The 72,089-nt window shown below is 36.0% G+C and overlaps 1 protein-coding gene across 2 annotated transcripts; it reads left to right on the top strand.

Moving 5' to 3' along the window:
* The first annotated feature begins 19,665 nt into the window (after positions 1 to 19,665).
* LOC138699590 (uncharacterized) lies at positions 19,666 to 71,254 on the top strand. Of its 2 annotated transcripts, XM_069825597.1 has the most exons (5): positions 19,693 to 19,821; positions 59,440 to 59,541; positions 62,923 to 63,041; positions 65,457 to 65,579; positions 70,678 to 71,254. In XM_069825597.1, exons 1-5 carry the CDS (start codon positions 19,814 to 19,816, stop codon positions 70,830 to 70,832), a joined length of 507 nt encoding a protein of 168 aa, XP_069681698.1. In that variant the 5' UTR covers positions 19,693 to 19,813; the 3' UTR covers positions 70,833 to 71,254. The 2 variants fall into 2 exon arrangements, with proteins under 2 accessions (XP_069681699.1, XP_069681698.1); XM_069825598.1 differs by lacking the exon at positions 59,440 to 59,541 and having other exon boundaries at positions 19,666 to 19,821.
* Positions 71,255 to 72,089: the final 835 nt, after the last annotated feature.

The following is a 72,089-nucleotide window of genomic DNA, read 5'->3' as shown; positions in this document are numbered from 1 at the left end:
GTCGTAGTAGCAGTAGGTAGCCTACTCGTAGTAGCAGTAGGTAGCCTAGTCGTAGTAGCAGTAGGTAGCCTACTCGTAGTAGCAGTAGGTAGCCTACTCGTAGTAGCAGTAGGTAGCATAGTCGTAGTAGCAGTAGGTAGCTTAGTCGTAGTAGCAGTAGGTAGCTTAGTCGTAGTAGCAGTAGGTAGCTTAGTCGTAGTAGCAGTAGGTAGCTTAGTCGTAGTAGCAGTAGGTAGCCTAGTCGTAGTAGCAGTAGGTAGCTTAGTCGTAGTAGCAGTAGGTAGCCTACTCGTAGTAGCAGTAGGTAGCCTAGTCGTAGTAGCAGTAGGTAGCTTAGTCGTAGTAGCAGTAGGTAGCCTAGACGTAGTAACAGTAGGTAGCCTATTCGTAGTAGCAGTAGGTAGCCTAGTCGTAGTAGCAGTAGGTAGCCTAGTCGTAGTAGCAGTAGGTAGCTTTGTCGTAGTAGCAGTAGGTAGCTTAGTCGTAGTAGCAGTAGGTAGCTTAGTCGTAGTAGCAGCAGGTAGCTTAGTCGTAGTAGCAGTAGGTAGCCTAGTCGTAGTAGCAGTAGGTAGCTTAGTCGTAGTAGCAGTAGGTAGCCTAGTCGTAGTAGCAGTAGGTAGCTTAGTCGTAGTAGCAGTAGGTAGCCTACTCGTAGTAGCAGTAGGTAGCCTAGTCGTAGTAGCAGTAGGTAGCTTAGTCGTAGTAGCAGTAGGTAGCCTAGACGTAGTAACAGTAGGTAGCCTATTCGTAGTAGCAGTAGGTAGCCTAGTCGTAGTAGCAGTAGGTAGCCTAGTCGTAGTAGCAGTAGGTAGCTTAGTCGTAGTAGCAGTAGGTAGCTTAGTCGTAGTAGCAGCAGGTAGCTTAGTCGTAGTAGCAGTAGGTAGCCTAGTCGTAGTAGCAGTAGGTAGCTTAGTCGTAGTAGCAGTAGGTAGCCTAGACGTAGTAGCAGTAGGTAGCTTAGTCGTAGTAGCAGTAGGTAGCTTAGTCGTAGTAGCAGTAGGTAGCCTAGACGTAGTAACAGTAGGTAGCCTATTCGTAGTAGCAGTAGGTACCCTAGTCGTAGTAACAGTAGGTAGCCTAGTCGTAGTAGCAGTAGGTAGCTTAGTCGTAGTAGCAGTAGGTAGCTTAGTCGTAGTAGCAGTAGGTAGCTTAGTCGTAGTAGCAGTAGGTAGCTTAGTCGTAGTAGCAGTAGGTACCCTAGTCGTAGTAGCAGTAGGTAGCCTACTCGTAGTAGCAGTAGGTAGCCTAGTCGTAGTAGCAGTAGGTAGCCTAGTCGTAGTAGCAGTAGGTAGCTTAGTCGTAGTAGCAGTAGGTAGCTTAGTCGTAGTAGCAGTAGGTAGCCTAGACGTAGTAACAGTAGGTAGCCTATTCGTAGTAGCAGTAGGTAGCTTAGTCGTAGTAGCAGTAGGTAGCTTAGTCGTAGTAGCAGTAGGTAGCTTAGTCGTAGTAGCAGTAGGTAGCTTAGTCGTAGTAGCAGTAGGTAGCTTAGTCGTAGTAGCAGAAGGTAGCTTAGTCGTAGTAGCAGTAGGTAGCCTACTCGTAGTAGCAGAAGGTAGCCTACTCGTAGAAGCAGTAGGTAGCTTAGTCGTAGTAGCAGTAGGTAGCCTATTCGTAGTAGCAGTAGGTAGCTTAGTCGTAGTAGCAGTAGGTAGCTTAGTCGTAGTAGCAGTAGGTAGCCTAGTCGTAGTAGCAGTAGGTAGCTTAGTCGTAGTAGCAGTAGGTAGCTTAGTCGTAGTAGCAGTAGGTAGCTTAGTCGTAGTAGCAGTAGGTAGCTTAGTCGTAGTAGCAGTAGGTAGCCTAGTCGTAGTAGCAGTAGGTAGCTTAGTCGTAGTAGCAGTAGGTAGCTTAGTCGTAGTAGCAGTAGGTAGCTTAGTCGTAGTAGCAGTAGGTAGCTTAGTCGTAGTAGCAGTAGGTAGCTTAGTCGTAGTAGCAGTAGGTAGCTTAGTCGTAGTAGCAGTAGGTAGCCTATTCGTAGTAGCAGTAGGTAGCTTAGTCGTAGTAGCAGTAGGTAGCTTAGTCGTAGTAGCAGTAGGTAGCCTAGTCGTAGTAGCAGTAGGTAGCTTAGTCGTAGTAGCAGTAGGTAGCTTAGTCGTAGTAGCAGTAGGTAGCTTAGTTGTAGTAGCAGTAGGTAGCCTAGTCGTAGTAGCAGTAGGTAGCTTAGTCGTAGTAGCAGTAGGTAGCTTAGTCGTAGTAGCAGTAGGTAGCTTAGTCGTAGTAGCAGTAGGTAGCTTAGTCGTAGTAGCAGTAGGTAGCTTAGTCGTAGTAGCAGTAGGTAGCTTAGTCGTAGTAGCAGTAGGTAGCCTAGTCGTAGTAGCAGTAGGTAGCTTAGTCGTAGTAGCAGTAGGTAGCTTAGTCGTAGTAGCAGTAGGTAGCCTACTCGTAGTAGCAGTAGGTAGCTTAGTCGTAGTAGCAGTAGGTAGCTTAGTCGTAGTAGCAGTAGGTAGCCTAGTCGTAGTAGCAGTAGGTAGCTTAGTCGTAGTAGCAGTAGGTAGCTTAGTCGTAGTAGCAGCAGGTAGCCTAGTCGTAGTAGCAGTAGGTAGCCTACTCGTAGTAGCAGAAGGTAGTCTACTCGTAGTAGCAGAAGTTAGCCTACTCGTAGTAGCAGTAGGTAGCCTACTCGTAGTAGCAGAAGGTAGCCTCGGCGTCGTAGCAGAAGGTAGCCTACTCGTAGTAGCAGAAGGTAGCCTACTCGTAGTAGCAGAAGGTAGCCTACTCGTAGTAGCAGAAGGTAGCCTACTCGTAGTAGCAGAAGGTAGCCTCGGCGTAGTAGCAGAAGGTAGCCTACTCGTAGTAGCAGAAGGTAGCCTACTCGTAGTAGCAGAAGGTAGCCTACTCGTAGTAGCAGAAGGTAGCCTACTCGTAGTAGCAGAAGGTAGCCTCGGCGTAGTAGCAGAAGGTAGCCTACTCGTAGTAGCAGAAGGTAGCCTACTCGTAGTAGCAGAAGGTAGCCTACTCGTAGTAGCAGAAGGTAGCCTACTCGTAGTAGCAGTAGGTAGCCTCGTCGTAGTAGCAGAAGGTAGCCTACTCGTAGTAGCAGTAGGTAGCCTCGTCGTAGTAGCAGAAGGTAGCCTCGTCGTAGTAGCAGTAGGTAGCCTCGTCGTAGTAGCAGAAGGTAGGCTCGTCGTAGTAGCAGTAGGTAGCCTCGTCGTAGTAGCAGAAGGTAGCCTAGTCGTAGTAGCAGTAGGTAGCCTCGTCGTAGTAGCAGAAGGTAGCCTCGTCGTAGTAGCAGAAGGTAGCCTACTCGTAGTAGCAGTAGGTAGCCTCGTCGTAGTAGCAGAAGGTAGCCTACTCGTAGCAGCAGTAGGTAGCCTCGTCGTAGTAGCAGTAGGTAGCCTACTCGTAGTAGCAGTAGGTAGCCTCGGCGTAGTAGCAGAAGGTAGCCTACTCGTAGTAGCAGTAGGTAGCCTCGTCGTAGTAGCAGTAGGTAGCCTACTCGTAGTAGCAGTAGGTAGCCTCGGCGTAGTAGCAGAAGGTAGCCTACTCGTAGTAGCAGTAGGTAGCCTCGTCGTAGTAGCAGTAGGTAGCCTACTCGTAGTAGCAGTAGGTAGCCTAGTCGTAGTAGCAGAAGGTAGCCTAGTCGTAGTAGCAGTAGGTAGCCTAGTCGTAGTAGCAGTAGGTAGCCTCGTCGTAGTAGCAGAAGGTAGCCTACTCGTAGTAGCAGTAGGTAGCCTCGTCGTAATAGCAGAAGGTAGCCTCGTCGTAGTAGCAGAAGGTAGCCTACTCGTAGTAGCAGTAGGTAGCCTCGTCGTAGTAGCAGAAGGTAGCCTACTCGTAGAAGCAGTAGGTAGCCTCGTCGTAGTAGCAGAAGGTAGCCTACTCGTAGTAGCAGTAGGTAGCCTCGTCGTAGTAGCAGTAGGTAGCCTAATCGTAGTAGCAGTAGGTAGCCTCGGCGTAGTAGCAGAAGGTAGCCTACTCGTAGTAGCAGTAGGTAGCCTCGTCGTAGTAGCAGAAGGTAGCCTACTCGTAGTAGCAGAAGGTAGCCTACTCGTAGTAGCAGTAGGTAGCCTACTCGTAGTAGCAGTAGGTAGCCTCGTCGTAGTAGCAGTAGGTAGCCTACTCGTAGTAGCAGTAGGTAGCCTCGGCGTAGTAGCAGAAGGTAGCCTACTCGTAGTAGCAGTAGGTAGCCTCGTCGTAGTAGCAGAAGGTAGCCTACTCGTAGTAGCAGAAGGTAGCCTACTCGTAGTAGCAGTAGGTAGCCTACTCGTAGTAGCAGTAGGTAGCCTAGTCGTAGTAGCAGTAGGTAGCCTCGTCGTAGTAGCAGAAGGTAGCCTCGTCGTAGTAGCAGTAGGTAGCCTAGTCCTAGTAGCAGTAGGTAGCCTCGTCGTAGTAGCAGAAGGTAGCCTCGTCGTAGTAGCAGTAGGTAGCCTAGTCGTAGTAGCAGTAGGTAGCCTCGTCGTAGTAGCAGTAGGTAGCCTACTCGTAGTAGCAGTAGGTAGCCTCGTCGTAGTAGCAGAAGGTAGCCTCGTCGTAGTAGCAGAAGGTAGCCTACTCGTAGTAGCAGTAGGTAGCCTAGTCGTAGTAGCAGTAGGTAGCCTCGTCGTAGTAGCAGTAGGTAGCCTACTCGTAGTAGCTGTAGGTAGCCTAGTCGTAGTAGCAGTAGGTAGCCTCGTCGTAGTAGCAGAAGGTAGCCTCGTCGTAGTAGCAGTAGGTAGCCTCGTCGTAGTAGCAGAAGGTAGCCTCGTCGTAGTAGCAGTAGGTAGCCTACTCGTAGTAGCAGTAGGTAGCCTCGTCGTAGTAGCAGTAGGTAGCCTAGTCGTAGTAGCAGTAGGTAGCCTCGTCGTAGTAGCAGTAGGTAGCCTCGTCGTAGTAGCAGAAGGTAGCCTCGTCGTAGTAGCAGAAGGTAGCCTCGTCGTAGTAGCAGAAGGTAGCCTCGTCGTAGTAGCAGAAGGTAGCCTCGTCGTAGTAGCAGAAGGTAGCCTCGTCGTAGTAGCAGTAGGTAGCCTCGTCGTAGTAGCAGAAGGTAGCCTCGTCGTAGTAGCAGAAGGTAGCCTCGTCGTAGTAGCAGAAGGTAGCCTCGTCGTAGTAGCAGTAGGTAGCCTCGTCGTAGTAGCAGTAGGTAGCCTCGTCGTAGTAGCAGTAGGTAGCCTCGTCGTAGTAGCAGTAGGTAGCCTCGTCGTAGTAGCAGTAGGTAGCCTCGTCGTAGTAGCAGAAGGTAGCCTCGTCGTAGTAGCAGAAGGTAGCCTCGTCGTAGTAGCAGTAGGTAGCCTCGTCGTAGTAGCAGAAGGTAGCCTCGTCGTAGTAGCAGAAGGTAGCCTCGTCGTAGTAGCAGTAGGTAGCCTCGTCGTAGTAGCAGAAGGTAGCCTCGTCGTAGTAGCAGAAGGTAGCCTAGTCGTAGTAGCAGTAGGTAGCCTCGTCGTAGTAGCAGAAGGTAGCCTCGTCGTAGTAGCAGAAGGTAGCCTCGTCGTAGTAGCAGTAGGTAGCCTCGTCGTAGTAGCAGAAGGTAGCCTACTCGTAGTAGCAGAAGGTAGCCTACTCGTAGTAGCAGTAGGTAGCCTAGTCGTAGTAGCAGTAGGTAGCCTACTCGTAGTAGCAGTAGGTAGCCTATTCGTAGTAGCAGTAGGTAGCCTCGTCGTAGTAGCAGTAGGTAGCCTACTCGTAGTAGCAGTAGGTAGCCCACTCGTAGTAGCAGTAGGTAGCCTATTCGTAGTAGCAGTAGGTAGCCTCGTCGTAGTAGCAGTAGGTAGCCTACTCGTAGTAGCAGTAGGTAGCCTCGGCGTAGTAGCAGTAGGTAGCCTACTCGTAGTAGCAGTAGGTAGCCTATTCGTAGTAGCAGTAGGTAGCCTACTCGTAGTAGCAGTAGGTAGCCTAGTCGTAGTAGCAGTAGGTAGCCTACTCGTAGTAGCAGTAGGTAGCCTATTCGTAGTAGCAGTAGGTAGCCTCGTCGTAGTAGCAGTAGGTAGCCTACTCGTAGTAGCAGTAGGTAGCCTCGGCGTAGTAGCAGTAGGTAGCCTACTCGTAGTAGCAGTAGGTAGCCTAGTCGTAGTAGCAGTAGGTAGCCTACTCGTAGTAGCAGTAGGTAGCCTAGTCGTAGTAGCAGTAGGTAGCCTAGTCGTAGTAGCAGTAGGTAGCCTACTCGTAGTAGCAGTAGGTAGCCTCGGCGTAGTAGCAGTAGGTAGCCTACTCGTAGTAGCAGTAGGTAGCCTAGTCGTAGTAGCAGTAGGTAGCCTACTCGTAGTAGCAGTAGGTAGCCTAGTCGTAGTAGCAGTAGGTAGCCTACTCGTAGTAGCAGTAGGTAGCCTACTCGTAGTAGCAGTAGGTAGCCTAGTCGTAGTAGCAGTAGGTAGCCTAGTCGTAGTAGCCGAAGGTAGCCTAGTCGTAGTAGCAGTAGGTAGCCTCGTCGTAGTAGCAGTAGATAGGCTAGTCGTAGTAGCAGTAGGTAGGCTACTCGTATTAGCAGTAGGTAGCCTCGTCGTAGTATCAGTAGGTAGCCTAGTCGTAGTAGCAGTAGATAGGCTAGTCGTAGTAGCAGTAGGTAGGCTACTCGTATTAGCAGTAGGTAGCCTCGTCGTAGTATCAGTAGGTAGCCTAGTCGTAGTAGCAGTAGTTATCCTAGTCGTAGTAGCAGTAAATGTTCTAGTCGTAGTAGCAGTAGGTAGCCTCGTCGCAGTAGCACTAGGTAGCCTAGTCGTAGTAGCAATAGTAGCAGTAGGTAGCCTAGTCGTAGTAGCAGTAGGTAGCCTAGTCGTAGTAGCAGTAGGTAGCCTAGTCGTAGTAGCAGTAGGTAGCCTAGTCGTAGTAGTAGGAGTAGTAGTATAAGAAACTGTTGCATTAATCCGCAATTAAGACAAGAGTTACTTTCAATCAGTCATGTTAAAAAATTAACTTTTTATAATATATAATTTTTACAGTTTTTGTAGTTTTAAATTAGGCGAATAATTATTCATGTACGGACTGAAACTACAACTGTTTGAAGAAAATTAAGGATATAATGTGGATGAAGGACAATAACAATGTATATGGTAATAACGTAGTTTGAAAGGTAACAAGTTTCTTCGAAATGAGTTGGACACACTGAATGATTCATTATAGGGCAGAAATTCTCTCTGCGGATTGCATAGGTCTATCCATTTTCGGTTAAGGGAATCTTTACTCAGAGGAAACCTGAAGCATATACAGTAGTATAAGAACAATAGTTTGTCTTCTGTAATATAACACGGAGCAAAAATCGTCATAGAAATTAAAGATTAACTAATCAGTGAAATGTAACATTTCTTCCTACTTTATCTTTACATCCGTGTGCATTGTTGCAAATAAAAGCAGCACAGGAACGAACCATACTTATTCAGCTCAAACAAACAAATGGCCGCCCGTCGGCTGTTCAATTTGAGAGCATAACACTAGCGCCAGTGAGCGGTCTAGCGGTTATTTAGTAAGTCTATGGACCCAAAGCCGCTGTTTATGAGTGATCGTACCACAGTCTAGTATAGACGGTCACGAAGCTTGAGTTGTGAGGTTGCTAGGAACAAAAGACTGTGCCGGTACTATTCCGCATTGTCTGTAATGAAGCGATATTAGCGATCCTAGTGGTTAGCAACTATCTATGGACGCAGATTTATTACGTATTTAGCTTCGTGACTGTATATACTGGACTGCGATCATACTGTCAGTTTAGACTGACTATTTCGTTTATATGACGTCATTCCATTTTCGACTAATGAAGTGTAATGAAATTTTGAATTCCAACCAATCACAGTCAGACTTTGCGGTAATTTCTGCAGCTAGATTTATCGCTATCAATTTATCGCATGGTCGTTCTTTTGTTTAGTCGTTGTCGCCAACTGTTCCCCGTAAATTGATGATAATGAATACATTAAGATGCAACTACACGGTTAAACTTTTCTTTCAACTTTAAAGCAATGAATGCAAGATTGATATTTCATATTAATTAATATATTTACGCAGTGAAGACCGTGTTCAAAACTGCGCACCATGTAGACACAAAATCTTTATGCATCTTAATTGAACTCACCTTTTAAACTTGATTCTTTCAATATTCTTCCCAGATTGCACTCATATGCGATTGGAATATTGAACTGTGTAGATGCAGCTTTAGTTCCGTTACACACTGCAGCGAGAATGCGTTTGTCGAGCTATAAAAAATGCTTTCGTGTAGCACTCATTGTAAGTAACGGTCGAAACAAGGTACAGCTGACATTGGTCCTGCTTCCACAGGTAACATAACCTATAAAATTGTAGCCTATAACATTTGTATTGAAATTAAACAATTAATAGACGTTCAAATTTATGTAACATCATCGAATATCATACTCAAAGACCTTGCATAGTAGTAATATCTTTGTTGAAACTGCCTTTCATATAGTGTAATAAAATTCGTGTTTCAATTAGGCCTGTCTATGCAGAGATGGCTTCGCTGTATAGCAACATGTCTCGCTGTGAATACATAAGCATTGGTATATAGCTCTCCCCACTGTTACTGTTAAACTAAATTATGATTTCAGCAGATAATGAAAATATATTTGTTATAATAATAAAAGAAAAGTGCAGTACATGTAATTAACATTGTTAAACCTGTATTTCGCGTTTCGCAATTGGCATTACTGAATAATAACATCGAATTTCTTTATTGCAATAATCGATATTCATCTACGAGTATTTCAACTTCACAATGTCTGAATAGGTTAAGTATTCGTTACTGTACAATTATTAACATTTTGTGATCGAATTTTAGGGATATATTATTTAAATTTTTATTTTATTTACGAAATAGTCTTAATAAATGTCACTCGAGGTCTGAGATTTCGGCAGATCTCAGACCTCTCGTGACATTACTACAGACTATACACACGTCTTTCGATGACGTGTACTGCAGCATAAACACTTTCTAAGCAGTTAAGGGTCATTAATCTTGCAGGAAGCTCACTTGATGTAACGTAAGGATTCACTGATGCTGAATTAGCCGATATTCATTTAATGTACAAGACAGCAAGAGAATCTGCAATCCTGGCAAGGGAGCTCAATTGGCTATGATTTACAAATCGTGGGATTTCAAATACATTAACTTTTCGTTCTGCAAAAAAATGTTACAATGTTACATTTATTCGGATCAAATTTTTACACTCTTAAAGGACAAAATTAAAATTCTTTCAATCATTTATTATCATAATACATTGTACATTGTACATGACTGTGCATATTGGGAATTAAAGCTATGGTTTTCCCAGGACAAGCTATGAAATGTTTCGCATAAAATGATTTTTATCTGGAAAAGGAAGCGAACTCGTGCAAAACTGAATTAACATTTTCTCTTTGAAATATCTCATAGAATAACCCCTGAGATTCATGACAATACTAATGGTTTATCCTCTTATATTCGTTATTGATTTAGTTATAAATTTATTTATTACTAGCCGTACCCGTGCGCTCCGCTGCACCTGTTAGAAATAAATATAAAGTAATTACATAATTAAAATAGGACGTTTGATCCAGGGAACGTTCGTGTTTGATAGAAGGATAAATCGTTTAATATGTTACTTAATTTAAATTGTATTTAAATAATTAAAATGGGATCATTTTGGTCCAGAAAGCACTCATTTGGTGCAATGACAATTCCTTTAACATGTTTCTTAATTGTTATTACATGCAACCATAGTTTAATGAACATTGACATAATTTAGATTTAATGTGTATACTTTATTTTACTTGCTATATGTTTCCATTGAATTATGGTAATAACTTAATTTTAACCCTTGTTGTTTTCTACGTATTAAGTAAATGGCGCTTGGCCCACTATGGTTCTGAACCCTTCAAATAACTTAAATTATATTATATTATATTATATTATGTTATATTATATTATATTATATTATATTATATTATATTATATTATATTATATTATATTATATTATATTATATTACATTACATTACTATTACATTATTATATCAGAAGTTACTGTAATAACATTATAGATTTATGTCCAGCTAGAGAAACTACACTTTCCAATGGTGAAATAATAATTAATTATACAAAACGGTTAATTTAGCTTCCGATATTACTTCATACAAACACAGAAACATTCTCTGTAGGCTATGATTCATAGCTTTCGATTGTTGTTGACCAAGGCCCCTTATAGACGAAGTCATTTGTTTATTTCATTACACGGCATTAGATGGCAGTTATTTTAATTTTAAAATTCATTTATCTCATTAAATATCAGCCCTATCAAAATTTTTCAAAGAATAAAACTTATCGGAAATGATTGTTAAAGAAATTTGTGTTATGTAACATTTTTCATAAAAATCAATAATAAGCGAGATATTTCGATTTATTTAATTCAGGTCCCCTTATAACCCCCCTTTAATGTATTTTGAATGCCATATAGCCTATAATCTAAGTTACAACGAACTTAATTTATATTCCAATTTTCATCGAAATCCGTTCAGCCATTATCGCGTGAAAAGGTAACAAACATACAGACAGACAGACATACAAACAAAAATTTCAAAAAAAGCGATTTTCGGTTTCAGGGTGGTTAATTATAAATGTTAGGACCAATTATTTTTGGAAAATCGAAAATTACCAGAAAAATTTCGGCTACAGATTTATTATTAGTATAGATTGTTTTACTGATTTCAGCTGTTTTTATTTATTGGAGACTTCATTTGTTTTAATATTGTAGCCTACTGCAAGAATATCACGGAATTGTTTTATTTTCTTTTTCATTCGTCATGCTTCGATTTTAATTTCACCATCACTTTGCAATTCGTGCGTTGCTAAAATTGTATTATGTTATGCGTTTACAATAATTATTAAATTTAACTATTTTAATTACGAAGTGAGATTGTTTTGTCTCTGTTTAGAAATGAGGAACGATTGGCGGTAGAATTTTTATCACTCTTTTTTATGTACAAAACGAATGATTTTATAAAAGTTAATGTACATGCAGATTTACAAGTAAAACGCATATTATACATTTTAATAATAACGATATAAATTTTACTGAAAAAGGAAGATGAAATATGGTAAGTACAATACAGAATTGATTAAAACTTTTTACTTACTTCTTTACCTGAACTGTTTGTAATCTTTGTGTGTGTTTTTTTCTGTTTCTTTTGTTTCAGGTCCTGCTCCTATCCTGTGCCTTACCGTGGCGAGCAGGTGTAACAAAGAATGATGCATATCCTCACGCTCACAAATTTTTATTACATGTGGGAATCATTGAATGCTGTTATTTAAACTTTACTTTAACCTTTATATTCTTTAAGGCTATTAGACTTTAATAGATGGTGTACCTATTTCAAAACTTTAGCCTAATTAAGAGAGCGTATGAAGATAATTTGCAAGAAATATATGGAAGGAATGTGAAATATTTTCACTTGAGATGGCATTTTTGTAGAGTTATGATAAACAGGTTTTATTTAATAATTTCACCGGTACTGTTTTTTTCTTATTAGAGAGTTTTCGCACCCTCGTCATACTTTAAACATATACTATGTTGACGTCATTGATTAAAGAGCCAATCAGAACCATTCATCTCATGTTATTTCAATAGCAGACCCGCTGTCTTAGTAGGATAATGTGGGCAAACGAAGTTTACCGTAGGCCTAATTCTGTGTTAAAATATGGCATCTCGTTTGATCTACCACTGTGGACGATATTCATCTACTTAGAACATCTCAAGAAGAACAAATTATTTAGACCAAAGTACAAGAAGGCTCATCTTAAATGCCTGGGAACGGAAAGTATTACGGAAAATCTTTGGGCCTACTTATGAGCAAGGGTTTTGGCGAATTAAAACAAATGCTGAGTTATATGAATTATATAAAGATAACAACATTGTTGTTGACATAAAACTCAGAAGGTTAGAGTGGCTGGGACACGTAGCCAGGATGGAGAACAATCGCACACCCAAAGCTCTACTAGATGCATTACCAGTAGGAAGAAGGAAAGTCGGACGACCTAAATTGAGATGGCTGGATGACGTTCAGGCTGACCTAACAAAAGTTGGAATTAGAAGATGGAGAACACGAGCATTAGACAGGAGTGATTGGTCGGATGTTCTGAGGGAGGCTAAGGCTAAACTATAAGGGCCGTAATGCCAATGATGATGATGATGACAAGAAGGCTCAGGAAAGAATTTTTCGTTGAGATTCCAACAGACAAAGGTAGAGTAGTGAATACTCCATCAAGCGAAAAAGTTCCTTTGTTTAACTCGCTGTAACTCGTAAACCAATAAAGCTTTTGAGTAACGATCACTTTTACAAGTAGGTAATTTCCATTTTTCTCAACGTTTCTTTCGCTTTGACCCCCCCACCTAATGTGAAAAATAAACAAGTTTCCGCTTACCAACTTCTGAAGGTGTAAATGTCTATTCTGAAGAGATCACATCGAAGTTAGTTCGGATCTCGTGGTCCGTCTCACTCCGCTGTGTATCTAATATTCCCCGAGGTTTTGCACTAGTCTAGGGAGAAAAGTAATGCCTCGCAATAGTTGCAACGACTTCTACATTGAACAGACTGGAAGATCATTTCAAACACGTTACAAGGGACATGTCACAGCCATAACCAAACCACACAACAATAATTATTCAACCTACGCAGAACACATCACAAACTCCAATTACAGCTACAGCAACATAAACACTGATATCAGAATACTACACATCCAGCCAAAAAAAAAAAAAAACACTCACTAGGCTTCGGATAATGAGTGACATTACCTTGAAACTAGTCAGCCATGTAATTTTTTATAATATTAACACAGTAAAGAAGTTATTGCTAATCAGTGATCTTTCTTCATTATTACATTGTTCAATATTTCAATACACAAGATTGGATAGTCATGTAAATAGGAAACTGTCTTCACTTTCGCTATATAATTCTGTCCAGCAAAATAATAAAGTTATTTAAACACCAGTCATTTATTCTACGAACATAATTCCTTGCTAAGCACCACTAATTACAGATCTCAAGACCATGTAATGCATTTGTTCTCGTCACTTTATTCTTTCATTGGACAGAACTGAGTCGCATGTATGCCCATCAATTTCTCTCCTCTATTTTACTCAGTTGTTACACGTATCAAACCCAAGGCTACTCTACTATTCTAGCAATAACACCAGACATAAATCGATAGTACTGATACAGAGCAAAATAATTTTTAGAAATATAGTAAATAGGCTGTCCCGCAAATAGTTTGTGATTGTGACTGCAACCTGTGTATATTTTGTGTGGCTTTACTTTGTTTATAGTGTTTTTTTCTCTCTCTCTTTATTTTTTGTGTAGCTTTATTTTGTAAATAATGTATTTTTTTTTCTCTGTTTATTTCTATTATTATATTTGTATTCCTGGTGTTGTGGAAGAGAAGGCCTGATGGCCTTAACTACACCAGAATAAATAAATCTATACTAATCATAAATCTGTAGCCGAAATTTTTCTGGTAATTTTCGATTTTCCAAAAATAATTGGTCCTAACATATATAATTAACCACCCTGAAACCGAAAATCGCATTTTTGAAATTTTTGTTTGTATGTCTGTCTGTATGTTTGTTACCTTTTCACGCGATAATGGCTGAACCGATTCATATGAAAATTGGAATATAAATTAAGTTCGTTGTAACTTAGATTTTAGGCTATATGGAATTCAAAATACTTCATTTAACGGGGCCTGAATTAAATCGAAATATCTCGCTTATTATTGTTTTTTTGTAAAACATGTTACATAACAAAAGTTTCTTTAAAAATGATTTCCGATAAGTTTTATTCTATGAAAAATTTGGTAGGTCTGATAGACTTTTAAAATAATAATAGATTTTAGCGTTGTTGTTCCTGCAGTAATTCCAATGTGCAAAATATAAAATTTTTTAGGAGGAAGAAAAAACACATTTATTCATTCCATGGCAATGGTACATAGGAGATCGTGAATTCTTACATTTTCGAAAGAAAGAAATATAATTACATATCACTTTATGCTGTATCACTATTTAAGTTATTTGAAGGTTTCAGAACCATAGTGGGCCAAGCGCCATTTACTGAAGGCGTAGAAAACAAGGGTTAAAATTAAGTTATTATCATAATTCAATGGAACCATATAGCAAGTAATATAAAGTATACACAATAAAACTAAATGATATGTCAATCTTCATTAAACTATAGTTGCGTGTAATAACAAATAAGAAACATGTTAAAGGAATTGTCATTGCACCAAATGAGTGGTCTCTGGACCAAAATGATCGTAATTTAATTATTTAAATACAATTTCAATTAAGTAACATATTAAACGATTTATCCTTCTAACAAACACGAAAGTTCCCTGGATCAAACGTCCTATTTTAATTACGTAATTACTTTATATTTATTTCTAACAGGTGCAGCGGAGCGCACGGGTACGGCTAGTAAATAAATAAATAAATAAATAAATAAATAAATAAATAAAATAATTAGCATGCAGTTTCTGTAGGTTCAGTCGCACATATTGCTTCAAGGAAATGGAATTGCAGACCATGTAATTAATAAAGAAAATAATTATGATTACCTATATTGCAGAACGAAAATGATTCAAAACCATAAGTGTGTCAACACTTGGAAATAATATCAAACATAAAAGAGCGTACCGGTAATACATTTCTTCAAACATTGTGTTGTGAAAGAATCACATGCATAAATGTGATGTAAATTTCAATTTCACTTCTTCATTGCCGTCTGATATTGGCGGGTATCGTACAGTTCTTATACAAGATCCACAAATTGAAAGTATCGGTAACTGTTATTAAGCCAAGATCAATGGAAAAATGCAAATGGACTGTTGTCAAGGGAACCAACGAAAATAAACAATATGATTCCTAATTTTGTTTACAAAATTCATGCATCATTCTTTGGCCAAACAGGATAAAATATTATATAATCTGTGGTGCATATGAATGTAGTTATTTGCGTAAAGATGTTAATTTAAAATTCATGTTGGAAAGATTCAGATAAATCTGTGATCAAGATTCATATAAAAATGTGCTTAATTCCTTCAATGACTTATCAAATTACAACATCTTAAGACATAACTCTTTACATGTTATACAATGTGCATATTATCTGTATTAACGTTTTCACCAACCTTGTGGCATCAACAGATATTTTTGTTTGCAATGACATAGGCTAACCTCGTTTCCGTACAAAAAATGTTATGTTTTATTTAACGACGCTCGCAACTGCAGAGGTTATATCAGCGTCGCCGGATGTGCCGGAATTTTGTCCCGCAGGAGTTCTTTTACATGCCAGTAAATCTACTGACATGAGCCTGTCGCATTTAAGCACACTTATCGACCTGGCCCGGGATCGAACCCGCAACCTGGGCATAGAAGGCCAGCGCTATACCAACTCCCCAACCAGGTCAACATTTCCGTACATTTGATAAGCTAAATATAAGATGTGATCATATAACATTCTGTATATTCAAGATAGAAATTAATATTAAAACTTTGAAAGTTTAAAAATAAAACTAAAAACTAACTACGAGTTTTCCTTTACTCATGCTGTAAACATCAGTTTAAAATTGAATTTTAACATTCACGCTTAGATCACAGTCTAGTCTAGTATATACAGTCACGAAGCTTGAGTTGTGAGGGTACTAGGAACAATAGACTGTGCCGGTACTGTTCAGGCGATAGCGATCCTAGTGGTTAGCAACTATCTATGGAATGTATATTCCTTACGTATTGAGCTTCGTGACTATATAGTAGACTGTGCTTAGTTGTTAAATATGGATTTGCTTTACAAATCAAACACTTCACACAAATAAACACATCAAAATTTGACTTTTAATGCACATATTCTATCATCCTAAAACATTAAATCGTAAGTAACACATAACATAATTGGACATAATCAGTGAACAATTTGTTAGATCTCATGATACAAACGTGTAAATATCCCCTTTAAACGACTTTTCACTTACATTTCAATTATTCCAAAACTTTTTCAAGAATTACAAATACGTAATAGTATAATCATGATTTATAAAGCAAATTCATATTTAACATCTAAGCGTGAATGTTAAAATTCAATTTTAAACTGATGTTTACAATATGAGTAAATGAAAACGCGTGGTTAAATTTAATTTTGTTTTTAAACTTACAAAGTTTTAATATTCATTTTCATCTTGACTATATATGTTATATGATCACACCTTAGATTTAGCTTATAACAAGTATGCAAATGAGGTTATGTTATTGCAAACAAAAATAACTGAAGATGCCATAAGAGTTAGCAAAAACGTTAATACAAATATGCACATTATATAACATGTAAAGAGTTATGTCTTAAGATGCTATAATTTGATAAGTCATTGACGGAATTAAACCCAATTTTATATGACTCTTAAAGATGTTAAGTGTTTGGAGATTCTGAATTACGAAATAATAAATACTGTACGTTATTTGGGACTCAAGTGAATTGAGATAAACATATCACTCTGTTCAGCTCAAAATGTAATAAATGCACCACTAGTTTTAATTATACCTAGCCTACATCTTTAGGTAATAAATTTATTTATTTTTGCAGGATGAATACTATTTCATGAACAATTCGTAAGAACTGAACAGGAAGAATCGCCATTGTTACTACGACACAAAAGCTCTGCATTTTTTACTTTGATCTTACGACAACCTCTCTGAATTTAGTCATCTCCAGGAAGATACATGGAAGATCAGAGATATGAAAGGAAAGACAGTCACGACTGGGGATCGAACACAGAACATTTTCGTGGGAGGCTAACATGCTCAGCTGATCTCCTTTAGAATGGTTGTGATATTTCTACAATTGCATAAGTCCTCGAGTAAATTAGACCTCTTTTGTAATTGTAATTTGTCTTATGTCATGTCTACTTATATTTTGTGTTTTTATTTTATGCTTATAAACATAGGTAGAAAGTTTGTACCAAAATAGTAGATTTCAGTTGAATACAGCGAGGAGTATATATGTCATCAGCGCCTCGCTCTGCTCCTTCTCGCTACAGACGATAATTATACAGTATGTTCACAAATCATCAGCAATTCTTATCTGAAATAATATATTGCCAAAAAATTACAATGTTCAAATTGAATAGTTTAACTAAATTGTGTTTGGAAATTTAAAACGGCCATCAGTACAACAACTAATCAGCTGGTGTTCGTATTCCGTCACTAACTCACACCGGAGTTACATCTCAGCGATTAGTTGTAAGTATTCACTCTGTACTGATGGCAGTGTTCAATTATCAAACACAATTTAGTTAAACTATTCAATTTCAACTTTGTAATTTTTTAGCAATAGATTATTTCAAGAGATTAGCCTATTCTCTTTACAGATGGCTACTGGAGATAGGACTGCAGGTCCAGATATATACTGTATATAGCCTAGTCGAAACATGATTTTTAATATTATGTGTTTTAATATTGTGATGATTATAGTGTAAACTTATTTGTATTTTAAACTTTTAAATAAAAAAATAGTTCTCTTAATAGTCTTATATTTTAATATATTATTACTATTGTTTTATTATTATTATTATTATTATTATTATTATTATTATTATTATAAATCCAGACGTTTGAGATGGGCAGGGCATGTAGCACGTATGGGCGAATCCAGAAATGGATATAGAGTGTTAATTGGGAGACCGGAAGGAAAAAAGACCTTTAGGGAGGCCGAGACGTAGATGGGAGGATAATATTAAAATGGATTTGAGGGAGGTGGGATATGATGATAGAGACTGGATTAATCTTGCACAGGATAGGGACCGATGGCGGGCTTATGTGAGGGCGGCAATGAACCTTCGGGTTCCTTAAAAGCCATTTGTAAGTAAGTAAGTAAGTATTATTATTATTATTATTATTATTATTATTATTATTATTATTATTATTGGTCCACTACTATTCTTAATAGCAATAAATGACCTTCCTAAATTCATTAAAGCTATAACAATTATGTATGCTGATGACACTACATTCTTATGTTCTAGCTCTACATGCTCTAACCAATTATATTCTATCGCAGATGGCATAATGTTTTGAATCTAATGGTTTTATGCTTAATCAAGAAAAGACTATCAACATAACTTTTAGCCTAAATCATGTAATAAAAAAGAATAACATACATGACTATACCAAATTTCTAGGACTTATAGACTCCAGTTTAACATGGGAAAAACATATCGAATATATATGCACACAGTTATCAAGATTTATATATTTATTAAAGAAATTAGTGACTTGTGTTTCTCAAAATTATTTAAGATGTGCCTACTTTTCGTTCCTTCAGTCGATAATTCAGTATGCTTTAATTTTCTGGGGAAATGGTAGCAAAATTGGGAGTGTCTTGATTTTGCAAAAGAAAGCCATTAGAATTCTATGTCAATCAAACTATCTTGAATATTGTCGACCTCTTTTTAAACAATCACAAATATTAACTGTCATAATTTATATATATATATATATATATATATATATACGACCTAGTCCTTTACACTCGACAAAATATAGACAATTACTCATTAGTAGCCAATATACATGATCATGAAATTAGAAATAGTGAAAAAATCATGATCATGAAATCAGAAATAGTGAACAAATTAATATTCCATACTGCAGATTATATAAAACTAGTACTATCATGGGGATGAAATTATATAATAAGCTTCCCAGTCAATATTATAAGTTACCAACCAATAATTTCAAAACTAGATTTTATAATTGGCTGACTTCTTGTGGCATCCCGTCTCTTTTAGAACCACCAGGTATTAGTCGCGCGGATGGTAAACGACCCGGTGGTCTCACCTTAATTCCATGGTCTAGAGGAAAATCTTTAATTTGGGACTCCACTTGCGTTGACACTCTAGCCGAATACCTCCAGACGCGTAGCATCTGCTGCTGAATTAGCCGTGAAAAATAACAATAAATATGCTCATCTTTTAGACAATTATATCTTTGTCCCCTTTACTGTGGAGACCTTCGGTCCTTGGAGTCATGACGCTAAAGTTTTGGTATCTCAAATCGGCCAAATTTTGATCTCTATTACTGGTGATCGTCATTGCACTACTTATTTGCGTCAACGTTTAAGTATTGCAATTCAACGCAGAAATGCAATGAGCGTTTTGGGTACTCTTCCCGAGTCCAGCCCTTTGGACGAACTCTTTCTCCTGTAAAATTTTATCCTTTCTACTCTGTAGATGAGTTTCTAAACATAAATAAAGTTATTTACATTTAGGTAGAAATATTACATTAAGAATGAAGTGTTTTCATAAATTTTTAGAGTTTCAAAATGTTTTGTGTTTTCATTCTAATTACATTTTACTGTTTTCAATTATATGTGTATTTTCAAATGTATATTTTTTCTCCCTTTTGTATTGTACGAAGCCTATCACTGCAAGTTTAATGGCTTAATAAATTGAATTGAATATTATTATTATTATTATTATTATTATTATTATTATTATTATTATTATTATTATTTATTGACTTTATTCATAGCCTAAAATTTCATTCCGTTCATTAGACACACTTAAATCTTACAACTAATTGTATTTATTTATCCTAATTCTGTTACCCTAATCCTTTATACACGTCACGAGCAATCATAGCGATTTCCTCAAATCCCCTGTCATTTTTATAAATCCTTAATGAAATGCCCACGGACACCTGTTTCATAGACACTCCGCGTTCCTCTTTCTCTCTCTTTTCTCTCTCTCTCGCTTTACAAGGCCTCCAGCCTCGTTCGGTGGCCCGAGTCAACAGTTTCCAAGGTAACCGCAGTATGTGACAGCGGTCTTGTGAGGGAAACAGTTCTCCGGCATTGTGTTGGGATATACAGCAACTTTCATCCACGTTATGTCGGGGTGAGTACCGAGTTCGTGTTCCGTGCTGTTTGGTTTTGGTTTTTTTCTTTTTTATTATTGGTACGTGTGAAAACAATTTAAATTTCTGTGGCTAAATTTGCACTCTTGCTTTTTCGTACATTACGCGTAGCATTTTGTTCCGGGAAGAAAACAGTTTCGATTTCTGAGACTATATTTTCTCTCATGGTTTTTCATACATAACGTGTAGGATTTTGTTCCGGCGAGAATTGCGAGAAACATGTCCGAAATAAAACCTACGTATCTCAGAGATTGAATATTGTAAGCCTACTTCCAAATACACTGCACGAAGATTGTCAGTCATCTGTGCAATTGAAATCTTTTTTTTATAAGGCCTTATCAACACTGTGGTGCGAATGTGGGAATTCAGTGTTTGCAGTTATGAAACTAGCGGTTTTTTATTTTCAGCAAGAGAAGTGGTGTTTCTCTCTCTTTTTTATTATAGCATTAGTAATAACAGAGTAGTAGCCCTATTATCGAATTGAAAATATTTCAAAATACTTTATTATTCTTTCACTAATGACATTGCAAGGACCATGCAAATAACTGTAGGTACGGTAAAAAGTACTGATAAGTGAAAAATGCTATGCGGGAAAGAGAATGTTATCTATCAAAAAAGCGTATGTATAAGGCATACCAAAAGTCTGAACAAATCAAACTTAATTCGTTACTAAACTTCGTTGTTGTCTATCTATCCACCTACAGAGGTGTGAAAATTATTAGAATAATCTTAATTTTAAAGGTTTTTTAATAGTTCGTTCACAAATATTCATTGAATTGATGAATATTGGTATATAATATTACTATACTGATGTAGGATATATTTACTACTAACAATGCCGGAAAGCATTGTTGTACATTGGTATTTTTTCTTATTTTACAATTGTTATGGGAATTCAGAAATTATTGTATTATGGTGGCGGAATTGGAAACATCAAAAATTAATTAAGAAATGCTTTAAACAAATTGTTCTTTGCGTTTACATTGTTGTGAAGGTTCAAATGAACGTTTACATCTGTTTTGTGCATATAATTTTTTATGTTTCCAATTCCGCCAACATAATATAATAATTTCTGAATTCCCATAACAATTGTAAAATAAGAAAAATACCAATGTACAACAATGCTTTCCGGCATTGTTAGTAGTAAATATATCCTACATCAGTATAGTAATATTCATCAATTCAATTAATATTTGTGAAGGAACTATTAAAAAACCTTTAAAATTAAGATTATTCTAATAATTTTCATACCTCTATACCTATCAAAATCGTGTGATATTCAAAGTATACCAAAAGCCTGAACAAACCAACCCTAACCTGTCACTGATCCTCGACCTTCGAAAACTCGGCGTACTGCCGAAATGAGCGGCCACTTCACGCCTGGAAGGGTTGTACAAGTGGACATTTTATCAACTTCTTCCGTATGCGTATTTTCCACTTTTCAGTACTTTTCACGCTTTTCACTGTACCTAGAATATTATTTGTATGGTCTTTACAATGTCATTACTGAAAGAATAATGAGGTAGTTCTTTAGTCAACTGTCCGAAGACGGGTTTAAACGGTTTAAACCTAATAAGTGACACCAATAAGGCATCACGTATCAGACAACTAAGCCAGAAGATAATGGGGTAATGTAGCCACTTCTTTTCTCCCTCCATTCCATACATCGCCGACTAGTAACAAATTACACTAATCAGACTTCAGATGTATACAAACAATAATTGTTCTTTTTCTGACGCATCGTCAAGTGAGATGTACTGTATGATAATATACAGTAGATGTACGGTACGTATCAGCCAGAGCCTCATTAATTAACACTGCCTTTTGCGTATTAATTTTACAAGCATTGTAGCATGCATAGAAGGCAGTGGTTTTCATTACAACACTAGAGCAGTTACTTATAATATTTCAACATACTTATCCAACTTATGTTGACAACTCTGAATTTAGTACAATCAAATTTCAATCGTGGCGGCCGTTTGTTGTGACGACGAGAAAACACACTGTTGTGCTAAAATTTTATTTCCATATCTGAACATACCTAACATTTAACACGTGACTTAACAGTACTGCAAACTTAATTTTTTTCTACATTAATTAATTTTTAATTTATTCAAAGATAATAACTTAAATGGAGACTGAGTTACAAAACGTGTATTCGTAATAATGTCATTTTGAGTTTACATCAAAATTTAAACGATTTTTAATGGAAATATTTTTGTTTTAAAAGAATGTACATTCTTTACTATGTATGTAAAAGCAAAGGAATCAACAGATACTGTGAATGGTAAATAAGTTATAGTTAAAGAGATTATAGCGTAATCAGGAGTGTTAAAAACCAGAGAATTTGCGTAATTAATTCTTAGAATACTTTACGTTTTGGTCTGCGGTGATTTGATCGAAACGTATCTGATGAAACTTTTTGTTTACATTCTCCTCTCGCAAGTCTTGCGGAGTGAATGATTGCAGTTAAACCCGAGTCACACGGGGATAGTTTACAGGAGTCAAGTGCTTGCAGCCGCTAAACTTGATGTTATATTTGTGATCACACGGAGACATTAAACTTGAAACCATGCTTGAAAAAAAGTGCACGCTGAATGTTGTATTCGCAGTGGTGTTTGAATTCTTGTATTCTGTTATAGTTAATAAAAATCAATAGTGAACTGTCATTTTTAGTTTGGTGAAACTGAAGATGCCACCAGCACATATTCAAACATGTGTGCAGCTAATTGGCGCCTTGTTATTGTATGAATTACAAAATATTCTTTAAAAAAAAGGAAAAGAGAACATGGGTTAAGAAATGGATTCGTAGAAGAATTATGCACGGTGCATCTAATACCTCGTTGAAAGAATTAGCTGAAGAAAGTCCTGCAGAATACAGGAAACATCTGAGAATGAGTCCTGTTTTAAGTGTTTTTAACTTTTTTGAACCACTTCTACGTCTATGTTTTCGAAACCTTGTTCCATGAGTTCACTGACTAGTTTCTGGAATAATAATTCCCGCTTGTTTTTATTGAGGTATTCTTTGTCACGTATATTCCATAGAATTTCATACTTTTCATACACTTCCAAAAACTTTATGATATCGTTGGAATTCCACTTAGGAGCGCTCATTATTAATTATTATTAATTTACTTCGACAATAGGCCTAAAACTACAAACTTTCTACTTGCCAAGTTGCTACAAGTTCGCATTCACACGCGGAAAGTGGTGGAGTCAAGTTGGTCACGTGATGGGAAAGTGGACACAAAAGTTGACGGGTCGTCAACTCAAATTCTGCTTGACCGCCAAGTCACAACTTGACTGTCTTGACCATATCACACGGGGAAAGTTGAAGGAAAGTCGACTTACTCCAAGCACTTGACTCCTGTAAACTATCCCCGTGTGAATTAGCCTTTACACTCACCCCCACTGCGGAGCAATGACCTCAAGGATCACTGCTACTCTTTGCAGCGTTACAACACGTTACATTTGGCATTCTCAAAACTATTGAACGTATCAAAAAAAATAGTTGACAAAAATTATTCGCTTTGATTTGATCTACTACCTCCCTGAATTAGTGTAATAGGTTCCCGTCCACCCTGTATATTACGTGACGTCGACCTGGGTAGCGCAATCGGTAATAGCGCTGGCCTTCTCTTCTCGAGGTTGCGAGTTCAATCCCGGCCCAGATCGATGGTATTTAAGCGTGCTTAAATGCGACAGGCTCATGTCAGTAGATTTACTGGCATGTAAAAGAACTCCGGCACACCGGCGACGCTGATGTAACCTCGACAGTTGCGAGCGTCGTTAAATAAACCATAATTTGATTTTTATTACGTGACTTTTTTGCCTTTTTTTAGATTGTCATGCATGCATTTCCAAACATACATACATACATACATACATACATACATACATACATACATACATACATACACACACATTCGTACATACATACATACATACAGTACATGCATTACATACGTACATACATAAGCCATGCATGCATGCATAGACACATACAAGCATATACATACGTTACGTACGTTACGTATATACATATATAAGCCATACATACATACATACATACATACATACATACATACATACATACATACATACATACATACATACATACATACATACATACATACATACATACACTATCGGTCAAAAGTTTTAGATCACCTATCACAACTATGGATTTGTGGTTAAATCAGGGATTTCGTTTTGAATATTCTATCATATCATATTTATTTTGTTGGTCTATTTAGTTTTTCCGATGTGTTTGTACATTGAAATAAAGTATATAGTTGTTTTCATAGCTGATCGAAAAATTTGACTGGTAGTATACATGCATACATACATATATACATACATGCATGCACACATACATACATACATACATACATACATACATACATACATACATGCATGCATACATACATACATACATGCATGCATGCATGCATGCATGCATACATACATACATACATACATACATACATACATACATACATACATACATACATACATTTTAACGGTCAAATTTATCTCACTGTTTTTCGGAACTGTCCCGAAAGAAATATTCTTTAGCTTTTCCTCTAACTTTTTTCTTATGCGTTTTTTGCTGCGAAATGAAAGGATACTGTAGTTTCCCGTCCATTATTCGGGGAAGGCCCCTCTGACGTCACGAGTACGTACTTTCATGCAACGTGATTCCTCTAATCGTACCGGCCACGTAATAGGAATAATAAACTCTCACGGAGTGAATCACGGCATGAGTTTCGGCCGCGTTAGGCCTACGATTTCTGTAAATGGCGCTCGAAGTGTCATTGTTTGCGACTAACCTCAATATCCGATCCTTAACGCGGCTTCCAGCCGATAATACCAAGGATACAGCTTGACGTCCTCATTCTGTGCCAGGTTTCATTCTCAAGTGCGTTCGTGCCAATGTGAATAACACATTACGTCATCATGTGTCCGCACACCCGCATGAAAACAGCGCTGGTTTCGTTCCACGAGTTTTTACGAACTTGACAGACAGTGTTTTGTTTTTATCTCTTGATATCAGATTACATTGAACAACAAATTTAACATTGCCGTAGGGTTCCACAATAGCTTTATAAAAAAAAACCTGGACATTTGCAAATGTTTACTTTAAAGCCTGTAAAAAAAACTGAATTTGTTAAGAAAAGAAAAAATAAATCTTCTTTTAAATAATACAGTGCTGGTATAAAAATACAAACATTAATGTAAAATAAGTATAAATCACAAACTTACCTAATTTACTTAAAAATACATCTTTAAAAATAATACCAACAGAAGCATAGAGAGAAAAAAACAAAAGCATCGCCATAAGTATTGACAACATCGTAATAGAAATTGACCAGCAATGTTTCATGGATTGGCCACCAGGACAGCAAGTTACGTGACTGTATTTAAAACGGAATAATATTTGTAATCGAGTCATTTTTCAGGAAAGACACTTAAAGGTGGGACAACTGAAATAAATTTGGGCCACTGAGATATTTTGATAAAAAAAGCAAGACTGTCTCGGAAAAATGGGACGAGTGGGAACCTCAAATTGTTGCCTTTTCTGTTTTGAAACTTTATTGCAATCAAATGTTCAAAATTAGGCTATAGATGACTTCTAGGGAGATACGGTGCGGCATGGGGGCAATGCCCTTTCAGGTCAAAGTGTTAGAGATTATTGTCTCTCTCTAGCATTACTTAGGTATGAAGAAAGCATTATTTTGAGGAGTTACAGTGGGTTTATTTGCAAATTAATATACAAATAAATATTTGCGTAAGCATGTTTCTAAATATAGGCATTTATTATGCGATTTGTCTTTTTATAGCATGGGTAGGAACGTCGCATTGGTAAGTATCACTTACTGAATCCCATAATACTTCCATAATATCGAAAGGATAATATCGTTACTTAAAGTATCGATTGGTATCGCTAAAGTTCGTTAAAGGGCAATGTTAGTATATTGGGTCCATTATCGGTGATGACGTCTGTAAACGTTTTGCTTTCGATGCTCTATTCATGAATATTTCCAACTTTACATTACTTAGATCAGCCGCGGCGAAAATGCGACTCACGAGCACATTGTGGCTCGCAGTGCTTTTCTCTCGCTTCCTACCTACAACCACAGTCTACTATATACAGTCGCGAAGCTCAATATGTAGTAAAAATGCAAACATGGGTAGTTGCCCACCACTAGGATCGCTACTATCGCCTCAGCATCGCAGAGATCTCTCCTAGCAGACGAAAAATATGTTACACTTTCGTTGTCGTGTTCTTTTGGAAAATTAACACCTTCCTTCCATTATTGAAATATTAAATGCATAAAGTTAATTTATTATTTTAATGAAGTATATTAAATTCCACCATAAACTCGAAGATACCTGCAAGAAATAGGTTAATATAATTTTTGTTTGTGCAAAACGAACTGAAATTTACTGTAATCGCTTCACTCATTCAAGATTATAGCGATAATTAACTATGAAACCAATAAATATTAATTTGCATTTCCCTTTACAACAATAATAATGGAAATATGAATTAATGGAATAACTTACGTGTACCGGTACTTGTAGGCTTACGTAGGTAACAAAGTGGGATGAGGTTAAGCAATAATAATCACACCAGAATTGGAACTAAAACGTGATCAATAAATTTTATTGTAACAGACTTTTTCTACGTCTCTAGTAAAGCAACAAATAAAAATAACAACAAAATTAACAGCTATAATTAAAAACATATCCTTTGAAGAAAAAAGTAGGCCTAAGCAATAATAATCCCACCAGAATTGAAAATAAAACGTGATCAATAAATTTCATTAAAACAAACTTAATTTTTCTACGTCTTTAGTAAAATAACACATAAAAATAATAACAAAATTAATAGCTACAATTAAAAATATATCCTCTGAAAAAAAAACAGTAGATCTAACCTTTATTTCTCTGGAAATTTAGCAGCCTAAGTGACAGAACTTTAACCGGTATCTAATGTCCTTTCGGTTAGACTGAAACATTTCATTGTGAAATTTAAGGATATAATGTATTCTAACAGTCACAAAGAACTTCAAATTAACAGTTTTGTTTCTGCACAGCATTCTTGTGGAAACCCAGGAACCTTTCTGAATCTTTCGGAAATCGGAAAAAGGATAACTCTGGCCTCTTTCTCTTACTGTTGCTACAATTTATAGCACTACAAACGTCTCCTCCTTGTCCCATATTATTATTCCAATTATTATATTTTAGCCATTAACATTTTCATTACAACCAATAACGAACATTTCACAAGCATCAATGTGAAATACGCAACGAGCAAGCACTCGATAGAAATACGACACAGTCCAAAGTCGACCATGGACAGTCTATTGTTTCTAGTTGCTAACCGCTTGGAGCGCTTTATCATGAGATTTGCAAAAAAACACCTCAAGCTTCGCGACTGTATATAGTAGACTGTGCTACAACCCCCACCCTCTTACTCACTGGAGTCAAACTCCGTTCTATTTGTATTTGTCTCGGATCTGCGAGTGGCGTATCGTCGCAGTATCTCTCTCGAAACCATGTACCTCTATAAAAAACGAAAGTTTCAAGTAGGATGGGAGGATGCATTCTTTTGCTTACAATATGATGAAAATATTAAATGTATGATTTGTTCACAAATATTACTAGGAAAACGGTTGTATAACACAAAACGGCATTATAAGTTACTACATGTTACTGATGAAACATTAAAAGGTTAAGTGTTATTATTATTATTATTATTATTATTATTATTATCATTATCATCTCTGTAAGTCGATTCTTTTACAGTAGATGTACGAATAATGCGGTTAGATTTTCAATTTAAACTCACAGATTTACAATGTGACGTTAAATGAAAGCTAGATGTAAGGACTTGACAGGTATTGAACTTTTCAAATCTTTGGAAAAAAATAAATATTTGAAGCTTCGTTCTTTCGCTTGCTCTGTTGAAACCATGTTCGCTGTAACTTACGTTTGTGAAAAATTATTTTCAACAATGAAAATAGTAAAAATCAAATTTAGATCACGACTGACAGACAAATACCTTCGTGATCAACTACGATTGGCAGCAAGTGATATAATTCCTGATTTTGAAACTTTGTCGCAGAGACATTCTGAAGACAGTTAATTTTAGGTTGTGATAATGTGTCCTATGTTTTCTTGTTCATTTTTTTCTTCGTTACACGTCCTAAACATTAACTTCCCCTTCGGTTGTCCGCCTCCCTCCATAGGTGCTACGCACGTTGCAGCTTACACAGTGGCTCGGCGCACCATGGCCTTTTCGCCACGGCTGACTTAGATATTCATGAGTGTGCCATGAGTACAACACGTCACTTAAACATAGCAGGTACGAAATTAGTGCCTTCCAAAATGTCCACAGTTACACCTAGGGACGTTGAGATACTAGGCTACATTCTTAAAATGATATATCTTCAACGAATTTTGGAAAATGTGTATTACTTATCTGAACAAGTTCGAAATAGACAGCCCTACTCCATTCTGAAATAATTTTTGTACTAATTTGGACTCGTCAATTTATCAATATGAACCAGTTGTTATTAACAAAGAAAAATTGGCTCCGGCGCCGAGGATCGAACCCGGGTATCCTAGTTCTATGCACTGAACGCTCTAACCACTGAGCTACGCACCTGATCGAATCCTTTCCCTTAGTAGCCTTACTTCGTGTTCGATTTATACAGTAACATATATTTTTTTAGTATGTTATTTTACGACGCTTTATCAACATCTAGGTTATTTAGCGTCTGAATGAGATGAAGGTGATAATGCTGGTAAAATGCGTCCAGGGTCCAACACGGAAAGTTACGCAGCAATTGCTCATATTGGGTTGAGGAAAACCCCGGAAAAACCTCAACCAGGTAACTTGCCCCAACCGGGAATCGAACTCGGCCACCTGGTTTTGCGGCCAGACGCGCTAGCCGTTACTCCACAGGTGTGGACTATATATACAGTATATATTGACATGTATTTTAAGTCAACAGTCAACAAATGATAACCGTCACAGATAATTCCCATCATCATCATCATCCTTCACGAATTAGGCCTCTGTAGACCTGTTTCGGCCCCATTAGCAGTCTTCTTAAAGGTCTTCCTGGTCGACGATGTCCTCTAGGTTTATACTGCATCATAATTTTTGGGATTCTTGAATTTTCCATTCTTCTTACATGATCTAGCCAATTGAATTTGTATCTGCTGATTTTTTCTTCTACTGACTCTACTTCTAATTGTTCTAAAATTTCTTCATTCCTTTTTCGGTCTAAAAGAGTATATCCTGCTGTCCTCGTGAAAAATTTCCCTATCTTAGGGAAAATTACATTACTTTCAAACCTCAAACAAGCAGTATAAGGACAGATAATTCTATAGGACCAAAAAATTAATCTCTACATAGATTATCAATATGAACTTTTAGCTAATGAATGCAACATGAAAATTTCCATAAATAAAACAAAAGTAATAGTATTTTCATTTAAACATCTTGTGTAGGCCTACAATATAAAAAATCCTTAATAATTACAATAGTGCTATTAGTGTTATTAATCCAGTTTCCAAACTTGCACTTGTCTTGTCCTAAAGCATATAAGAATTTGGGAATTTAAGACATTAGCAAGGCCTATGTTAGCCTAATGTAGTGAAGCCTGGAGTATGTGTAAATGTGACAGTCCAGAATTGTGGCTAGTGAAATGAGATTTTTAAGACAAACGGCATGATACAATGTATTGGATAAAAGAAAATATCAGCATACTGAAAAAATTATACGTCACTTACGTTTTCGAATGTATTGGCATGTACAGAAAAATTGGAAACAACACGTAGAAATGTACGATCCCATCTATCCCATCTACTTTTGAATTATGGTCCTGAAGATAGGAGATCTCTCTAGGAAGACCTATTGAACGCTGGACATAGTTTTACCGTAACAGGCCACTGACCTATTACGCGAGAAGACGAAGGAGATGAAATAGGACTCGTAATTCGTAATTATTATTTTATAACATTGTTAGACGACAATTCAGACAGATTCGATAGCCAATGTCTAACCGAAACTCTCTTTTTACGTATTGTGTTCCTTCTCACCAGTAGTGCATGAACGATTGTTTATGAGGACAAGGCATTCTGCTTGATTGTTTTTACAACAGTTTTATATAACGTACAACCTTTCCTGATCACAACGTTGTCCCTGAAATGACAGAGTAGTCTAGAGTAGACATTCGGTCTGTCTTGCAGGCGGGTACGAGTTCGAGCCCCGAGTTCCAGTTAGGCCTAGTCTTTGGTTTAAATGTTAGCACGCTGGCCTTCCATCTAAGCGGCTCGGGGCTCGACCCCGGCCTGGTCGTAATGGAATTAGTGGTGGAAAAAGGAAACGCTGCAAAGAGTTTTCCTCAAGATACTCCCGTTTCCCTCTATTACTTTACCAACATTCTCCAAATTCCCCTCACTTCATCTATCATCTGCAGTAATTAAAAATATGCTGGGGTAAAGTCTTGAAAGTAGTACGGGTTTCCGATGCTGATATAGGAAGGGCTTGGGGCTCCAGACCCTGAGGCTCAGACTACTAGTCTGAAGACAGGATCTGGCTCTGTCTGGGCTGAGCCAGAATGGCCCATCTGTCAGTATCGGATTCACTAATGTCACCCGGACCACCTGTCGGACTTAGACAATCATCCCATACATACAGTGCACACAATGTATCAAAACAGGACTCAGGGAGTTATTCTTTGAGATATTTCAAACAAAAAACTTTCAACACATCTTTTACCGTTTTTTTTCTTTTTGAGATAAAAATTGTTTATGTGAAACATTTCATAGTGTGTTTTGTGAAAGCCATTAATTTAGTTCCCAATATACTCAGTCAATTTAAGAGAAGAGTGTAAATGTTATGTTTTATTTAACGACGCTCGCAACTGCAGAGGTTATATCAGCGTCGCCGGTGTGCCGGAATTTTGTCCCGGAGGAGTTCTTTTACATGCCAGTAAATCTACTGACATAAGCCTGTCGCAGTTAAGCACACTTAAGTGCCATCGACCTGGCCCGGGATCAAACCCGCAACCTCGAGCATAGAAGCCCAGCGCTATACCAACTGCGCCAACAAGGCCGACATAACAGTGTATTATTATAGCTTAATAAATGATTGAAAACATTTTAGTTTTGTCCTTTAAATAAGCAGAAATTTGATCCGAACAAATGTAACTTTTCGTTCTGCAAGGGAATTTTACAATGTTACATCTGTTCAAATCAAATTTCTGCACATTTAAAGGACAAAATTAAAATTCTTTCAATAATTTTTATCATAATATTATGTTCTCTTAAATTGACTGAGCATATTGGGAATTAAATTAATGGCTTTTCCAAAACACGCTATGAAATGTTTCATATAAAACAATTTTTATCTCCAAAAGGAAGCAAAAATGAGCAAAACTGTATTCAACTTTTTTTTTCTTTGAAATATCTCAAAGAATAACCCCCTACGATTCAGCCTGTATATCTTTTGGATAATAGATAAATAATAAAACTGTAAACAGTAATATCATTTGCAACATGATGAGGAAAATTAACTGTTGCAAATCGTGTAAAATCTATAAAGTGAAAGCGTGTGGCATCTTTGTAAAGCTAATTTTTCATGTAAAACGCCTTTAACTACAAGGATAGAAAAATCGTAACGTTTTGGCATGGAACGTTTACTTTGATGTCACTTGTGGTATCATGGGAACAGAAGTGCAAAATTAACTTTGTACATCGTTGTTTTCCATGCGATTCGCCTCGCCCCATCCTCTATTTAATGTGCTTCGAGGTTTTCCACACAATCCTCTCCCTCAAGTGGTAGCTATTAGGATAGTCTATTTTCGACTTTTCCCTTCAGAATTATCCCAAGTTTCTTCAACAGAACGGTGAAAAAGGGAGTGATGCAAGTGACGAACAGGCTTGGAGCTTACATAAATTCTTCCTCGCAGTCAGTCCCAAATTCCTTTGCAAGGACGCGCGATCGCTATGTTTTAATTATTTCTCACCCCATTTCCTAATTTTGACGAATGCAATAACTCATTATAAACATGTTTCACATCCTATTTTAAGACAGCATTATAAAACAATAAATAAAGAAATAACATTTAAATTTGTAATGATGGGTAGTTTGATATCATGGTCTATGAAAAAAGAGGTTGCTATGGCAACAATGATGTATTAAATATTATTGCATGGCAAATCGTTTCATAATATTAACTTTATGGCACAAGTTATGCCGTCATAATAGAAGTCATGACGTTTTAGTTGTCATGGTTGCAAATTTACAGCACGGTACAATAATGTGGCATATTATGAATGATTTTCACTAACGATTAAGACTGTTTATAATGCTGGAGTACAAAAAATACGTTTGTGCGAGATCGTGCGTATTTGCTTGTTTTCCGCACAGAACAAATACGCGGTAAGTGTGAAATACCACTTCAGTATTCCCAACGTAACACACATAACAATTTCCCTCTTCTTACCGCTTAAGCGCGACATTCATTTTACTGCTTTAGGCTTTTAACATGTTATTTTTAAAGACGTTCAATATAGTAATAATTATAAATTGGAAACTTACCACTGCAATTTCACCTAAATTGCACTGTTAATTATTGTTTTTAAATATTTGCAAACATTAAGTAAACTCTACAACACCACAAAAGTTACTGCATTTGTAATGCAAGTAACATTAAGAAAGCCGTGAAAAAAATCAACAAGATTCCAGACTCATCATAGACTGGGGGGGAAAAAAGACAGACGTATATCACGGCCTGCTGGAGTATAGTAAACACAGAAAACATTTTATAGGAACAATGTTGAAGATAGATATATTTGTTTTCCAAAGTTACCGTCATTGAACAGAAACCAAGATGGAGATTTCATTGCAACTAATTAGAAATTCCTCTTTCAGGTATGTAATAAACTATCTTCGCACAAAATAATGTACGATACACGAGCGGAATGTTTGTTTTCATGTTCTCGGAAATTAAAAAAGCTCAACTACGTTTCGCTTTTTCAATCTTTTCCTCGAACATGAAAACGTCAACGTACTGCTCTTGTAACGTATATTACTATTTGCGTGATCCATGGGATTACATAAATTCCCTGTCATAAGAATTTAAATTAAAGCAGTTTAATCCACTTTAAATTCCCGGAGTGAGGAAGATTTCGAGGAGATCTTGGCGAATTTCCCCTCCTCCGTACCACATCCTCAATTCAAACATCACTGAAAGAGAACAAAAGGTAGCCTTTTTAAGAAATGAACAAACAAACCTACCACGAAAAGAGGATATGACTATAACAGTTCTCAAGGAGATAAACATCTGAACACTTACTAGAGAATAAAAATAACGAATAAATTAATGCATATCTGGACTTTGTGCGATTATGAATCAATGTATGAGGTCTGATGTTATTTTCAACGGTCTATAAGACAGACATCTACAATTTTATGAGATCTTTATCAACGGATCTACATTACGTACAGGAAACGGAGGTAAATCTCAGAACGAAGTCCTGCTTAGAGTCACGTAGGCGAGTAGACTAACATAGCATCGCACATTTATGAATGCCTTCGAGCATAATTCAATAGAAGCAGTGACGCAGTATTTGTAGAGGGATGTAGAGCTTTATGTACAGATTTCCTACTTGAAACAAATAAAAATGTATCTAACAAGAAACTTTTCTGCTTGGCGCATCTTAGACCTTATATTTTGCACTACCGATGCCTATATGTTACCAGTTAATGTCAAAGAGCGGTTTTATTCTAAGATCTCGAGTTCGAACCGCCATCATCATCATCATCATCATCATCATCATCTTCTTCTTCTTCTTCTTCTTCTTTAAGGAAGGATTACTATAAAACTTAGGGGCGAATGTCATAAACTGAAAATTATTATTATTATTATTATTATTATTATTATTATTATTATTATTATTATTAATTGTAGACCTGGTTGAGTGGAAGAGAAAGCCTAAAGGCCTTAACTATGCCAGGTAAAATAAAATGAATAATAATAATAATAATAATAATAATAATAATAATAATTATTATTATTATTATTATTATTATTATTAATTGTAGACCTGGTTGAGTGGAAGAGAAAGCCTAAAGGCCTTAACTATACCAGGTAAAATAAAATGAATTATTATTATTATTATTATTATTATTATTATTATTATTAATTGTAGACCTGGTTGAGTGGAAGAGAAAGCCTAAAGGCCTTAACTATGCCAGGTAAAATAAAATGAATTATTATTATTATTATTATTATTATTATTATTATTATTATTATTATTATTATTATTATTAATTGTAGACCTGGTTGAGTTGAAGAGAAAGCCTAAAGGCCTTAACTATGCCAAGTAAAATAAAATGAATTATTATTATTATTATTATTATTATTATTATTATTATTATTATTATTATTATTCATTGTAGACGTGGTTGAGTGGAAGAGAAAGCCTAAAGGCCTTAACTATGCCAGGTAAAATAAAATGAATTATTATTATTATTATTATTATTATTATTATTATTATTATTATTATTATTATTCTTATTCTTATTATTAAATTATTATTATATATAATTTATTCCCAAGAAATAATCTGCCCAGGCATCCTGGGTTGCCAAAAACACAGAATAATACACATATAAGAATAATAACGATTGCAGTAAATAGATGAGTCAAATTAAATGTGAACTTAGAGCTTAAATTTAAGAAATAATAAAATTGTACATATATTTGTAACAATCACACACTAGCGAATAGAAAAGGGGAGGGGAAATTATTATATTCTCTATAAATGATTTTTCAGAATTGCCACAGACACTTTAATGCTAGAAGTAATTATTTTAGGAATGATATCATGGATTCCAAATGTTTTGATAGTGTTTACAGTTGATCGTGGGATGGTGCCCCTCGTTTCGATCATTAGACCATGTACTTTCCAGGTGCCTTCCATCTGATATTTTTCACAAAAATACGGAATAGTAGGCTCATAAATATGTTGTTTCTCTTTGTTGACCTCGGATGGTTGGGTCTGACTCATCTCAAATCTAACAGTTGGGTCCAATATAAAGCCTTTACTATTAGTATTGTCTAGAGCCACGATGTCCGCTCTTCTAATTCGGCCGCCTTCAGACGCAAAGCAGTGCATCTCGTCATGGACCTCGAAGGATCTTTTTCTAAGGGCCTGTCTATCAGTTTTCGGATGTTATGATGGCGTGAATTTCTCAGGAGTTCTCCATGTTGGCAGGATCCTAGGACGTGTGCTGAGGTTTCAATCTCGTTGCAGTATCTGCAACTGAAACCGTCCAAGGATCTCCCATGATGACTTCTCACTGGTGCTACGTTAGCATTCATCTTAATTGCGTCCCGCCACTCAGAGGAAGACAGACCCTCCTTAGAATAAATCCATTTATTACCCGGAGTATATCCTTGAAATAAAATATCACCCCTTCCTTTATGTGGAAGCGCACACCATTTGTCGTACTCTTGTTTTCTAAGATTTTGTCTTAGTTTATGGACATTGATATTACTTATATCCAGATCTTCAGGTGGAATTTTTAACTTCCTTGAACATACTTTCTTTCCTGCTGCGATGCTTTTCGTAGAAACGACGAGAGGATTCGAGATTCTCAATAATGCATTGCAAATATTGAGATGCTATAAATATGTTTCCATTATTATTATTATTATTATTATTATTATTATTATTATTATTATTATTATTATTGTCAATCCAGAAGACCGTAGTGGGTGACCAACTTTACGATGCTGTTGGGTTTTATACCCAGAAATTCTTCAGTAGACAACATATTTCTCGAGATGTCTGATGTGGCTTAGATGTGGACAATCCAGCAAAATGTGAGGTGATGACTTAACATCCATCCCTCATTTCCTACAAGCTGAGTCATCAGTAAAGCCCAGTATGTGTATATTCTTGTTCATTTGGCAATGTCCTGTCTGAGTTCAGTTACCTTCCTCGAATCCCCAGCGTTGACTGGAGTGATCTGAATTGAATTAAATTACGATCTAGAAGATTTATCACGCTTACCCTCGAGCTAGGCGCCTTCCCAACCCACATCGGCTGACTACACTAAAGTTCGCTGCGTATCCAGGATTCGAGCGGGCAATCCAGCAAACCTCCTAAGTGCGTCGTCAGCCGGCGTTCGTGTAATGCTGTGGAATGATGACGGAATGGAGATAAAATGGATTAATGTAGATCAGTGGTTCCCAGCCTGTTGAGTGTCACGGACCCATTGAAGCTCATATTTCATTTTGGCGGACTCCCAAAATGTTTTGTATTGTAATTTAGGCTAGTAATCATGTTCTTTTCGTGTTTAGTTTGTCTAGTTTCTTTATAGCCTATGTTTAGTTTGTAAGTATAGTGTAAGCTCTCTTGGACTGGCTCCCCAAGTGTAGTAGATCTTCAGCTCACCCTACACTTCTATAGGAGTTTATGGGATTTCAGGCTTTTCATATTTCATAATCATGTTCTCTCATTGTGGTGAATTGAACATAAATTGACAGCGATATTAAGTTTAAATTAATGATTGTATGTAATTATCTAGGCTATAAGAAATTAGAGAGCACACGGGACCTCTCAACTTACAGGCGAATATACTAGCACAGAGTTTTACCACCACTTAGTTTTATGTGATAAAGGTTCACTATTAAATAAGGGGGGATACAGTAGTGGAGGGAGAGAAGTCGGGGAAATTGTCTCTATAGCAACACGGACGAACGGGTGTCTAAAAATTGTGTACGACACACATGTTAAAATGATTTTATTTTGTTCGTACGGTTGCTGTAGTCAGCCTGCGGCCTAGTTTTCTAAATATCTTCTTACAAAATGAAATATAATTTTTAATACTTGTATCGTAAATGACTATTGTATCCTTAAACACTCGCAAGGTTTGAAAATTTTTTGGCTTTATTTTCGGAACATTCCAGTACCATATCGCATAGAAGCGCTTTAAAAACCATTTTACTCAGTGGCCAACACTTAGGGTTACTATCCGTCCGGCAAAAGGAGGACATGTCCTCTTTTTTAATCATTTTATCCTGTCCGGCAGGCATTAAAAAAAATTGAAATATCCGGCATTTCGCATTTCAACTAGAATTAATATGAATATTTAATAATGTGCGATATTATGCATAGAATACCTAAACAAATTATGAAAACCTATGAAAGAATTTAACTGCTTTGAATAATTATTGAAGCTGGAGCACATAAAATATGATGACCTATTGACATGCATTGAATTCTTACACTTTAAAAATGCCACTATTCATGATTCTAAGCTATTTTATCAATTTTATTCTTCAATGTACAAAGATATGCCAATCAAGTTAATTTGGACAGAGATTTAAATTTAGATAAACAATGGTGTAAATTCTTCAATTCCAATAGTTCTGCGAGCACTGAAACTTCCTCAGAACTCTTAAAAATATGTCAATTCTATTTATTTATCCCAAGTCACAATGCAAGTGTTGAGAGAGTATTTTCCCTAATATCTGCTCAATGGACAAAATAACGAAATCGCATGCTAACGGAGACAGTCAGAGGTATCATCATGGTGAAATATAATTTCAAGGACATGTCCTGTGAACAGTTCCATAGTTATTTGTCAGGCTCTTGTGCACAAAGTGGGCTCCACCGATAAGTAGGGTACAGATGTAATACTGATCAAGCAACTAGTGAGAAAACTAACTAAGATGAGCCATTATTTTTATCTTTAATTTTGTTCATACCAATTTTTAAAAAGTCCTCCTTTTTCAGCAATGTACTCTTATTTTAGATTCCATGTCCTCCTATAGAATTTCTTCTCATGGTAACCCTACCAACATTTCACATTGTTTGCTATTAGGTCATAGTTACAAGTAACATAATAATAATTATAATTACTTCATTTATATTCTAAGCAGTTGAAAGTAATCATTGTGCGGATTTTTGTGGCGTGATGAATATGTAAGCAGCTTGGTTAGTAGGTAACTTACAATACTGTATTGATGTATAGTTAATAGTAAAGATAGGAAGTCTGATTCAAGCCTCTTGATTATCCCTCAGAACTGTTATATTCTGAATTTAAAGTATTTACTTAATATCCATCAAATTTATAACAATGTCTTATTGAATTTCGTACATAAAAACCGTAATAGGGTAAAGGTTGGTGGTAATATTGTGATAGTTCTTTTTGAGAATTTATTACAATTTTACTGAGCGAGAGGAAGATAAGTTTTTTTGCGTCAACGTATTAAGGGAATGTTCGTGGACAAGTTGCTGCACAAAACCGGTTCTTCTCTCGCTGAGTAAAATTGTAATAAACTCTCAAAAAGAACTATCACAATATTACCAACCTTTACCCTATATTAAATTTGTATTCACATAAATATAAATCTAAAAGATCAGACAACATATGCCTGACAGAGCCTAAATGTACCACAACTGTAGCTTTTAATCACAGTAGCAACTTGGTACAAGGCTCTATAACAAGATAAAAGCTAAATTTCCAATCATACAATTTGCTAATGCTTCTTATTAAAAAAAAATCAATTAAAATTATTGTTTAGAGAGGCAATATAAAGTTTCAATTACTGTAATATGTGTTTTTCTTTTTCTCTCTTCACTTTTTATTTTTTGTTTAGCCTATTAAATATTTGTTTTAAAATTTTGTGGAATGCCCTCTGAGCATGAGTATGTAGGCCTATTCTTTCTGAGGGTGCTAGAGTGATTTATATAATATTTATAAACAATTTGTATCTTTATTCTTGCAGTAAACATTATTATTTGGAAGAATCGATTCACTTGTAATAAACAACTAAAGTGATTCATTCATTTGATTCACAGTTGATATGATACCTGCATGAATTTTCATTTAGCGATATTGTTCGTTCGTTCGTTCGTTACTAATTGCTTTCACTTCTTGCTCACTCTATGACAGCATACAGAGTAGAGTAGAGTATTATTTATTCTGTATGCAATGTTGTAATGTAATTTAATTTCTTGAATGAAGTTGCAATCTTGTGTGTTTTTTGTTTTCGTATGTTAGTGTGATGTAGTTTTGTGTTCTTGTGTTTGTGTTGTATTCTTAAGCTTTTTGTGTTTATGTTTTGTCTTTCTTATTAGGTTGTCTATTATGTTGGGGTTGTAACCGTTTTCTTGTGCTATGTATTTCATTGTGTTTAGCTTTTCTTTGTAGTCATGTTGGTTCATTAGTATTTTGAGTAGACTGTGTACTATTGTTCGTAATGCGGTTTGTTTGTGTTGTGTTGGATGATTGGACGTGTTGTGTAGGCGTTGTTGTTGTTGTTGTTGTGGGTTTTCTGTAGACTTTGAATGTGTGTTTGTTGTCGACTTTTGTGATTGTGATGTCTAGAAAATTTATAGGTTTGTTGTTTTCAATTTATATTTTATTCTTTCATAACAATATAAATGCACGTTAAATCAGAATTTGAAGTAAATATGGGTTTGTTGTCTCAAATCAGCGATGAGTTTCAGTTCATGACCAGTATTCGACTGTAGATGTTTTTATCGTAAAAATACTTCCTTTCACGTTATGGTGTATTATTGAAATTTATCTAAATGATGTCCATACTGTTGCAGATAATAATAAATCTTTCGTGTAAAGGAGAATTTGTCTTCCTGAACTTCTCGCATTTCTTATAGATGTCAGTCTCCAGTAATTACAAAAAATTATATTATTCACTTCGGTTGGCATTGTGTAGCCTATCTACCAGTGGGAAAACATCGGCCTGTCTCCTACTCAATGAGAAACAATAACGAGTTTCCTACTGAACTTTATACATATAATCAACACGGGGATTCACATATTTCCTGCCTCTTCAGCTTCCTGTTTGTTTCTGTCACGCGATAATAAAAAGGTTTAATATCGCTATTGCGAAAAAGTTGGTAAGATATTCATATTTATAAACTCATACAGCTCTTACCAAAAGTTTAAGGACAACCCTCCATAAGTGTTGTTTCACTCTTGCCCTTATACTGATGTGAAACTCCCTAATGTTTATACAGGAACAAAATGCCTGTGAAAAGTAAAGTTTTTACTGCAGACCCAATCTATCTTCCAAACTGTGCATTATATAACAATTTGTCTGTTATGAACCTTATTGAAAAATTACATATTTTGTAGGAAAAAAATTAATTACTCCAGAATGGGTGACGTCAGAGTTTAGAGAAAACCTTACATCTCAAAACGTTACAGTATTTCTTTCCTTGTAGATCAGGTACAGACGTTCCGTATGAAAAGATGAAAATTCTTTAACTTGAGTGAAGTACTTGGAACACAAACATATTACGTTAGACTCACAGATAGGAAAGTCCATTTAAATTAGATACGAGTTTTGTAATAATAATAATAATAATAATAATAATAATAATAATAATAATAATAATAATAATAATAATAATAATAATAATAATTGCTTGTTTTTTTTTTGGTTTTGTTTGCGTTTCGTTTCGTTTATTTATGTATTCATTCATTCATTCATTCATTCATTCATTTATTTATATTTATTTATTATTTCTTTATTTCTTCATTTATTTATTGACAAATACTTGGTGTGTACTATAAGCAGTAATATGAGCTGCTGCCAGGAAGTCAAAAGGAAGATAGCAATGGCCAAGGAAGTTTTTAATAGAAAAAGAGAGCATTTTCTGCGGACCTCTGGAAAAAAGAACTAATGAAGAGACTAGTGAAGTGCTTTGTATGGAGTGTGGCATTGCATGGGGGAGTAACATGGACATTACAACGAAGTGAAGAGAAGCGAATAGAAGCATTTGAAAAGTGGATGTGGAGAAGAATGGAACGTGTGAAATGGACAGAAAGAATAACAATTGAATTTGTGATGGAAAGAGTGGGTGAAGAAAGAATTATGCTGAAACTGATCAGGAAGAGGAAAAGGAATTGGCTGGATCACTGGCTGAGAAGAAACTGCGTAGTGAAGGATGCACTGGAAGGAATGGAGAACGGGAGAATAGTTCGGGGTAGAAGAAGATAGATGACATTAAGATAATATGGATCATATGAAACGAAGAGGAAGGTAGAAAATGGGAAAGACTGGAGAAAGCTGTGTTTACAGTGAAAGACCTGCCCTTGGGCAGAACACTGGATAAATGAATGAATGAAGTAAGAAAATATGAAACCACGTACATTGAAATGATAGCATACCTAATACGTATAGTTAATGTTGGGATATACGAGTGTTTGGTGCACAGTTATGGTAACACAAAATCTGGTGAATGGTCAATGCTAGGTTTTGGTAGCTATATTTCGTGAAAGCACCCGATTACGCTCAATTAATGTTTTTGTTATAACTGAAAAATTTTATTTTCTGAAGTTACGAGGTTTTATATAAATAAATTATTAAATTATCTGATTCGTTCGTAAATACTAAACGGCTGTGTAAAAAATAGTGTATGACACATATGTTAAAAGTGATTTTATTTTGTTCGTAGGTTTGCTATACTTGGCCTGCGGCCTCGTTTCTCAAACTTCTCTACTCACGAAATAAAATGTCCCTTTTGATTGGCATATGCATGTATCATAAATGACTATTCCGACATTACAGATGCTAAAAACGCTATTTCTGTGAAAATCTAGAAAATGACTCTTTGCAGAATTAGAGTACTTTTTCCTCATACTTCTTGTAAGCAAAGTAAATGCCCCTTTCTTTTTAATCCACATGGAAACGTTGCTGAATCATTCAAAAGTACAACTACTAGCACGTACTAGCACAGAAAAGTGGAGACCATGCAGTTATCTTTGTCATTAGCAGGATCAGAACGCAGAAATACCGTATATTAAAGAGAATCCCGTTTCCTTTAAATGTTTCTCCTATGAAATTATTAGCGGTGCATGTGTTTGTGTAGAGATATCTAGCGTTAATATCTGGTTTTCGTGACGAACTGAAACGCATCTTGATAGACCTAGGGAGAAACTGCTGCGTCGACCTTCGTGACGTCAGATGTGAGGTCAAGCAACACCCGCGACAACATCCTTACGTCACAATGTCACGCAAGCAGGCTTCGAGGTGAAGACATAACTTCACTTTCAACCTCGAATTCTGTAATGTTCTTCAAACTTTCAAAAAAATACTCTTAAGAAACACGTTGAGTTCATACTGCATGATAATCATCAACAAACACTTTCAGAGCTTGAAAATAACTTTCAGAGAAAGGAAATTAATAAAGCAACACTTTCTTTATTTCTTTTACCTTTCTACGCTTCTTCGATTTTTTTGTTTCTCTTTTTGCAACCTTTTATTTTATAAATAACTTTCAGTCATATAATATATTCATATCTTCCGTTTCTCACAATTTTTTTTTTTACCAGAAAGTCACGCCGAAGACATTTTTCGTATTTTTATACATAATTATATACGATATAGAAAATCTTATGGTAATAGGTGGGCCAGTAGTAGTAGTAGTAGTAGTAGTATTTTAATATTATGTTTTATTTAACGACGCTCGCAACTGCCGAGGTTATAGGATAGACCAGGGTAATTGTAAACACTTTTCACTGATTTCAAATATATTTCAACATTACACAACCCTCAGTAAAGGTAAGCATGACAAAGAAACACTGTGTTATTTTTAGATCTTTCTTTTTGCTGAAAATAGGTTTAAAATAATAAGGTTAACTTTTTTTCATCTTTTAATTGCTAGTTTACATTTACCCCTATGAGAGAGGAGTAATTGTAAACACCAATTTTCGCACGGGCTATGAGACACTGAACATTTTTCGTTCTGTTTCAGAAGAAACATCTGTACTCCTTCCAACTTCAGTTTTGGTCACTGGTACATTTCGTCCCTTTAACCTATGATATATGACGATATAAGAACTCAGTACCTCTCCTGAGCTTCACGATAATTGTAGTTACTATTTTTCACATCTGTGACAACCCTCTCTAAATCCTCTACAGTGTAGTTGGGTAGGAGTCTCTTTGATTACTCAAAAGTACGAACTGTAACCATAGTAAAACATGTTTACAATTATCCCCAATCAATTAAAACTATGGTGCAAATGTAAACACGTCATCATTTAATGAAGTGAGGTTATGGGAGATCTCAAAACCATTGTAATAAATGTTAACTACTATATATTACTCATAAAAACAACATATTCTTAAAAAAATAGCACTGTACGTTTACTTACAGTGCCAAAAATGAAGGTGAAGCAAAATTCTTTCTCAATTTATTTATTTTTTTTTTTTTTGTAGGCTCTTACAAAACATTCGTTCACAACTAAGCAGTTACTCCTATATGGCGCCAAACTGCTTTGTAGGTTAGCCAACTTGTTAATTTAAATATTTCCCCGAATTAAAATTTTTATATTGACAGTTTTGTATTTCTCACAGCATTTGTTTACAATTACCCTCTTCAACCCTATCAACGTCGCCGGTTTGCCGGAATTTTGTCCCGCAGGAGTTCTTTTACATACCAGTAAATCTACTGTCATGAGCATGTCACATTTAAGCAAACTTAAATGCCACCGATCTGGGCCGAGATCGAACCCGCAACCTCGGGCACAGAAGGCCAACACTATACCAACTGCGCCACCCAGGCGGACAGTAGTAGTAGTAGTAGTAGCAGTATTTCAAACATCTTGAGCCAATAAACAGGGTGGTAGTAATAGTGTGGCACCAGACAAAACATAGCGCTTCCATTCTTGCGTCACGCATGATGTCATTCTTTCACACCCACTGACTGATAACGAGAGGTGTGACAGAGAGTTAGGACATTTTACACTTTAATATTATCCTTAATAGAACAATGTTATATTACACTATCTAGAGCAGTAAAACTTACGAATCCAACGGCTAAAAGAGGCTAAGCCACCAGACCACTGAAGAAGAAAACAAATGGAGTTAAAACAATTCATTTTTAAAATAAACATTTGTCCAGAAATATCACACTTAGTATCCACAAAATGTCAATAACAACGACACATTGACCTTTAAAAACGCTGCAGCAATTGCCGTCTTTGGGCAGGGACGTAAAAACTCTTCAAATGGCAAAGGAATCTTCATAATTATGAAGCGAAGATAAGTGGTGGACTGAGAAGGTAAACTAGAAAGGGGAATAATAGTAACTGCAATAAAGAATCAATAGTAATGTACAGTATAGTGTAAGAGGATAACACCTGTTTACTCTCGTGTGCTATGCAATATTTTATGCTCGACCATGCCGAAATGTAGTAATTATACACCTGGTAGCAGTCCTTTAATGCATGTCATTAAAGTACACCTACTCATTAAAGTACAGGTGTTCAGCCAATGACAAGTCAGCTTTGTACCGTTATAAAGCCTCAGCCAATGATAAGTCAGCTTTGTACCGTTATAAAACCGCAAGAATCGATTATTCTCGGATATGCAATCGAAAGAGAATTAGCGAAAAGTCACGGAGGCTGGAAATCCAATACTGTCGCAGAAGGTTATGTTCTGTTACTATAATAATTAGCGTTAATTGTAAATAATATTCAAATAAATTCAATTTGTCATCTCGTTTTTCAATGTCTAATTTAATTTCAATGTTATATCAAAGTTAATATTTAGTTCACTCTATAGGTTATTATAGGCTATCAAGGTCAATGTGGACATCAGTTCCTCGGAAAAAATCAATACTTTCGCGTCTGCGCACATCTCACAATTTACGAGGTATTGCTCAAGGTCAGTTAGATACAAATAAAATGAATAATTTCAAGTTAGAAATATGGTCGAGCATAAAAAGTCGTATGAAACTCGCCTATAATGGTAATTAAGAAGCTCGTATGAAAATTATGAAACGAGCTTGCGCTCGTTTCATAAACATCCATACTCGCTTCTTAATTACTATCATTATACGCTCGTTGCATAATGTATTATTATCTATTACTGATATCTAAATTTCATTACTGGTATAGAAATTGAATTTTAAATTGTAGAACTTTTCTTAGTATTTTTATTTTATTTTAGTTGATTATTTAACGACGCTGTATCAACTACTAGGTTATTTAGCGTCGATGAGATTGGTGATAGCGAGATGATATTTGGCGAGATGAGGCCGAGGATTCGCCACAGATTTTTTTTATTTTAGTAGGTTATTTTACGACGCTTTATCAACCTCTGAGGTTATTTAGCGTCTGAATGAGATGAAGGTGATAATGCCTGTGAAATGAGTCCGGGGTCCAACACCGAAAGTTACCCAACATTTGCTCATGTTGGATTGAGGGAAAACCCCGGAAAAAACCTCAACCAGGTAACTTGCCCCGACCGGGAATCGAACCCGGACCACCTGGTATCGCGACCAGACGCGCTGACCGTTACTCCACAGGTGTGGACTTCGCCATAGATTACATTGTTTTTCTTAATGTGTGTTGTATGTGAAGAAGTTATAAATGAATTAATATATGGATTTTATTGTTAATGTATTTGTTGTCATGGACAGAGTGATTAAAAAATATAATTCACTGCTGTGAATAAAGCCAGAATAAGTACACTTACTTACCTACAAATGGCTTTTAAGGAACCGCAGTTTCATTGCCATAAGCCCGCCATCGGTCCCTATCCTGTGCAAGATGAATTTAGTCTCTATCATCATATTCCACCTTCCTCAAATACATTTTAATATCCTCCCATCCACGTCTCGGCCTCCCCAAAGGTCTCTTTCCCTCCGGCTTCCCAACTAACACTCTGTATGCATTTCTGGATTCGCCCATACATGCTACATGCCCTGCCCATCTCAAGCGACTGGATTTAATGTTACTAATTATGTCAGGTGAAGAATACAAGAATACGAAACTATACAATAAGAATAAGTACACAACAACACAACGGCAAGTGATAGTGATAGTGATAGTGAGATCCTATAGAGTTTTATAGGCCTATATTTATGCATTACGTTTGTTTACTTTATATTAATACTAGCCGTACCCGTGCGCTCCGCTGCACCTGTTAGAAATAAATATAAAGTAATTACATAATTTAAATAGGACATTTGATCCAGGGAACATTCGTGTTTGATAGAAGGATAAATCGTTTAATATGTTACTCAATTTAAATTGTAGCCTATTTAAATAATTAAAATGCGGTAATTTGGTTCAGAGAGCAATCACTTGGTGCAATGACAATTCCTTTAACATGTTTCTTAATTGTTATTACATGCAACCATAGTTTAATGAAGATTGACATATCATTTAGTTTTAATGTGTATACTTCATATTACTTGCTACGTTTCAGAAGTTACTGTAGAATTATGTCCATCTAGAGAAACTACACTTTCCAGTGGTGAAATAATAATTAAACAATTAATTAGCTTCCGATATTACTTCATACAAACACAGAAACATTCTTTGTAGGCTATGTTTAATAGCTTTCGATTGTTGTTGTCCAAGGCCCCTTATAGACGAAGTCATTTGTTTTTATTTCAGTACAGTGCCTAGATGGCGTTGTTATTGTAATTTTAAAACTCATTTATCTCATTAAATATCAGTCCCATCAAAATGTTGTATAGAATGAAACTTATCGGAAATGCTTTTCGAAGAAACTTTTGTTATGTAACATTTTTCATACAAATCAATAATAAGCGAGATATTTCGATTTATTTAATTCAGGTCCCCTTATAACTCCCCTTTTAAATAAAGTATTTTGAATGCCATATAGCCTGAAATCTAAGTTACAACGAACTTAATTTATATTCCAGTTTTCATATAAATCGGTTCAGTCATTATCGCGTGAAAAGGTAACAAACATCCAGGCAGACAGACAGACATACAAACAAAAATTAAAAAAAAGCGATTTTCGTTTTCAGGATGGTTAATTATACATGTTAACACCAATTATTTTTGGAAAATCGAAAATTACCAGAAAAAATTTGGCTACAGATTTATTATTAGCATAGATGTATAATCATTTTGTTAGGATGATGGGAAGAATTAATTCTTTTTTGTATCTATACATTTACTTATGAAAAGCTGATCAATTTTTGTTGATGAAATTACCTTAGGGATAACAACGTAATTATGAAAATTATTAATTGGTACTCAAATCGTACTATTACGTAGAATCAATAATACCTATTATTCAATCTTAGCATGAAGATTGATTGTTCATGTTTTAAGCCGTAATCACGATGGATAAGCACGGTATATAATTTTAGAAAACATTATACACTATGTAAGAAATTTAATGTACATTAACATTACGACGTATGCTATATAATTCCCGTGAATACAATAACGTCGCTGGAGACGATAGCACGAAAATGATTGATGATTATAATAAACATTTTAAAGTATAAGTAGTCCAAAATTTTACTAAAATATTGAAAATCTAATTAGAAGTTATAACGCTTGGTAGAGATTGGATTGAACTTGCTCAGGATAGGGACCGATGGCGGGCTTATATGAGGGCGGCAATGAACCTCCGGGTTTCTTAAAAGTCATTTGTAAGTATGTAAGTAACGCTTTGTTTTTTAACAATTTTAAAGTTTTACTTTAGTTATTGTTTCTTTATTTAAATTACATCTCGCTTCCCGAAGCCCGAACATTCATAGGTTTGGAGTAGAAGTAATGTAAATATTTGAGCAGTTTTTTCACAAATGAATCTCAATAAAACTAGGCGAAGACCACATTTGATAGATTCTCACACGGAATCCATTGGAAGAATTATTTCTAGGAAACATAAGAAAAAATTAGAAAATAAACTTTCACGAATAAGTACAAACCCGGATTTTTGTTTATGTGTGTAAAAAAAAAAGACATTTGAATTATTTTAGTTCTATTTTAAAAAAATTCGTCAGTAGCCCATATAACAATCGTGATAAGGTGTCAGGATATACTGTATTGCGCATTTATTTATGAATGGGTAGTAACATTCATAATAACCTTTAGTAATATTTGAAATTGTTTTGTGTTATAATATGAAATAATTTTATTAACAATTTTATTGTCAAGTATACCTCCAAAGAAATATTATTTAACATGACTGTCGAAACATAAATTTCCTACTGGTTTGGGCTTCACTTGTGTTTTCGATGTTTGCATGTTGGTAAAACTGATTCTGTTCCACACGGGGACTGTAGCACACTGTTTACACACTGATAAGGACCGTAGGAAGTCGTTCGCACACTGTAACTCCGTAATATAATCTGCAATGTTTACAATCACATTTACACTTCTCCAAGTACGAAATTCTGCCTTAGACTGGCAATCTTATGATGCACGCAGAGTTTTTGTAGTGACATCATGGACAAGACCAAATATCCTCCAACCTGAAAATTGGCTAGTGGTGAGAGTGTTGAATTTAGACCTTTCCCACGGGGTGAGAGATTTATTTACAGAGTGAACATAAAGTCTTCCCCTGAATATTAACATTTATTGCTCAAAACTACGTTAGATGCAGAGATGCGGTTTCCAGCAAATGATACTTCAACCTTGAAAGTTTTCATGGATACACCTCAACATGTACTCCATTTGTTGTCCGGAGAACGTCAGATCGAAACCCGATTTCATGCCATGTTTTCGCCAACATCTCAATTATCCAACCTCCAAATCTGAACACTGAGGTGTGAAAGATTGTCTCATCATAAAAACAAACTTGCTTAAGAGATAGTCATTGTGTCGCTCAGTTTCTTCCAGAATATCCGCAGCAAATGCAGCACTTCGGGGACGGTCGTCTGACAACAAAGCTTACATGATTTGCACTTTGTATGCGTCGAAATGCAGCCGTCTGTACAAAAATTTTCACATCTCCGGAAAAATAAATGCGGTTTTGGGGGTCGGAAAAGCGAAATATTTGCGAGAAACATGGCATGAAATCGGGTATCGATTAGACGTTCCCCCAACAACAAACGGAGGGCATGTTGAAGTATATGCATGAAAACTTCGTAAGTTGAACTATGATTTGCTGAAAACCGCGTCCCTGTATCCAGCATAGTTTTTCAATAATCTATACTAATAATAAATCTGTAGCCGAAATTTTTCTGGTAATTTTCGGTTTTCCAAAAATAATTGGTTTAACATATATAATTAACCGCCCTGAAACCGAAAATCGTTTTTTTTTAATTTTTGTTTGTATGTCTGTCTGTCTGTCTGGATGTTTGTTACCTTTTCACACGATAATGGCTGAACCGATTTATATGAAAACTGGAATATAAATTAAGTTCGTTGTAACTTAGAATTTAGGCTATATGGCATTCAAAATATTTTATTTAAAAGTGGGGTTATAAGGGGGCTTGAATAAAATAAATCGAAATATCTCCCTTATTATTAATTTTCGTGAAAAATATTACATAACAAAAGTTTCTTTAAAAATAATTTCCGATAAGTTTTACTCCATGCAAAAGTTTGATAGGACTGATATTTAATGAGATAAATGAGTTTCAAAATTACAATAACAACGTCGTCTAAGGTGGTGTAATGAAATAAAAAACAAATGACTTCGTCTATAAGGGGCCTTGGACAACAACAATCGAAAGCAATGAAACATACGGTAGCCTACAGAGAATGTTTCTGTGTTTGTATGAAGTAATGTCGGAAGCTAAATTAACCAATTTGTATAATTAATTATTAATTTACCATTGGAAAGTATAGTTTCTCTAGATGGACATAATGCTATAATGTTATTACAGTAACTTCTGAGTGAATCGAGGACAGGTAAGATAAAAATAGGTTCTTATGCACAGAAAACTTGATAGGCATTCGTTTCCTGTATTTCCTAAAATAATTTTTAAGACCAAATGAGTGGTCTCTGGATCAAAATGATCGCATTTTAATTTTTTTAATACAATTTAAATGAAGTAACATAATAAACGATTATCCTTCTGTCAAACACGAATGTTCCCTGGATCAAATGTTCTATTTTAATTATGTAATTATATTTATTTCTAACGGGTGCAGCGGAGCGCACGGGTACGGCTAGTAAATAATAAATATTTATAATCATAGAAACATCCTCGACTGGGGTTCTGGCTGATATAGCCTATACATTTAGTATCAGGCAGTACATCTCACTTGACGATATGTGTCAGAGGAAGAACAATTGTTTGTATGCATCTGAAGTCTGATTAGTGTAATGTATATAACTAGTCGGCGATGTAAAGGAACTGGCCACCCTATCCCACTATCTCCTGGCCTAGTTGCCTCATAAGTGGTGTCTTGTTGGTATCACTTGTGAGGTTCAGACTTGTCCTCGAACAGTTGACTAAACAACAACAACAACAATCAGGGAAGCGTATTTATGCCATGAACTGTTGAATTAGTTACAAAATTTTCACAATTGCATACGAGGAAGTTTATTAATGAAAAAAATATACTGACAAGCCAAGTTTTTTTTAAAATAGTCCTACACGATTCGCTAGATTTGGCAGCTACTGTTATTCTAATTACTCTTTTTTGTAGTAGGAATATACTGTTACTATCTGTAGAATTTCCCCAGAATATTATTGAAAAACTCATTGCCGAGTGGAAGTATGCAAAGTATATTTTTTTAAGGTATTGATATTTACTTTCTCTTGCATACATCTATAAACAAAACATGCTGCATTTAGTTTGGGGGTAATTTCTTTAATATGATTTTTTCAATTTAATACATTATTATCTATTTGTAAGCCAAAAAATTGGTTGTTGTTTCAATTAGGGACTTATTGTTAACATTTAAGTCGTCGCATGTGGTCATGTTGACCCCTAGTATTATATATTAGTTTGTACTATTTTTATGCTGTTGCCTACATTGCCCAGCTTATCAGTACCTTCTTGAAAGGGTGTCGGCAGTACGACTACCACTACATGATAACTTCCAATTTATCACTGTCATTTGTTGCGTTAATTTAAATTTTCTAGGCTGGAGTTTCTGTTCACCCACACACGACTACTAATGACATAAATTAGTCCGCAAGTGGTAAAGTGTTATTTTTGTGATTCTATATGTGAAATCCCTTACTCTAGAAGATTATGGCAAGTAATGATGCTTATGAGCTAGAAGATTTACATAGAACCAGAATATTTCATATTTTAATTCGTGTTTTTAATTGGGGGTCACTCTAACCCCCACGCGACTACTAATGTTACAAATCAGTCCACAAATAATACAGTGTTACTTTTGTGGTGTATATACATGCAAATTATTACTTAAAAACATTTTGGCAAGTAATGATCCATATGAGATAGAAAGTTTGCGTGGAACTATGAATTTTATATTTTAATTCGTATTTTTGCTTGGGGGTCACTTTGACCCCCATGCGAGTAATGTCACAAAATAGTTCGAGAGTACTTAAGTGTTAATTATTGCGTTTGAAATTTGCGAGGTTGAATTTGGGCAGGATTTAAATTGAATTTTGTTAGTTTTGTTACAATTTAATACTAATTTATTGAATCACATAATATTTTGAGGAAAACTGCCTCTGTTGAAGATTGGGACGTGTTGGAGTTATTGGCTGTAATTACGATACCTGTGTCGCTGCAAATATTTTTTTTATGGGATGACCTACATTTTTCATTAGGGGGACAAGATCATTCATTTAGCGTTTCGGACTCGCATTCTGGAGGTCAACGGGTTCATACCCCGTGGCCGACCAATCTGACTGGGTTTTTCATGGTTTCCCTCACCCACAAAGGCAAATGCCGGATTAGAAATTTACTTTCCACGCTTCATCACCGCCTCAATCACCAACATCATAAACATTAATCAAAATCTGTAATCAAGTTACATGTACACACATTAGAAACAGGAACTCAACAATAGTAAAATCGGTACACCCACAGATCCTAACACGCGATATGATTACAGATGTTAAAGCGTGTATAAATAAACTTCACAAAACAAAAATAAGCAAATTGTTTAATAGTCGTATCCTGTTTCTTTCTTTTTCCTTGTTCCTATCACTATATTTAAGTTATTCGAACTTATTCTGTTCTTGATTTCATACTCTGATTTTTATCTATAGTAATCTCAGACCTCGAGTGACATTTATTAGAACTATTTCGCGAGTAAAATAAAAATGTAAATAATATGTCCCTAAAATTCGCTCACAAAATATTAATAATTGTATATTTATGAATACTTAACCTATTCAGACATTGTGAAGTCTAAATAGATGAATAACGATTACTGCAATAAAGAAATTGAATGTTATTCAGTAATGCCAATCGAGAAAAGCGAAATAAAGGTTTAAAAATGTTAATTACATGTACTGCGATTTTCTCTTGTTATTATAATAGAAATACGTTTTCATTATCTGCTGAAATCATAATTTAATTTGAATATTTTATAGTAGAATTACAAATAACCTGATTAATACATTAATTAAATGAACAGTTGTTTTGAAGGAGTGTCATTTTCTTTAGATACAATGGACATGGAATTAGAAGATGAAGATGTAGATGTGGAAGTAGGATTTCGCACTTTATTTAGTACAATGAATTCATACTCATCGATTTAAGTGGAAACAGTTGGCGACACTGACTAAACAAAAGAAGGACCATGCGATAAATTGATAGTGATAAATCTAGCTGCAGAAATTATCGCGATGTATGACTGTGATTGGTTGGAATTCAAAATTGCATTACACTTCATTGGCCGAAAATGGAATGACGTCATATAAACGTTTTGTAATTAACGTATTAAATTTTATAATTTTATTGAATTTTTGTTGTATTGTATTTTAGTACAAAATAGTTTAATGAATTTTTAGATTTTCACGATGACTGTGATCAGAATTACGTTTTTCGGTACTCCACCCTGTCCTGGAACTTGGCATTTCCAACGTTTCGGAACTATATACAGGTTCCATCATCAGAGAAAGTAGGTGAGACTGGGGGGAAAACCCAAAAGCCTAATTCAGATACAAAATATTTATAGTAGCTGCCCCCGAACACGAGCTTGCTCAGACGGGTGTGCGCTATGTTTATTCTGTGTTTATTAATTTCGTATTGTAGTATAATGGCAATAAATACAAATACAAATATCACAGTAATTTCTCTAATGAGAAAGTAAAAAAGAAACTTTCACCAGCAAATATCCATTTAGGTTAGGGGATGTGCATTTGAAATGAATGGTCTCTCGAAATATCGATCAGAATGCAATAAACTGCCGCGGATGTAAAACACGTAACAGAGAGATAATTCTGCTTCAAAATCCAGCCCTGACCTTCAATATTTCTGCGCTTGCGCAACGGCGTGAAACAGTCTTGCTTTTCCTCATACTCTTGTTTTCTTGGAAGGAAGGAGACTTACCCATATAATTACGTTCGCAACAGACCGGTTCTGAAGCTTATGATGATGGCGTCACTGCATGTGTTTATGTTACAATGGCAGTGGAATGGAGGAAATCTCTTCCCTTATTCGCATCCTTGTGTATCTATTACGATGTTGATTCATGAGCCGGTGAGATTGGAACCAATGCTGTACAAGCACAAACAAGCATAGTGCATACCCTTCCTCAGTTTCCTCCTTCACATTTCCCAGAACTCCATTTATCTGAGTAGGGTTCAATATCTTACCTCGAGCTCACACAAATTATATGTAGAACACAATGTTACGACAGCAGAGAGACGGGTGGAAACAAAGTTCTTAATTTGGGAAATGAAATACTGTTTAGGTGAGGGGTTTGGACTTCTTCCATTGCTGGTTGTCACAATCAAAAAATTAAGACACAACGTTTCGAAGGGTGGTTCTCCCTTCGTCTTCAGGTGGAAGGAAGGAGAGAAAGGAAAAAACCTACTGTTGGGATCGTTACGTACAGCTATTCTGTATGACTGAAGACGAAGGGAGAACCACCCTACGAAACATTGTGTCTTAATTTTTTGATTCTGACAACCAGCAATGGAAAAAGTCCAAACCCCTCACCTAAACATTAATGATCCACCATTGCTTTCTAACCCCTCATTTAGATCAAATGAAATACTGTTAGGGTTACCATGAGAAGAAATTCTATAGGAGGACATGGAGTCTAAAATAAGAGGACATTGCTGAAAAAAGGAGGACTTTTTTAAAATTTGTATGAATAATTTAAAGATAAAAACAATGGCTCACCTTAGTTCTCTCACTAGTTCCTGGATCAGTATTACATCTGTACCCTACTTATCGGAGGAGCCCACTTTGTGCACAAGGGCCTGAAGAGAGAACTTCTGTCTTGTAACAAATAACTATGGAACTGTTCACAGGACATGTCCTTGAAATTCTGTGGCTGGGAGGAAAAAGGTCTTAAGTCAATTTTTTGTGGAAATGAGATTTTTATATATTCTGAAAGTGGAAACAATTCTCTACAATCTGGTAAAAGGGCTAAAGTCAAATACGACTCCTGACTGGATTTATAGACCGTTACCAAATGTCTTAAGTACTTTTTGAATTGAGCACACACAGAATAAAGGACTTAAGAATATTTAATACTTTATTCCTTACAAACCATCACATGTTTACTTTCCATGCTTCCCTACTAAAAAGGTCTAAATTGTATTTTAGCCATTTATCACATACTGATGCCCTTTCCTTTTAAAACTTTAAGCACCAGGGTAAACAGTCCTATAATTGTTTAAGACCCATTTTGCATTCCTAATAATTTACATTTATCATTTATTTTGACATGAAAAAGGTCTTATGTTTAATAGTCCCTTCTACTCAGTTTGGGTTCTAGTCTTAAAAGGGCTTAAGTGCGGCTGTTTTTGGAAATAATCAAGAAAATTGTTAAATGAGCAACATTACCTATTTTAGAAGAAATATAAACAAATAATATCCAGGAAAAACTTCTTAATTAAAAAAACTCTATAATTGACACCAATTTCAATCTTTCTACTGCTCTCCTGAAAAGTATAAAATTTTTACATAAGACTTTTTTCCTCCCGGCCACAGAATTGTATTTCACTATGATACCTCTCACTATCCGTTAGCATGCGATTTCGTTCTTTTGTCCATTGAGCAGATATTAGGGAAAATACTCTCTCAACACTTGCATTGTGACTTGGTATAAATAAATAGAATTGATATATTTTGAGGAGTTCTGAGAAAGTTTCAGTGCTCGCAGAACTATTGGAATTGATGAAAGAGTAATGGAACGGAGAAAAATTCTCTCCGGCGCCGGGATTTGAACCCGGGTTTTCAGCACTACGTGCTGATGCTTTATCCACTAAGCCACACCGGATACAACTCCGACGCCGGTTAGAATCGTCTCAGATTAAGCTGCAACTCTTGGGTTCCCTCTAGTGGCCGCCCTCTGCACTACGTCATAGACGTCTATGACCGCAGGACCGAAGTCCACACATGTGCTGAGGTGCACTCGATATGAGTGACTAGTTGGCCGGGATCCGACGGAATAAGCGCCGTCTTAAATCACGAAGTGATTTACGCATATCATATATATTATTTTAATGTACCGAAGTACATATAATATATTGGAATTGAATTTGCACTATTGTTTATCTAAACTTAAATCTTTGTTCAAATTAACTTGATTGACATATTTTTGTACAATGCAGAATAAAATTGACAAAATAGCTTAGAATCATGAAGAGTGACATTTTTAGAGTGTAAGAATTCAATGCATATCAGTAGGTCATTATATTTTATGTTTTTTATGTGCTCCAGCTTCAACCATTGAAAGCAGTTAAATTCTTTCATAGGTTTTCACCATTTGTTTAGATATTCTATGCTAACATCGCACATTGTTCAATATTCTTATTAATTCTAGTTGAAATGCGAAATTTCAGACATTTAATTTTTTTTAAATACCTGTCGGACAGGATAAAATGATTAAAAAAGAGTACATGTCCTCCTTTTGCCGGACGGATGGTAACCCTAAATACCGTATACGCTAAAGATGAAATTGAATTTTGTCATATTTGATTTATCTGTGAAGTTCATTCATTCATTCATCCTGTTCTGTCCAAAGGCAGGTATTTCATTACAAACCCAGCAATCTCCAGTCTTTCCTATTTTCTGCTTTCCTCTTACAAGGAAGGCTCACAAAGTAATAATAGATTTTCACAACGATTGTTTCCACATACGTTCCATTTAAAATAATAAACCTCCCTAAAAATTTCTACATCAAGAGAAACCTAGTTTTCGAGACACGATTTTTCTTTTTTCTTTTTAGTCCTTCAAACAAGCTATAATAGCTAATGCAAACAGTGCTATAGGCTAGGCATATCAGGCAATAAATCTTATCTATCTGCATAGGCCTATCGTACTGTCAAAATCTCCTTAAATAATATAAGTTATGGAAATGACATGCCAGATACATAATATTCATGAAATTGGCTATGATGAAATGATAAGGAAATGTAAGCATACCTGAAATTACTTCACTGTACTGATCACAGTAGTGGAAATCGTTGTAAAAATGCTCAAAACACAGTGGAACTTCGCACCACGAACATTTCAGAAAAATAAGTTACTCGCAGTCAATTTTAGAGCAGTTCCGCATATCAACGTGAAAACAGAATTCTACAGTAGTGACGAATTTATCAGATTTGTTGCCAAGGAACCCGGATTTATGTCACCCATATTTAAACATATTCACATATCGACCTGGGTAGGAGATGAAAACTGATTATGCGTTGCGGACTGCAACATTACCTCTCTGATGCAATATAATATTCGTGGCAAGTAACGAAACACTATCAGAGAACTTTTTCCAAGGTCTAAATCCATAAACGTCAAGAGAATGAACAATCGGAGTTGTGTGCTTTGGAATTAACACTTCACCGTTTTACCTTCTGGAGTTATTCTTTCTATAGCATGTCTACCTCGGTAACTGGTTCACGAGTCTACCAAAAGAATTCTATGATCACAGACAGATAGAAAGTATACTTCTTGAAACCAGTTGAAAAGGTCAATTTTCATAAGCTTTCCCGATTTTGAGAACAATGCATAAACATTTGGGGCCTTAAACATTTTCTTCTTTACGATGGTAATGGAGATATGAGACATTTAATAGTAGTGTCAAGCGATTATTTTGAAAAATATATTGTCTCCAAGGCTAGGCCTTCTCCGGATGTAGAAATTTATAGGGAGATTTCTTATTTAAAATGGATCGTATGAGGGGAAAAATCGTTGTGAAAATCCATTATCACTTCCTTGTTAGTCTCCGCATATGATTCATATAGGCTATCTTAATGTCGTCTATTATTTGATATATTCTGCCCCGAACTCTTCTCCCGTTCACCATTTCTTTCAGTGCATCCTTCAGTAGGCAGTTTCTTCTCAGCCAGTGACTCAGCCAATTCCTTTTTTCTTCCTTATGATGGTGATTAATAATAATAGTCTACACCTTTAGAGTAACGATTAGCGCTCTAGCCGCGAAACCATGTGGCCAGGGTTCGATTCCCGGTCGGGGCAAGTTACATAGTTGAGGTTTTTTCCGGGGTTTTCCCTCAATCCAATATGAGCAAATGCTGGGTAACTTTCGGTGCTGGACCCCGGGCTCATTTCACCTGCATTATCACCATCTCATTCAGGTGCTAAATAACCTGAGCTGTTGAAAAAGAGTCGAAAAATAAGCTACTAAAATAAATAAATAATAGTAATAAAGCTGTACAAGCCCTTCGAAGCCGACTACATAATGTTAAATAATGTATTTATATGTTATAAGCCATACATACATACATACATACATACATACATACATACATACATACATACATACATACATACATACATACATACATACATACATACATACATACATACATACATGCAAGATGACCACTCATTTCGAAAATTCTGTATTCTCTTCCTACATCCGCTATTTTAATATGCAGGCCTAAATGTAGTGTCAATTTCCTACCCTTGCAAGCATATTGTTTCATACGTCCAACTTGAAAACGGTTTCTCTCTTAATTCGACAAATAATGACTCATTGTTCTCACACGCACACAACTTTCTTCAGTCGTTGCGTCCACACCCGTGGAGTAACGGTTAGCGCGTCTGGCCGCGGAACCAAGTGGCCCCTGGTTCGATTCCCGGTCGGGACAAGTTACCTGGTTGAGGTTTTTCCGGGGTTTTCCCTCAACCCAATATGAGCAAATGCTGGGTAACTTTCGGTACTGGACCCCGGACTCATTTCACCGTCATTATCACCTTCATCTCATTCAGACGCTAAATAACCTAAGCTGTTGATAAAGCGTCGTAAAAAACCTACTAAAATAAAATAAATCAATCGTTGCTGCAGTCGACTACAGACATATAGTGTATATTCAGCATATAAAATTTCTAGGTTATAGATCTATTCATTGCTGAGGAAAAAAACTGAATTTCATCAATTTTTCATTACGTAAGTACTTAAAGGTGTATGTCCCCCCCCTTAAGTTGTTAAAAATGAAGGGGTTAGGAGTGGAGAAACAACCACGACAGGCCTCAATCAGTAGAGCGAACTTAGGCGAATATCGAACTTCGCCATACTCGACAAACTTGAACCGAACATAGCGGCTGAAATGCACGACGCTAGTAGGAATTATTTAATTAAATAGGACCATTTTACAGTACGCAGATATGCAACGTAACGTCGCAAAATTACTCGTATATCACCATTCTTTTAGGTCTAAGTTAGCGTCGGAGCGAATAGTTCATCCAATTACAAGAATGGAGTGACGCAGTACCAGACGCAGCCAATCATTAGATAGAAGTCACGCTGTATCATGATGACTGAGAGACGAATCAAAACACAGAGTAACCCTGTCATCGTATTTTTGTCGTCTTCTTCACCCTCAGAGGTCTACAAGGAGTCGAGCTGTATTGAAAAACCTATGCATTAGCAAGCGCTAGATCCCACGACAAAGAGGATAAATCGTTGTTTACGTAATCGTTCAAGGCTGGGAAAATCCGACGGTTTATGTATATGGAAACATGTCCACACGTGTTTTGTGTTGCAACTCTCCTCCGCTAGGGATGCGAATCGGAGACACAGATCTCTAGGAGAAAACTAGGGTTGCCAACTTTTGTTTTTTAAGAAAATACGGGATACAAAGGAATTGACAATATAAATATACTTATAGCATAGAAAACTGGCAATATATATTTTACAGAAAATTGACATATCTCACAGAAAATTTCATAGAAAACTGACAATATATCTCATAGAAAATTTACAAATTGTGCAGTTCAGTTAGTAAAAATAATTTTATTCTGCGTTGAGGTAATCGTCATCAAACAGTCAAGAATCTGGCCTGATGGTTTACTCCGTTGACTTTGGTAATTAGGCTTAAATAAAGTTCTGATGATGACCCACAATACGCCGAAACATGTAAACCAGGTACGATAGAATTTAACACAAGAAAGTCATATAATACATATTCCGAAGTGATACAGTGTTAAAAGTTGTGTAATCAAGATGTATGTTAAATAAAGAGTATTTTGATACAGATTTTACATCGAATAATAGTTTGTTATTGTTTTTAATGCATTGTAAAAATTCCCTGAATGAATAGTTGAAATTGACTGCAATTTGCAGTTTCCACTTAGTTGAGTTGGAACAAGTAATTAAATATCAAGTGTTAGGCAAGACTAAGATAACTTTAAAGATATTATAAAATGATCACTAAATTACATCATAATAATGCAGAACTATGGGTATCGAGCCAGAACCGATGTCATCGCGAACCGAGGACCACGACATGACTCCGTCTGCCGCCTGGTCGCCGAGGGCAGTGGCGCTGGATATTCAGTAAGTGCAGAGACTCAAAAGCATCTTCTGGAGAATCCTTCAGGGGCAACCTTTCCAGCAAGAGTTCTTCCACAAAGAAAAGGAACGACATGCTCATATACTGGGAGCTACATCAGAAAGAGCTGATGGATTCTGAAGCTTTACAAGACAGAAAAGTAACTGAATCATGTCTGACGTAATGGTTGTCATAGATACGAAATGTTAGCTTTTGTAATAAAAGAGAGAAACAAATTGGGACGATTTCATGGCTAATGTAATTGAATTTTAAACTGCAGTATCATTCAACGTCGGTGAGATTTAAAATATTTTTTGACTGCCTCCTTGATCTGGTGGTCAAAATTCTGGCTTCCAGATCTGGAGGTCCTGGGTTCGATTCCCGGGTTTGGATTTCAGGGAAAAGTTGAAGAAGAAAAGTTCCCTGGGTGTATAGAGTGTAAAATGGAAATTTGTATGAATGTGAGTGTGATTGCGAGTGTGCCGGGTTGATAAAATTATTCGGTATTCAAATAAAATACAATATTAATAAATCAGGAGTGTCCTTGGGCAGAAACTTGAATACACGTTTCAAGGTCAAATTGTTGACAAATAACGCCGTGTATGAGCCCAACCATAAAACACTAAGAGAGTCTAGACAGTTAACAATAAATTAAAAAAAAAAATATATATATATATATATATGCGGAAAACCACACAATAGTCTACATAATAACATACAAGGTTAGAAAAAGTAGCTATAGAGTTCTACTTGTACAGTAGCTTTCCTATTTTTAATTTTACGAAGAAACTACACAGAGTGAACCGTAAGAATCGTAATTAATATCAGGGGGTTATTCTTTGAGATATTTCAAACAAAAAAGTTTAATACAATTTTGCTCGTTTTTACTTCCTTTTGGAGATAAAAATGGTTTTAAATGAAACATTTCATAGCATATTTTGGGAAAGCCATTGATTTAATTCCCAATATGCTCAGTCAATTTAAGAGAGCAGTGTGTATTATAATACACAATTAAAAGAAAATGTTTTGACCTTTAAATGCGCAAAAATTTGAGCCGAACAACTGTAACATTTTAACATTTCATATCAGAACGAAACATTCCATTTTTTCCGATCAAATTTCTGCACATTTCTTATGCATGGATTCTGAACACCACTTTCCATACTCCCTTTTGGCCATTTGCTGTTCGCTGTAAAAAAAATCGCAAAGACTAAGACCTATATGAAATAATCACAGAGATACTGTATAGTCTACGTACAATTGTACCACATAAGAACCGGTGCAATATTGGCAACGTTGCATCAGGGTAGTGCAGTATAGGACATTGCGTCATTTTGTAAACATCCAACCTACAGAAACAAGCTGAAAGAAAACTTTAAACCTTGTGATTTTAATAGTAACAGTATCATAGTCATTAGTAATACTGTAAACTAGTATCTTCATAACTTTTCTTCTATTCTATTGTAAATATATGAAAAATAGTACCAGTACCACGATGTTCTTTACACGTTAAAAATGACAACACTTCTACGAGACCAAATGTCTCGAGAGAAATTATGCGACATTATGACGATATCCTTTATAGTTCTCAAATAATGTAACCAATAGCGTATAAATAAAATAGTTGAATTTTCATTCAAAGTGGTGCGATTTGAGAAACTTTGCCCTACATGGCACAAATAAATGTGAAGTTATCCGTTTAATAGGTCAAGAGTGGCACATGGGAAATTCTGTTTCTGCATTTTTACACTAGCCACAGATTGAGCAGTAGAAGCAGAATTCAAGTTCGCAAATTGTCCTTCTCATTTACTCTTGCCTGCAATATGTATCTATCTGAGGATTCTATTACACTATGAAAGTTATTTGACAAAGATAGTTTATAAAATGTATGACAGTGTAATGGGTTTTCTTTTATAAAAGTTTCTTTGATAAAAGATCTTGGCGGAACGTAATTATTGTTGGACTGTTACTACTACGACAAAAGTGCTGATATGAAAATATGAAGAAAATGAAATTTTACAAAACACTTACTACAAAAACAGAAATAAAATACGAGAAGTGTATCTAAAATTGCAGAGACTATAACTACTGTAAGGAGTGATGCTCAAGTCTGGACAAACTGAAAATTATCTTCATTCTCAAATAATTTATGTAACTTTTTAAGTTCCCGCATTGTAGCTCCTTTTTAGTAAGTTTTGGTGGATACTTTTTGTCACGTCTTGCAATCCTTGATTTAACCCGAAGGTCTTTCCTTTCCTGTTTCTTTTTCAGCAATATGCATATTGCAATATTTTTAACTAATTGTAGTTAAATATGAATAATACTGTTCATCATTCATTTTTGCATACCTGTGATCAAAAAAGATTTTATTTTATTTAACTATAAATGGAGGCTAATGATTATCGTTCCTTAATTTTAGGTTATCTTTGATAAAATATTTTATATAGTGTAATATACTCAAAATCCTAGCTTTTATCATATCTTTGATAATAGTACATTATGCAACGAGCCTATAATGAAGGTAATTAAGAAGCGAGTATGGATATTTATGAAACGAGTGCAAGCGAGTTTCATAATTTTCATACGAGCTTCTTAATTACCATTATAGGCGAGTTTCATACGACTTTTTATGCTCGACCATATTTCTAACTTGATATTATTAATTTTTTTTTGTATCTGACCTTGGCCAATGTCCCGTATGTTGTGAGATGTGCGCAGACGCGAAAGTATTGATTTTTTCCGAGGAACAGATGTTCACAATGACCTTGCTAGGCCATAAGAACCTACAGAGATAACATTAAAAATAAATTAGACATTGAAAAACGAGATGACAAATTGAATTTATTTGAATATTATTTACAATTAACGCTAATTATTATAGTAACAGAACATAACCTTCTGCGACAGTTGGATTTCCAGCCTCCGTGACTTTTCGCTAATTCTCTTTCGATTGCATATCCGAGAATAATCGATACTTGCGGTTTTATAACGGTACAAAGCTGACCTGTCATTGGCTGAACAGTTGTAACCTGAGTCGTCATTGGCTGAAAGACCTGACCCTTAATGAGTAGGTGTACTTTAATGAGGTCCATTAAAGGTCTGCTACCAGGTGTATAATTACTACATTTCGGCATGTTCGAGCATAAACTATTTTATATTGTTTGTCAAAGAACTTTAATAGTGTAATACCATCCTAGTGGCCGGTCCAATGGACTACAAACCTCGACACCGAGAAAGATAAAAGAGGTGAAATTTAAAGAAAGAGAAGTAGAATAGAAGACTTGAAACAGATAGCTTTGAAATTCTTTTGACAGATAACGCGTAAATGTATAATGACTAGGTATATATCTATTGCAATGTTTATTTAATTAACTGTGCTTTTCCAGTTATTTCAGGGGCAGTGGAGACGAGGTGCTATTCCTCCTCATGTGGATGTTAGGTGCCATTTCCATATTCGCAGCTTTCTATTGCTGCTGGGACAAGGCCGTGAGAAAGAGAATGAGAGGTAAGTTATCCAAAATTTTAGAATATTTCGCTATTCAACCCAAGAGGAAGAGGTAGTACTTCATGTTAATACATGTCTTGTTTATTTTGGTAAAGAATTATAACTATTTATTAGGTTGAAGTTAAGACCATCAGGCCTTCTTTTCCACTTTAACATAAATGAACCTGAGGTACAAAGTAATTCGTATAATGTAATAAATTATTACATTCAATGAGATTAGCTATATGATACATGCCACAGATGTTAGTAATAATATAACATAGTTTACAATGGGTTGGGGTAACTCGTAACAAAAAAAATTGGTCACAGAGACAATTCGTGTTATTATTGAAATTTGTAACAGTGTACAACTGATCATATGTTAATATTGGCCAAAGGAACCGATTAAATGAAATAAATTAAACATTACTGTGTGAAGAACAACACGGCTTTAGAAAAGGTCGATCTTGTATAGACTGTGTATTCATGTTGAAACAATTAATTGATAAAGGACGGGAATACATTCTAATCACACATATTCCTATTTGTAGATTATAAGAATGCAATCGACATGACCTCTAGACAATAACTGTGAAAAATTCTGAATGATAAGGGCTACAAAAATGACTTTCTTTAAATAATCTCCATGACAAACAACACATTCTTGTAATCTATTTTGAAAATTCTGCAGAACTCTCCACAGTAAAGCAGGACCAATGGATCTAATTTCATTGGATATACTTCCTTTTAATTCCATGATGGTGTGTGGCCTATTACAATGTACTTCACTTTTCAAATATCACCACAGGAAGTAATCGGGTGCCGTCAGATCGCGGGATTTTGACGGCTAGTTGATGTCACCTAATCGCAATGAGCGTATTCCGAATCTCACCGGTGAGCAATCCGATGGCATCACGGTGTTCCGAATTCCACCGATGACGTCATTGATGCTCCACCGGTGTCGCACCGGTGCCATCAATTTGCAGAGGTGGTGGCAGTCTCCATCAGCCGCCATCAGGGAATCTGATTGGTTCTTGTATAGGGCGGGAATTAGCAGACGAATGACATCGTGCACTGTTGTGTCATGGCGGTGTGTTCTGCTTTAGTTCTGCTGTATTGTTTGTAATGAGCACAACGTAAAAACAATATGTTAATGGCTTATGAGCGAACATGTCAACGGACCAGTTATTACTACCGGTTCAAGAAATAAATTGTTTATGCTCTCTTTTCTTTGAACGAGATGGCAGTACGGAAATTTCGCAAAATTTTGCTAGCACAGCACAGACAACAACTTGTACAGTCGCCATGACAGCCACCGATCCTTCCAGCAGTTTTGTTCCTTATTTCGCTGCAACGTGACATCATAGATGCCACCGGACCGGTGAGATTCGGAATACGCTGTATGATATGTCCTGGAAACAAGGTTTGCAGAGAGTTCCTACATCGAATAATTATATATATTGTTTTCCACTACAATGATAGAAATCACTTATCTTGAAGTTCACGAATACAACAATCCTTCCTTTCCCACACAAAAACGCTAGAAACAGTTCGTTCTGAAAACTGTTACATCCCATTACATACTTACTTACTTACTTACTTACTGGCATTTAAGGAACCCGGAGGTTCATTGCTGCCCTCACATAAGCCCGCCATTGGTCCCTATCCTGAGCAAGATTAATCCAGTCTCTACCATCATATCCCACCTCCCTCAAATCCATTTTAATATTATCTTCCCATCTACGTCTCGGCCTCCCCAAAGGTCTTTTTCCTCCGGCCTCCCAACTAACATTCTAGATGCATTTCTGGATGCGCCCATACGTGCTACATGCCCTGCACATCTCAAACGTCTGGATTTAATGTTCCTAATTGTCAGGTGAAGAATACAATGCGTGCAGCTCTGCATTGTGTAACTTTCTCCATTCTCCTGTAACCTCATCTCTCTTAGCCCCAAATATTTTCCTAAGAACCTTATTCTCAAACACCCTTAATCTCTTTTCCTCTCTTAAAGTGAGAGTCCAAGTTTCACAGCCTTACAGAACAACCGGTAATATAACTGTTTTATAAATTCTAACTTTCAGATTTTTTGACAGCAGACTAGATGACAAAAGCTTCCATTACCTTACCCGATATACATAACCTACTTGGAAGAGTTTATTATAATCCAAAGGGGAAAGAAATTGCAGTATACGTAAAAATAAAATTATTCAGTTGTACTTTGTCATGGACGTGAAGCAGATGCCTGCACAATACATGCGTAACTGCAGAAAGTTAACATAGATTAGCATTACTCACATATGGATGGATAAATGACAATAGCAATATTTACGGGTATTCTCATGTGCTTATATCCAGTATACCAGTTAACTGTCTCAAAAACAGTTCTTTACTTGCCGTCTTAATAGTACATTCTGTTTTAATGTTTTGTGCCCACAGTCCCTTCCACATTGGTATCAGACACAGACGACCCCTCCTTCACCACGGCCCCTGCAGCCACCCGTGTGCGGCCCACAGATTCACCGCCGGAGTATTCTCGCTACCCTCCGCAAGTTCGACAAGGTGAGTTAGTAGTGTAAGTTATGAAACTTATACAGTACTCGCGATGGGTACTTGACGAATTATCAATTTAAGTTATGTCTTTCCATGCGCTGTTAACAAGACTTTGGCCCACAGCGATATATATTAGATATACAGGGTGATTCAAAATAACACCGACAACTCTTAGTTTTTGTACAGGACAATAAACTGATCATTTTTAAGAGGGGACCCATGTAATTTTAATTGTAAATTTAATACTAATTGTAATTTTATTTGTAATTGTACAGTCATTGTAAATTTAATACTAATTGTAATTTTATTCTCCATATTATAGTTGGAATCTCCTGGTAGAGGGGCAGAGAAGGCCTGACGGCCTTATCTCTACCAGGTTAAATAAATACTACTAAAAATGTCCGGAATGCGTGATAAAACAAAATTTTCACATTTTTATTGCAATATGTTTGTTTTTCCATAACATATCTCTAATCTATGTCTGAAGATGCCATATTTTATGGTGAAAACGTTAACATTTCTAATAATAAATATAATGTAAATCTGTAACTGTATAATTTACATTAAAATAAGTCATATGATGGAATAATATTATTTTTAATTTGATGTGGCTTATTGGAATCCTGCAAAAATGAACTCAAAGAATTTTGTACATTTCTTGAGTTACAACTTTCATTTTTGGTACGTGTATGAACCTTAACAATCTAAGAAAGTTATCAAAATTTGACTTTCATCGTACACTTTTTTATTATTATTAATTTAATTAAAGAAGGGGGGGCACATTTTCAAAATTCTACTCCTCATACAAATTTCATTCAACCAGTCTGAATTTTTTATACAGTACCACTATTATGTTAGAAAAAAGACTATGAATTCAATTTATTTTAATTATGCCAGATTACAGAGAAAAATAATTTCTGAAATAACCCAAACATTTTAAAAAAGTTCGTTTGTTTATATCATATATTTTTTTTCTTTTCAATGTTGGAGAGTTAGAAAAAAATCCATGTACAAAAATGTTAAGTGTGGTATAGTGTATATACAGAAATAACATTCAGATTCTTGGTTACAAAATTGTAGAAACCTTAGTGATTTGGATGAAGAAAATTACACAAAATATTATAGCGGAGAAAAATGACTTTAAAGTTGAAACTGCAAGAGCACGGACCTTTGATTATGACGTCATTAGTAGGGTTTCCAATCGTCTTGTTTAGTCAACTGTCCGAAGACAGGTTTGAACCTCACAATTGATACTAACAAGGCACCACTCATGAGGCAATTAAGCCAAAAGGTAATGGGGTAGGATGGCCAGTTCCTGTCTCCGAATCGTATTATACCTTAGCAATTTTGCATACATATAGAGTAAAGTATAAGGAACCATTTACAGAAAAAAAATTTTTGCCCAAAAAATGTCATATTTCCTCTATAGGCCTCCTTTATATCTGGGGATCTCGGTGGCCAAACAACAACATTTCCTCTTCTAACTCAACTTCAGGTGATCGCGCACATCTCCAGTAAAGCTTGCAGGAGTACCATCATGTTGCCACTACATGCGTTGATGAAAACCTGACGATACTTCCTCCATAAGCTCCGGTATTATCAGGTCCACGAAATTGTGAGCCCATTGAAATAGAGAGACAGAAAATAAGGTCCTAGCAAGTTGCCTTGAACTATTCCAGTTTAAATGTGGCGGTAAAACGCTCAAATGGACTGTTGCTGACTTAGAACTTTAAGATATTCTTCCTCAAATTCAGGAGTCCGTGTTATTTTTATCCCACTACATTCACGAAAACTGGGCTACTACCCGCAAATGTCCATGCATTCGCTGAATATAATACATGCTGAGTAATGTTTTAATAGATAACATTGCCGATAATTTCGCTCAGGTTCTCTGCAACTATATCCAGCCTGCTACTCTTCCCAGAAAGCGAATGTCAGCAAGTTCTAAGGTTTACTGAGTCACACTACTATATAGCAAACGCAGACTTCAGGCGAAAGCTATCGTCTCAAATGAAAGTGGCGGTTCAAACGACGTAAATATACATGAAACATCAGCCTGATAAAAAGAAGTGTTGAAACGGTAAAGGTAAACAATCCAACCAAGAGATATGCCAAGAATCTGTCCCGGTGCTGACAAACATGGCAATTTAGTGGCTTAAAACGACATTGTTGCCAACTGAAATGTACAGAATGTCGCCGAAGAGTAATAACTCTCTAGATCCCTTCTTGCTAACAATAAAGAAAAGTTTTTTTTTCTTTGCTAGAGGGTGCTAAAAAAGTCGTTAAATCTTTGCAACAGAAAAGTTAAAAGCAATAAAATTGTCGCCGGAAACCAATTGAACATTCACCGGATTTAGCGACTCTTGGCGACACTGAATTAAAGGTTTATCAGTGTGTTTCTGAAAAGAGATTATTAATGACAAATTGCTCTTTCTATGTGCTTTACCATGATTAGAAGTTTGTAACATTGTCATACGAGTATAATTATATCAGAATAGAGATATTTCTTCGGTGGATACATGGACTAGACTATAATGCCTGCCATGCAGACAGTCTTGATGGATCGAGTACCAATCAGTCTGGGCTTCTTCATTGCGAAATCCATATTGACACGTGAGGCAGACATCACAGTTGAAGTTTTCATCGGGTTCTCTCGTTTCTCATTGCTAGTGTTAGTTTACTATTATGAACATTAGTACTAGGGATTCACTCTCCCACTTCAGAGTGATTAGATTAAATTTTATTTATATAAGATTCTATTTAAATCAATATAGATAGGATAGATAGACTTTGTTAGTTTTAAATAGGATATATTGAGATAGACTAGAGTGGACAGATTTATATAGATATGAGTGTATAGCAGGGGCGGCTTTCGAAGAGGGGCTGCGAAGCTGCAGCACCCCCAGACATTTGTGGCTCTTGTCTCGTTTTATGTTGTGAAAAACATTTATTATACAGTCTCTATTTAGCGGCTTGAATTTTTTTTTTTAATTTCGCTCTCAATGACATGCACGCAATCGTTAGTGAAGTCACTTCCTCCCCTGGTGCTGCCAGAGCGAAACCAGAGACAAGGACTATAGGGTGAAGCCACTTCCTGCCCTGGAGCTGCCAGTCTCGTCTCGAATGCTTTGCGCGTTAGTTTTACCCCTCCTCCCTGCTGCCCCTTGCCATGAATCCAGAGTTTCCAGGCGCTGCAAAATTTGCAGCAGTTTGTTAGTAGCGCGCAGTTTTAAATACATTTTCTTTAATATTGTGAGTATAACAAGTGCAACAATGTTTAATTCTGTACAATATTTACAGTCTATTCAGTTCAGAACCTTAACAATTCAGGAGAAATGTGAAATTAAGTGCCCATCAGTTCAGTCTCATAAAGGAAAGAGCCGCTAAACAAAATACAATGGCTCGGATATTTTTTGCTAATTTATCCAGTATCCCTGCTTTCTTCTCTCGATCTCCACACAGTCTGTATTAGATTAATGTGTTTCAAAGACAATTCCATCAGCTGGGGCAACAAGATGGATTTAAAATAAGAACAATAATTGTTGTTCATGAGAAGAAGGAGCCATTGCTAGAATGTTTTCAAACCATAATGGAATCTGAAACATCTAACATCACAATAAATGAGGCAAGCGCCCTAGTGCGTGCTCTTGAAGATCCTGAATTCAATTTCTGGCTCAGTTTTTTTTTTTCATTTATATATTATACAACCAACTACAACATCGCCAGTTAGATATTTCTAAGGTTCAAATTTGCATATAAAAAGTTAAATTATGGTTTATTTAACGACACTCGCAACAGCAGGGGTTATGTCAGCGTCGCCGGTTTGCCGGAATTTTTCCGCAGGATTCTTTTAAATGCCAGTAGATGTACTAACATGAGCCTGTCTCATTTAAACACAACTTACAAGATAAGGCGCATGGAACTAATCTTTAAATAAAGTAAGTTGCTTGGTTAAGTTTTGTATGCAGTCCCCCTTAATTCAATACCCACGAGCCGCCACTGGTATATAGTAAACAGACAGATGAAAACCAGCCCAGACCAGACGAGAAGGGATAAGATCCATCACATCACATCAAACCAGACCATATCAGATCAGTTCGTATCAGATGGATAAGAAGTGTCAGGATCAGGGGTTACCGAGTTTCAACCCCCCCCCCCTTGAACTTTTTGAAAAAATGACATGTATATTTCAGTATTTTTTTCTCCATAATCGTTTCCCCTTCTCTAATTTTTCACTGTCAGAATAACAAAATACCCATATACATCGACATAAGGCATAGTCACCCTATCCGTCCTTCAATACAATCCCTGTGCTTGGTGTTGCGACACGTTCGAATTATAACAATGCTATCTTTATCATAGAGAGACCTTCCGACCTTGTAATAAAATGAAGCTGACACAGTATGAAATTTAACTTGTTGTGAAACATATTGGGTTAAATCCAAAATCTCTCCGCAGTGCATATGAAGAGAGGGCATATTGTTGATAGTGATTCGTCCGTCGGCGGCCCCCTTGGTGCTATTCTACACGAGTAGGCTACGTGCCGGCACCGGGTTTCCCCTTCTCCCTTCTTCACCTTCATCATCATCCTCACCCATTACCTACACTACACTTACACGAACATTTACACATACACTCACCCTAGTGCACGACATAACTCTTCACAGATACACATCATGCATAACGTGGCCCGCCGAAGTGGTGTGCAACTTGAAAATGGGTCAGAGTCCTGCCATCTATCCGAAGTATGCGGAACCCGAATCACGCAAGTGAAGTGGGTAGGCATTAGACACACACATATTATTTAATACATAATTGTTGTCATGGCAACCTCTTTCTTCATAGACCATGATATCAAACTACTTATCGTTATAAATATGATGTTATTTCTTCATTAATTGTTTTGAAATGCTGTCGTACAAAAAATAACATAATTATTAAATACGTTTATGATGTTACACAGTTATTACATTCGTCAAAATTAGGAAACTAGCTTTGCTCGTTCTCTAAAAAATTAACTTGTGCCGTGACGTATAACATTATGAACTTGTTTCATAACATACTATTTTTAATTAAGCTCTATTTACATGTTACATTTCTTTTTCAGCTGATTACTCCGAAGAACCACCTCCACCCTACTCTGTTGTGGTGGAAAGTCAACAGATGTATCTACACACACAGAATCCTCTTGAAGTAGATATTCAACAACCGTACTTCACAACGCCACCTATTGGCGTGCATCAAATTAACTCTGCAAGATAACCAGAGATGTCACTGATGGCGAGTTATCAGTTGACATTTTGCAAACCTCTAACGGTCGTCTGTGTTTCTGTACTGTGATACTACTGGACTTAACTCTGTGATAGTATTTCACTATTAATGTGTGAAAGAAACTGTAAATACTATTAAATCACAATAGACTGATGATAATGAATGTTAATCTAGTAGAAGAATAAGTGTAACTGCGGTATTATGAATGCTTTTTATAGTAATAACTGAATTATATCGAAGACGAGAACTATTTATAGTAAATTCGATATAGAATCGATCATAATTGTTTTGTTATCTTTTTGTATAGTGTTTATTTTATTAATATATGACGTATGGAGAAATTAATCAGGTTAAATGTGTCTTGATATATTCGAAAGAAATGTTCTCGGCTAAATAAAACAAAACAAAATGAAGCAACTTGTGTATTTTTAACTACACAACTACAGTATATTCTGACCAAGATTTGGCTCAAATAATTCACGAATTTTTTACCATAATTTCGTACACATGACAAGAATGCGTAATTTAAGCGAAAAAATACTGCGACTTTAGTCTGCCTTTTTCCATCACGCTGAAGAACACACTTTTAACAAATTTCTATTTTTATTCAGTTGTAATTAATTTACAGATGTCCATATATCATTTGTCATTTTTAATACCTTTGAAAGTATCGTCTACCTCAGATTCAATTTATCCACATTTTGTCTTTCTTCCCACAAAGCATTGTACTCACTAGCGTGTGAAATTCAAGTTGTTAAAAAGTTCATGAAGAATTTACTTTGGTGAAGAAAGATGTAAATAACAACGGCAGACGTGACTCTATCTTTCCTCTTACATTACTGGTGTCGCTTATAAACATCTGCGAAACATTCACAGTTACAGCTGATGTCAATTTTCCTACTAATATTGTGATAGGGTAAACATTGGTAATTTCGTGGCAGTGGTTATTTCGTGATACTTTTTCTTTGCTCTTTTGTGAACTAACCAATGGTGTTACGAGATCCAAATTTCCGCCAAGGGATTGCATATGTTGTCCAGCTTCCAGAAACATACAGCTACACTTTGTGTGACTATTGTAGCTGCTTCAGTGAGCTTTTATATTTGGAGAGAGCAAGTTTGCGTCGACTTCTCAGGCATACAAATTTTGTGGATGTTTGTAATTACATTACAGGCTTATTACCAGGGAACGGATTTATATGGACTAAAAATATATGAAATATGTAAATATATATGTAGTTATTTTTACCA

The sequence above is a fragment of the Periplaneta americana genome, chromosome 5, assembly GCF_040183065.1.
Source record: "Periplaneta americana isolate PAMFEO1 chromosome 5, P.americana_PAMFEO1_priV1, whole genome shotgun sequence".
Lineage (NCBI taxonomy): Eukaryota > Metazoa > Arthropoda > Insecta > Blattodea > Blattidae > Periplaneta > Periplaneta americana.
This window is presented reverse-complemented; position numbering and strand designations above follow the sequence as displayed.

What these genes read in the sequence shown, in the direction of transcription:
- LOC138699590 (XM_069825597.1), top strand. An exon ending in GCAGTGGCGCTGGATATTCA is followed by an intron (nt 59,542 to 62,922) that starts GTAAGTGCAGAG and finishes GTGCTTTTCCAG; the next exon opens with TTATTTCAGGGGCAGTGGAG. An exon ending in CGTGAGAAAGAGAATGAGAG is followed by an intron (nt 63,042 to 65,456) that starts GTAAGTTATCCA and finishes TTGTGCCCACAG; the next exon opens with TCCCTTCCACATTGGTATCA.